Source organism: Oryctolagus cuniculus, chromosome 2, assembly GCF_051225735.1.
Source record: "Oryctolagus cuniculus isolate XC-2025 breed Fujian yellow rabbit chromosome 2, ASM5122573v1, whole genome shotgun sequence".
Lineage (NCBI taxonomy): Eukaryota > Metazoa > Chordata > Mammalia > Lagomorpha > Leporidae > Oryctolagus > Oryctolagus cuniculus.
Genome location: NC_142868.1, coordinates 198,802,463 through 198,874,251, shown reverse-complemented (window position 1 = coordinate 198,874,251; position 71,789 = coordinate 198,802,463).

The window sequence follows — 71,789 nt, the reverse complement described above, 5'->3', positions numbered from 1 at the left end:
CTGGAGGAAAAACTTGCCGTTTCCAATTGCAAATAGCATCGTAGTACTAATGATGCAAAGATCGGTAGTGCTCATAGCGTCACTGTCAAGGTGTAGTTGACAATAAGGCGGGTAAGAGGTCACCACATGTGAAAGTGGAGAAGAAAAAGCCAAACTCCTGAAAGTACTTGGATAGCCACACAGGTAGCGAGACAGACTTAGAAATCAGCCTGCCTGCATTCAACGAGCAGGTGCACGGGCCACTTGGAGCGAACCCTAGCAGGAGACTTACCTCGCTGGGTCTCACTCTCTCCTCCACAGTGACTCCTGTCTACCAGGTTCCATGAGAAGGGAGTGGATTCAGGAACACTTAGATGCAGAGAGGCGCCCACACAGGGCTGGGTCCCTAGCGGTCAGGACTCAGGGGCTGTGGCTGACAGCGCGACCTGGGACCCTGAGTTCCCATCTGAGCGCACACTGGGGGTCATTGCTCCCTTACTGTGGACATCAGCGGCTGCCCCTGGAAAAGGAGCACCCCTATTCTCCTTTCCCATTGGTATCTTCTATGCTTTCCCTTGGATGTAAAGGGTTCTAATTTTAAAAGTAAACAGAATCCGTGTACAACTGCACACTATCACCAGCAGCTAACTGAGTGGCTCAAGCCCGAGCCAGGCAGGTGCTGTGATGGGTGGTTTCTTTCTAAGCCTCTTCGTGGTGTCCTCCAGCTGACGCCAAGTGAGATGCTCACCGGTCTGCGGATGTAAGAGGACGGGTCCACCGTGGCCACGTTACAGTGCAGCAGGGGCAGGGGTGGAAATGGGCTGAGTTCCACAAGAGAGAGAAGCAAGAGGAAGGAGAGTCCCGGGTGGCCGCAGAGCCAGAGAGCAGTGCCTCTGTAGACCTCTGTAGACCAGGCTGTGCTAGTTACTGAGTTGGTACTGCACAGCACGCTGCCCCAAAACACCACACGTCTGCTCTCTCACACGCCTTCTGAGGATAAAACTCCAGGAGCGTGAGCTGGCTGGCTATGGCTCAAGGTCTCCCATGAGGTGACAGTCACCCTATTGATGGCATCTCCACCACAGAGCCTCCAATGACCATGGGCTCTACCACAGCCTATGTGCTGACACGGGCCAACTCAGGGCTCCAGCCTTATGACCTGGTCACCTCCCCAAAGCCTTACCTCCTAGGATTAATACATGGGTCAGTGTTTCAATCTGTACGTATTAGAGGGACACGAATATTTAGACCATAGCTCTCGGTGCCTCTGAACAGACAGGAAATCTGCAAAACAAATTCTACCAGGTATTCCAGGAGCTGATCATTATTATGCTATGCAAAATATTGCGTGGCACCAGCAATAGAGAGGTAATTCCAAACTCATGCTATGAAGCTAGAGTAATTTTGACACTAAGAGAGAAGAAAGATAGTATAGAAGAAAAGAATGAAGAACGGATGTAAGAAGGAAAGGAAAGAACAAGGAAAATAAAAAAGTAAGTCACTGTCACATGTTTGAATACAAGATCTCCTCCAAAGATTAGCAAATGAAATTGGTTAGTGTATTTAAAGAATAAAGCATCATAGAAGGAAAACCAAGATAGAGACCAAGATTTCAAAGAAACGTCAGTACTGAGTAATCTGAATAAGCAGAGAAACAGATGAATCCGAGAGTTAGCAGGAAAGCACGCAGATGAAAGCTAGCATCGCTTCCTGGGTCAGCATTCGCTGGAAACAGCAGGGAGTTTTCCTAAAACGCTGAACAGAACCTGCCAGTCAACCACTCCCTGCAGCATGTGACAGCTGAATCATGAGAGACCTTCCCTCTAAAGGCAGACACAAGAGAACTGCACTCACCATCAGTAGAGCTGGCCAGCTCTGTTCTCGAAGTTTTCATCCACAGATGAGAATTTTAAAGAGCACGGAAAAGCATGGTCAGGTGTTTCTCAGAGTGCAGCAGCAGCAGCCGGTTGGAAACGCAGATCACCAAGACCCCCGCAGACCTCCCACAGCAGGAACTCTTGGTGTGGGAAAAGCAAGTGGGTACTGACAGCCCCTCAGGCGTCTGGCACCTGGGGTACTGGGACAGCCTCACTGTCATCTATGGAGTGGCCTCTGCATCCACCCCAGTCTACTGTCAGGACCGAAGAAGCCGTTTTCCTTGCTCCCTGAACGCGCCATCTGTGCTCTCACTGTTCAAAGTGAGAGAGAGGATTGCAGTGGAGGGAAACTTGCACTCATATTCTATCCCATCCTCTATGCTCCTCCTATCAGACAAGGCCCTCGCACTACTCTTGGCCCAAGCGAGGGGACAAAAGGGGCCCAGGGGAGCCACGGCCAGGCTGAGCACAGAGGAGCCCTGCAGAGCCTTCAGTCCCAGGGAGACACCTTCCCAGGAGGGGTCCCCGTGGACTTCTGTGTACCTGCAAGATGATCACACTTTCTCTACCGACACATGGAGCAGAGCCCCTGGCACCTTCCGAGGCCACGGACAGGAGTGCAGGGCGGGGCCCGGCTGTGTGGGCCCTGGGGTGTGCAGTGAACTGGTGCCACAGTGCAGAAGGTGCGACATGTGCTAAGCAGTAACCTGGGCAGAGTGCTGAAAAACGGTCTTCACAGTTAACCACCGGTAAAGCCAGCCTGTTTCAGAGCAGAAAAACGGAAGACGCCATAGAAGAATAAGAAAAACCTCAAAAGGAAATAGGAGACTATTTGTGCATGTAATGTTTTTGGTAAGAAAAGCATTTTATGCTAGTTGCCAAATACAGGCGTTAAAGGAAAAGAATGGCAGGCATAGCTATGCAAAAATGCAGAATTTTCAGATTAAGAAAGACATAGTGGAAATTTTTAAATAATTTCATTAGCAGAAATACTTTTCACATACCTGTAAACACACATGCACACACCAAATATGAAGTTTTTCCAATGTATCTCACATAACAAATTCTATATATCAATTAGGAACAAGGTAACACTTAGTCAATTTAAAATAATGATGAATGAAGGATATAAATACTGCTGGAGGAAAACACAGGGGAAACACTCCAAGACATTGGCACAGGCAATGACTTTTTGGATAAGACCCCAAAAGCGCAGGCAACAAAAGCTAAAATAGACAAATGGGATTCTATCAAACTAGGAAGCCCCTGCACAGCAAAGGAAACAATTAACAAAGTGAAGAGAAAACTGACAGAGTGCGAGAAAATGTTTGCAAACTGTGCATCTGACAAAGGATTAATATCCAGAATATATAAGGAGCTCAAGAAATTCAACAACAACAGCAAATCCGGTTGAGAAATGGACAGGGGATATGAGTGGACAGTTTCTCAAAAGAAGAAGTGCAGAAGACCAACAAACACGTGGAAGTGCTCAGGATCCCTGGCCATCAGGGAAACGCACACGGATGAGTGAACGCATGGATAAGCAAGTAGACAATGAGGCGTCACTCCAGTTAGAATGGCTGCTATCAAAAAGCTAAAAAACAAAGCTGATAGGGTGTGGAGAAAAGGCTACTGCATTACACTGCTGGTGAGAATACAAACTGGTACAACCATTATGGAAAACAGAATTGAAATTCTTCAAGAAAGTAAAAAGACCCTACCATCTGACCCAGCTACCCACTCCTGGAACGCATCCACAGGAAATGAAGCCAGCACTTGAAAGACATGCCTCCTCTCTCAGGTCAGTTGCCACCCTGGTCACAGCAGCAAAGATAAGGAGCCCGCCTAGATGCCGATCCAGAGAAAGGAGATGTTGTCTATACACACTGCAGTGTCACTCAGCCTTCAGAAGAAAGAAATCCTCGCCTTGCCAACAAGACAAGGGAGCTGAAGATTATTGTGCCATGTGAAATAAGAGAGACACAGACAGACAACGTCCACACACTGTCCACAGACATCGTCCATTTTCTGTCGTATGTGGCTGCTCATATATAAAGAGCACAAAAAAATCTGTGGGTGCCCCTTATTTGGTATGTACACATTTATCAAGTTTGTGTTCTCTGAATTGTATCTTCTACGTAATAACATCCACTGCTTTTTTTTTTTTTTTTTTTTTTTTGACAGGCAGAGCTAGACAGTGAGAGAAAGAGACAGAGAGAAAGGTCTTCCTTTGCCGTTGGTTCACCCTCCAATGGCCGCCACAGCTGGCGCTACGCCGATCCGAAGCCAGGAGCCAGGTGCTTCCTCCTGGTCTCCCATGCAATAACACTCACTTCTTTCTTCACTTTATGATCCCTGTTATAAATCCTTATGTTGGCCGGAGCCGCGGCTCACTAGGCTAATCCTCTGCCTGTGACGCCGGCACACCGGGTTCTAGTCCCGGTCGGGGCGCCGGATTCTGTCCCGGTTGCCCCTCTTCCAGGCCAGCTCTCTGCTGTGGCCCAGGAGTGCAGTGGAGGATGGCCCAAGTACTTGGGCCCTGCATTCCATGGGAGACCAGGATAAGTACCTGGCTCCTGCCATTGGATCATCACGGTGCGCCGGCTGCAGCGCACTGGCTGCGGCAGCCATTGGAAGGTGAACCAATGGCAAAGGAAGACCTTTCTCTCTGTCTCTCTCTCTCACGGTCCACTCTGCCTGTCAAACAAACAAACAAACAAACAAAAAACAAATCCTTATGTCTCCACTTCATGAAAGATAGTTGGTATGTGTATGTAGGTAATATTTATATACAAAATGAATATGACACAGTTTTAAAACTCAAATCTTAAAAAATTTTGATTAAAAAATAAACTTTCCTCAAGTGAAAGAAAAAATAGAAAAAATAAAAGTAATTAAAAAAAAGCGAAATAGTCAATTAGACATGACAAAATCCCAATGGGCGGCAGGCATATTTAGAAAACCTTTTATTTTCTTATGATTGGGAAAATTTAAAATAACAAGGTGTTGTTTTCATTCTTGAATTTTATAAAGTTTTTTTGATCATGATATGTAAAGTTAGAAGGTGAGAAATCAGACAATGACAGGAAGCACTGAGAGCCATAAACAGACAAGAGTGGTTCCGAACGTGCTAACTGTATCCATCAACGGGCCAGTCCCACTTCCCCTTGATTACTGTTTGTAACGTCATCCGGAGGAGTGCCCCGCTGGAAATACAGCGCTCACCACCAGCAGAGGTGAAACAAACGATCATACATTCCTGTCGCCCCTACAGTGTGTGGGTTTGCGGAATCCACGGACGAGACGTCTGCCGACCTGGAGGAAGGTCTCAGAAACAGCCGACATGGAACGCCGAAGCTGCCGGCAGTGAGCACAGGGCCACCCCATCACATGGACAGGAAGAACTTGAGTTTGACCATTTGATACAAAGATGCCGTTTAAATTTCCCAGGACCTTTATTCTGGAGTTCCTTTATGAGAATGTATTAGTGAAGACTCCAAGTGATCAGAGAGCGAGCAAACAGTCTCCTGATGGATCCACTTCCTGTGTGTGCCCTGGACGGCCACGCCGAGCTCTGATTCATACCAGATTTCTCGGTCTTGCATAGCGTTCACACTGCCGTGGACATAACCTTTGCTTTAAATCAGGAAACTTTTATTTTCAAACAAATTTATTCATAAAAGTTGATGCCATCACATGCATGAAAGATAATTGCAGAGCTGAAAGCAAAAAAGATATCCAATTTAAGAAAAACTGTGCCACTAAGTATATTACACAAAGAAAATACAATAAAGCTAAGTGGTTTTAAGTGAGTGCCTGAAAATAAATGTCTAAATGAGAAAGAAGGAGATGTTGTAGATGAGCCAGAAAGCGTAGAGGCGGCTGGGGGTCTATGACAACGAGAGCGTCCCCTTTCTTCAGTGTTAGCTGTTCAGCCCGGGGTCGCCTTACTCACAGGTGGCTGGAAACGGTGAAAGACCTGCTCTGACATGATTAGAGACTGAGATGCAAACGTCTTCGTAATACATTTACCTTAATTTTCCTTGAAAGACAGAGAGACCGACAGACACAGTGATCTTCCATCAGCTGCTCCCCAACCTGCAGATGCCCACAGTGGGCAGGGCTGGGCCAGGCCAACCCTGGGATCCAGGCACCCCCATTGGCTGCAGGAACCCGACTACTGGAACCGTCACCTGCTGCCTTCCAGAGCGGGCGGTGGCAGGAGGTTGGAACTGGAAGCAGAGCTGAGACTGAAACGCGGACGCTCGGGTCTGGGATGAAGTGTAGTGGAGGTGCGGACGGCTCTCCCGGGGGTTCCCTGGGACTTGGACCACACTGGCTTTGTCTGCTAAGCATCACTGAACGACCTCCAGGGCACTGCAGAACCGGGGCTACTTGTGGACACGACTGTTCACACATCTGCCTCCCTTCTTCCTTGCAACCCCAACCCAAACAAACTCTGCACCACAGTTCAACCTAAAATTGCTGCGCTGTGGCCATGGGGACCGCGTTATACTCAAGTTACCAACTACAGTGAAACCGGAAGTAGCTGAGCGCCCAGGTGTCCTGAGAGGCGCCCACAGGAGCTGACTTCTGAGCACCGGCACCAAGGTAGCCTCCCCGCAGCCCCTCACAGGACCAACGGCACCAGCACTGCCTGCACCTCCGGGAGCAGACTAGGAAGGGACTAGAGTTGCCTGCTGTCCATCAGCCGTCCCCGGCGTGTCCTAGCCCCAACCCAGGCTCTAAATTCAGAAGCAGCTCGCTGCTCTGATCGCAGCTTAATTGTGCAGAGCGATCTTTCAAAAGCTTTTTCTTTACTTTTTTTTTTTTTTGAACAGTCAGGATGAAATTGGCTTCTGGTCAGCCAAGCATTTCTTTCTTTTTTTTTTTTTTCCCTCCCTCCTCTGAGATAGAGTAGCCAAAAAGGATTTTGTTTTGTTCCATTTTGCCTGCAAAGCTATGGGCAGCCAAATATGACTACAAATTATCTACATTGTTTTTGTAAAGGAAAATATATTTATTTTTCTAGCACTTTGAAATGTCGCTTGCGAGGGCCAGGGAACTCATGTGGCCCCCTGATTTCTGTTCCACTCTTACCCTAATTGGAGAGCTCTGAGCACACCAGAGGGTGTTTGTGGCTAAATTGGGGTATTATGAAAATAGTTCACAAAGCATGTGGAAAGCTATATATAAAAATGATATTTACTTCTCATTTTAAATGACGCCTAAGACAAAAGGCATATAGGTAAACACAGCTGCAACAGTTTTAGGCATATAATCAAATGCAAAAATAATATTGGAAAACTATGTTAATTATTGTAATTAAATTGTGAACAGTATTGATAGAAAAATATCTTTAAAACATATAAAATCAAAGTGGAGCTTATCCCTCGAGGAGAGTTTGCACTGCTACCCACAATGGGGCTGGATGGACGCACCCGGCAGCCAGCTCCTCACCGCAACCGAGCCGAAGGGAGGGGCTCACGCTGCCGCTGCCGCTGCCACAGAAGACCCTCTGTGTATCTTGGTCCCAATTTCAAATTTCGGGGAACCAATTTTGCTTATCTCACTTTGCCAACTCCTGGAAGCGGGAAGAGGACGGTGGGAGAAACACGGGCCCGGGAGTCCCATCGGTCTGCACCAGGCAAGCATGGCTCAGCCACGTCTCACCGGTGTTGAGCTGGTCTCCCTGTCTCTGTCTCTAACAGGAGACGGGGCTCTGGAGATCTTTAGAAAGCCGAGTTCTGCTGGGACGGACAATTGTCCTGGGCACGGAGAAATGCAGCATGACGCTGCACGTCCACCTGTCCTGCCTTGGGAGGGCGCACACATGAAGTACCCATCCTTGCCCCTACACACAATGATTCTGGAAAGTTCTGTGCAAACTTGGCTGCACCGTGAAGCCCACCGTGTCCCCAGGTCTACAAGACTGTCCTTGGCTGCTTGAAACTTGGCTTTCACTCTCCTCCTTGGCCCCCAGGCTCCCAAAACACTCAGTGCTGTGGAAGATTTTTCAACCTGCCTTTGTGACTTGTTCTCACCCAATACACTTTCCTGTTAGGAACCTGCTGGGGGTAGCAGAAAACCGGCCACCAACCCAGGGGTTTGCTGCAGCTGTTTCTCCTCGTTACTCCACGTCACCCAGGGGGAGAAACGCCCTTGAAGCTTTCCGATCAACGTGACTCTCAGCAAAGGTGGGCGCAGGAGCCGCCGGGGCTTCGCCATCTGCTTCTGGGTGGGAGTGTTTGCGCGGGGTCTGGGCTCGCCGCCGAGCCCTGCTGCAGCCCAAGTCGCGTGTTTCCTGTGCGTGTTCTCACTCTGCACATCAACCTCCCTTTCAGTTTTCGCTTCAGTCTTATCTCTCACTCTCTCACTTGATGAGCACTGTTTGTCACTGGCTGGAGCCTTGACAGCAGTTTCACAAATGCCTTTTTCTCATTTCTGTAGGGAGAGATTGGTGCACTTGTTCATTCCTCAGATCGGAGCTGCTGCCGAATTCATTTCGCTCTTTAATTCACTCACTTTTGCATTCTGGTGCCGAAGTCTTAAGTGCCTTAGCTTGTCTCGCTGTTTCACTTGCATCGTCTGCTCTAGCAGTTGGATTTATTTCTCAGGGGAGAGGCAGATGAACAGTTACTTCACAAAGAAACTGCATTTCCAACAAACGAATACAAACCACTGGGTGTATGGCAAGAAGGGGACTCAGGCCAGGCAGAAATGCACCTGCTCGCCTTTCGGGAGCACGCACCTCTGGACCCCAGCTGCAGAGCGCATGGAGATACTGCCCTTGGAAACACCGTATCACCAAGCACAACTCCGAGCACCACAGCCAGGCAGATCTGCTCGACCTCAAATCTCCCCCAGGACATGGTGCAAGTCACTCAGATCAGTTTTCCCCAGACAGTTCACCTGCAAAATCAGATGTCTGCTTCATGGCGTTGGGGGAATAGCGACCAAGTGACATTTGTGAGAAACACTTGGGAAACTGTCGCCACTCTCGCATTCCCACACCCCCTACCACCTGCCAAGGTGAATAGATGGTTTAAGGGCTAGAAGCCAATCTGTGGAGGGAAAATGTAATGAGGGGAGAGCATGCAAGGTAGTGGGACCTCTTAGGACCCCGGAGCTTGCGCTGCGGCATAGCAGGTGAAGCTGAGACGCAGGTATCCCACATGGGCACCGATCCATGTCCCAGCTGCCCCACTTTGGATCCAGCTCCCTGATGATGCACCTGGGAAAGCAGCAGAAGACGGCCCAACTGCTTTGGATGAAGATCTTGGCTCCTGGCTTCTTAGAGGCCATTTGGGGAGTGAACCAGCTGATGGAAGATCTCTCTCTCTCTGCCTCTCTCTGCCTCTCCTTCTCTCTCTATAATTCTGACTTTCAAAATAAATGAGTAAATATTTCAAAAAGAAAACTCTTAGGACACAAATGTTTTTGCACTCAATAAATAGAATAAAATACTAACCCTGGTGCAGTGTGGAGGGGAACATAAAATGGTTCAGCTTCCATACAAGGGAATATGATGGTGCCTCCAGCACTGAAACTCAGAATGTTGTATAAGCAGCAATCCCTCTTCTGGGTAAATACCCCTAAGAACTGCAAGGGGCAGCTTGAGCAGGCACTCACACTGCAGCGCCCACAGCACACAATTCTCGTTAGCTGAAAAGTGGAGGCAACCTACATGGCCACCGCCAACTGAACTCCATGGGTAAACAGACGTGGCACGGACACGCCACGCACCGTGGCGGCCTTGACAATGCCGGGAACGCTGATGTGTGCTGCAACGCAGATGAACCTCAAAGACAGGACGCCGAGTCAGACAAGCCACCTCTGAGAGGGTCAGCGCTGCATACGTCCACGCGTGTGCGATACCTAGGGCAGTCCAGGCCACAGAGAGAGCAGGGGCAGTGAGGCCAGCAGGGGACAGGCGGGCATGGGGAGTTATTGTTGCCTGGGCACAGGATGTCAGCGTGAGGAGAGGGAGCCGGTGCTGCTGGCGGTCGCACAAGGAAGCCAATAGACTCTGCACGTCACAGTGGCTAAGACAGGGAGTTCTGCGTGACGGCTGCTTCACTCTAACACTCAATAAAATGGGTATTAAAGGCACCTCTGCACACACATCACAATGTCATGCCAAGCATCTGCGGTGAATAATAACACATTTGGTAAAAAAACTTATTTTTATCACACCTTCCCCTTCTTGTAGTCTATCAAGATGCTCATTCATTTGGATGGGCTGCAGATGAGAAACACACTAAAGACCTTTTATTTTGCTTTTATCTGTTTGTCCATACAAATCCTCAACAAATTTCAGTGTTACGTCTGTCGATTCGTCACATTTGCCTGCTGGCTGATCCGATAGTTTCCCATAAGCCAGGCTCAGGGATCTGTGATACAGGAGAAGGTCTGGGAGTGAGTTTCAGGACTCCTCCCCATGTACAGCCACACCCACCAACCGCCAGCAGCTCCCTGGGGGCTGCTCCTCCCAGGACCCGCCACCCAGGGCTAGGTGCAGACAGCCTGCACCCCCCTCACCCCGCCCTTCCTTCTCTTTCTCTTTGTCAGTCACTCTATTTCTCCTTCCTGTTGAGGACTCTCACTCACCCCTTTCCCCAACAGACACAATCTGCAACTCCGTGACATGGAAACCAAAGTGGTCTCCCTTTGCAAACAGCCGTCTGATGCGTTTGCTTGTGGAGGAGCTGGGTGGTAATGGATGGCGGGTGAGCTGCTTGCTACGACAGTAGGCACTCAGTGGATACTTGCCACCTGAAACCAAACCATTCTAAGGAATAATGACAAGTCAGCATCCTCGTGTTTAATTGATGCTGTCTCAACCCAGCTTCCGCGCAAACACAAACGGGACACCAGTCGGTACGGAGCACTCCCTTTGGAATCAGCCAGAGCTGGGATGGAATTCAGCCCCGACCTCCACGAGCTGCCTGGTCCTGGAAAGTTATCCAGCATCACTATATCGTGCAGCCTTATTCTGAGGATAAAGCTTGTGACGACTACGTGAAGCCAGGCTCACGGATCACGAGGATACACCAGTATGCACTCACCTTATGCGTGGAAACTACCCTGCCAACCATAACACAGTGAGAAATTGCTTTCCTACCTCATATTATTATCAGAGAGGCTTCCACCTGCCATTGTGCAGAGGACGCTGGTGAATCGTTCTAACAGATATACTGTGGGGAGCAACTCAGACTAGACTGTTACTCGAATTAAGACTTATTCTATGCATCTGCTCTCCCACAATATGGCGCTGGGAGAGGAGGAAACAGCTTCTATACAGCTGCCTCCAGTTCAACCAATAAACTGTAGGACCTGCTCCTGATTGGAGGAGAGCAGCGTACCCGGCGTGTGGGTAGCAGAGTTGGGATTGGTGGAAGAGGACTATAAAGGAGGAGAGAGACAACATGCAGGGGGAACATCTATCTGAAGGAACACCTGAGGAACATCTGAGCAGCCCCCGAGAGAGCCGGCCGGCGGTGTGCCGTTCCCCCGCGGAAGTGGGGAAAGTGGCTAGGGGGAACCGCCCTTCCACGGAGGTGGAAGGGACAGTAGCCAACCCGGGAAGAACCAGCAGCAAACCCGGGGAGGGCCGAGCAGACGAAAGAACAGCGCAGGGTCTAGTGTCGCTCCTCCACGAAGAGGGGGAGCGACAATATATGACTACTAGCCCAGGTCTGTCGTGTGCAACTGGTATCCCCCGACTGTCACGCCAGTGTGCAGAGCTGAGTGAGGGCACACGCAGGTGTAGACACAGAGGCCTTGCCAGTCTGCTTCCAGGTTACTGCCCACTCTGGGGTCGTCTTTCCCCTGCACTGATGAGTGGACAGCAGTGGGTAGATGTCCAAGGCCACCGTGCTGCAGGCAAGGGGTCTCTCGGACGACAAACAGGAGCAAGCAGCCCCCGGAGACTCCTCCAGTGGGCTTCAGGTCTCCACGAGCTGGCGAATTCGGCAAGCTGAGACATAAGTGGGTTTTCTCCCCATCACCCCTTGAATAATACGTGAATCACCTGAATAATAGCTAAGTAGACGCCTACTACTCGAGTCTTGAGAGGTCGTCTGGCTGATGTGAAGGAACAGGGAAATAATGTAAGTTCTTGTTTTTCTTTCCAAAGAACCGCAAGCTTTGTACTGGGATCACTGTCGGGGGCACTTGTGCAGGAAGTCACAGGTAGTGCAAGCGGGAGCCGAGTTTGGAGCGTGGGTTTCCTTCCTCCGGGTCAGGCCCATTTTCCTAACTCCAGGAGCACAGAGTCCCGGCCCACGCGGGAAAACATCAGAGTGCAGCAGGGGTCTAAACAGGGTGTTGTGGGGCTTGAATGCGCTTTGGAGCAATGAGAGAAAAAGTTTTCTCTTTTCTGCCTGTGTTGCCTGCATTCGTGCGTCCACGTCTCAGCCTTCCGTTCACTTGTGCTGTAATCTCTGGCTGCTTTCCGCATCGGTAACTCTGAGTGATGGGTGGGCGACGGCGACGTCCGTTCCATCTGATTCAGTCCTTCTCCTGGTCTCACTGCTCCCCAGGCTCGGCCCGGGCTCTGGGGCCCCCTGTGCAGGAGAGGACGTGCTCTGCTTTGGCCCTGCCCAGTCACCACCCTCTACTCCACGAGGGTCAGCAGGCGGGCTAGGCCCCCTGTGACAACATCAAAGTCCTGCACGACCCTCTGGGCTGTGGGTGTTCAAATGCTGGGTGTTCTTGGTGCCCACTGAGCCCTGGGTGCTGCCCAGGTGAAAGCAGAGAGAACTTCAACTCACCTCCGGGGGCGCCCGCATCACCAGCTTCTGCAGCCAGAAGTCCACCCCTCGGCCCAGAGACGCTGGGCAGCTCAAGCCCGGCCACTCTCCTTAGCGTCCACCTTTCTCAGCAGAACCCCACATTCCCGTCAAGGCCACCACGGGCTGCCCCTGCTTCACCCACAGCTCCTCGACCTCTCAGAGTGGAGGGGTGAGCCTGCTGCCAGATGAGCTCGTATGTATTTAACCCAACGAGGACAACTCAGGTAGTCCCACCCACTTTTGGATGTAGGGACTAATTTCTTCTTTTCTCCTTGAGCTCTGGGCAACATAGCTAGCCCCTTAAAGTCCTGTAACATATTTGCTAACTACATCAACATAGTCCGTCTATGATGCCTGTATGTTGGATATTTTCCCAGGTGGAAGAATGCCCTGTGCGGACCTAGAGCCAAAGCTTGTTAGTGGCAGGAGCGCCGTCTTCCATTGTTCTTCTAATCACATGAACGGACACTGGCGGGCTGGCGCTGTGGCGGAGGAGGTAAAGCTGCCGCCTGCAGTGCCGGCATCCCATAGAGGCACTGGTTCAGAACCCAGCTGCTTGAAACCCAGCTCTCTGCTGTGGCCTGAGAAAGCAGCAAAAGATGGCCCAAATCCTTGGACCCCTGCACCTGCATGGGAGACCTGGAGGAAGCTCCTGGCTCCTGGCTTCAGATTGGTGTAGCTCCGGCCGTTGCGGCCATCTGGGGAGTGAACCAGTAGATGGAAGACCTCTCTCTCTACCTCTGCCTCTCTGTAACTCTGCCTTTCAAATAAATAAATTAATTAAAAAAAAAAAAAAAACAGGACATCGGCAAGGATTCATGCCCTACTGTTTACATTTTCCAATGATTTCTTACCTTCCATTTTGATTCAGTATTATTGATATTTTGAAGATAGCTTTCCATGTGATAACACGATAAAATCATTGTGCTGGCAAGCCGAATACCTAATATGAACAGCACTTATTTACCAGGATACAAAGATGGGCCTGCAGATCTCAGAGAAGATGGGAGGAGAAGGAAGACTAACACTTGTGGATCACGTGTTGTGTTATGGGTTGCACAGGGCATGGTGCCCCAGACTCAGCAGGCGTCGGAGCCCCCACAATCTTCTGTTAACAGCTGATGGATGTGGCTGGATGCAAATATGGCATCGGAAGGTAGAAGAACCTCTGGGAAGTGGTCGGACTGGATGAGACTCTAGGGCGGAGCCCCACGACTGGCTTTATAAAGAGAGACCGTGAAGCAGTACAGGAAGTGGATGTCCCCGGGGTCTTGCTGCTTCCTGGTCACCACGTGATCCTCTGTCCACACCCACGTCACCGCTGCCAGGCTTCACCAGATGCCGAATGAACGGGACCACCCAGTCTCAGACCGTGACCCCCCACTGTGAGCTCACAGAAACCTTGTTCCCTCCTAAGTGCCTTCTCGCTCAAGAAGGAGACACAGTGGAACACAGGGAGACGCCCAACAAGGCATCTTTCTTACCTGCTACGACCCAGCAAGACGGTGACACTACAGTTGTTAATCCTACCAACTGGGAAATTAGCTAATGGCTAAGAGCACCTGTTAGTGAGACCCGTTCAACTCCAAAGCCCCCTGTGCTCTATCGAGGTGAACCAGAGGTGACTGAAGTCCCTGCGTTCACTTACCTTGTTCTAGTGGGTGCGTCTCTCACTGGACCAGTTTTCATTGTTCACTTACCTTGTTCTAGTGGGTGCGTCTCTCACTGGACCCGTTTTCATTGAGGAATACACAACGTAAATATTCTCCACTGGACTGTGAGTTCCACGAGAACAGGGAATGTATCTTTCAGATCTCTGGCCCTGAGGTTCAGCACAGTGCACGCTGCTTGGCACATAGGAAATAGGCTATATCTTTCCATAAATCAATAAGCAGTATCTCACAGAGTTAAATGGTACCCAGCAAAGGGTACAGAATCATGCATACCATGCATTTGAGCATCTCAACAGGTTCTAAGAAAGGCCCATATTTTAAAACTGGAAGATAAAACCTGAAATTTGCCACTTTTATTCCTTTGTGAAATACGTTGGTGCAAGAAGAGAGAGAGGGAGAGGGAGCTGAGCCTGAGAACAGTTTCCCTTCTAAAACAGGGAGGAGCAGATTGTAGCAGCTGAATGCAACGTCCTGGCAGCCTGCGTTAGGAGAGAGAACGTGAGAATCAATGTTTAAAACATTCCCCTCTAAGGCAACTCTCGAAGTTAAAAACTCCCGTCTCTGAGACGCCTGAGCGCCTTGGGAGGTTCGAGGGGAATGGGCGACTCGTTCATCCGATTTAGATCGTGCCTTCCCCAGTCGTCCCTGGCCGTGGCTCGGCCAGATCTCCAGGTGAAATGAGTCGACTTGACATACCAGCGTGGGAGACTGTCAGAACCGTCTTTGGGTAAATTCGTTCCATTCTCCTGGAGAGCCTGCCACTTTCTGACATTGATCCTGAAATCAGCAGCTGCCGAAATGGCAGCACCGAAACCGGGCTTGAAATGGAGGGACTGGAAGACAAGACCCCGTACCGAGGGTGGGTGGCTCCAGTCTGTGGACTGCGGCTGTGCCTGGGGTATGCAGACAGGAGCCCTGCCTTCTCCCCTCACCACGGCAGCAGGCTGAGTCCAGGAGTGCGCGGGCGTGCTGATCTGGGACCCGAGGATTTTCCCACACCGGGTAGCTCCTTCCTACCCCCCAGGACTGAGCAGAGAGTCTGCAATCCCTGCTGTTCTGGTTCTCAAACTGCATCACAAGGGCAGGACCTCATGAGACAGCTCTGGCTGCAGCTTCTGAATCAGGCTGCTGAGATCAAACCCCCAAGCAGGACCCTCAAAATCTGCACTGGGGGTCGCGCTCTGGGGTGCGGAGGACTGTGTTCAAAACCCACCCCCCAGTCGCTCATCCGCCCACCTCCCTTATAAACACCTCCAGAACCCCTGGCACCACCCGCCCTGTCCATCCAAGCCTCTACCCCAGTGCCTGGCCCCTGAGACGATGCCCAGGCAAGTTTTCAGTAATGTCAGGATGATACTGCTGGTGGTAATCCTGAAACCAACAGACCAGCATACACTGCGGACAGAGGCAAAGGCTGCCTGAACAATAAAAACCCGCATCTGCGTAGTAAGACATCCTGAGAGCCGGGAATTCTACAGTTGGCTTATTCTCCTACCGTGTCTCATGGCCAGGGACACAGGTCCATCCTTCTCCCTGCTGTCCACCCTCATGGGCTGTGTGTTGCCCTCAAGTTCACTGCCTCTTTGGCTGCCGAGGGTCTTCAGCCCACATTCTCACACAACACACAAGTCCAGAGAAAGCACCACGGCCTCTCCTTGGCCGCCACATTTTTTTTGACAGGCAGAGTGGACAGTGAGAGAGAGAGACAGAGAGAAAGGTCTTCCTTTGCCGTTGGTTCACCCTCCAATGGCCGCCGCGGCTGGTGCGCTGTGGCCGGCGCACCGTGCTGATCCGATGGCAGGAGCCAGGTACTTATCCTGGTCTCCCATGGGGTGCAGGGCCCAAGCACTTGGGCCATCCTCCACTGCACTCCCAGGCCACAGCAAAGAGCTGGCCTGGAAGAGGGGCAACCGGGACAGAATCTGGCGCCCCGACTGGGACTAGACCCCGGTGTGCCGGGACTGTAAGGCAGGGGATTAGCCTAGTGAGCCGCAGCACCGGCCCCGGCCTCCACTTTTTACATGAGATAAGCTTTCCCATCAGCCCCTGGGCTGGCCTTCACACAGGTGCCACTGGCCAGCGTTGCCAGCGAATGTGCATCACCACAAGGCACCCAGACACCTGCCGCAGGCCTGGGCCACTCTCCCGAAGCTCATGGCTGGAACGGAGGATGTCAAACGCGGAGCCCAGCAGGAAAGGGGCGGGTAGTGTGGCGGCGGCACGGCTTTGCAGGTGGAAGAGTGGAGGAAGCCCACAGCAGAGAGCCCGCCCCCCAGAGTCCTGCTCCGTGAGCGGCCGTCTTCAGCACCTGTGAATAAGAGCAGGGCTCTGTGCCAGTCGCTGGGAAACCAGGAGCGTCATGAATTGAGCTGAAGGCCTCCCAGTCCACTCACTCGTCACAAGTTCCTCAGTGCGTAAGTGGTTCACCTGGAGTTAGTCCCCTGACTGCAGGGTGCATCAGAAACTGCGAGAGAGAATTAACATCTATGTCGGTGCAAGAACCCGAGATCCTGGTACAGGTGTTGGGTTTTGTTTTGTTTTGTTTTGTTTTGTTTTGTTTAGCGCTGTTTTCAGGACCCCTCCGAGCTACCATGGTCAAGTGGTGACCGATTCCGGGCACTGCCAAACCTGCCAATCTGCCGGAGGAGCGCTGACAGCGTGTTTGAAACGACTTGAGTGGCGTGCTGGGCTGGCGCACGCAGGCTCTCAAGGGCCGACTGCACCTGTTCTGCCCCAAACGTACGGTGACTCGCGATGAGCCGGGTGCGACTTCTCTGTGTACGAAACCATGGTTTGGGAGCTTCGTCTAGAGGGACGGGCTGAAGAGCGCCCTTGGTCCATACCCACATTTCAGAAATATGCTGAGGTAAGTATTACGGAATGCTATTTGATGAACAGCTCTGAAAAACATGAAAATCCGCATGTCATTAAAAGCGATGCGTATTTTGTAAAATTATTCTGGCCCGTTAACTCCTTCCTTCCTGTCTTCCTTTCTTCTTTGCCTTCCTCCCCCACTGTCCCTCCTTCTCTCCCCTTTTCTTTATATTTTCCTTAATGATTTAATTAGCTGAGACTTACCCCAAAATCTCCACCGAGGTGGTGAGATTTGATTAGGTAATAATCGAAATGTGTCAGTGAATCTCTGGGGAAAGTGATAGGAGCTGGCTGGTCCCCAACACATCTCTACGCCTCTCAGCCCGCCGTGTTTCTGTAGACGTGGTTTTACTGAGTCAGCATAAAATGGCATGGGCTGATTATAGTTCTCCTATACTTAGAGAACTCATAGAGGAGATACAACTTCTAGAGTTATCTAAATCATTGCCTGGAGAATTTAGAATAAATGTCAAAATGGTCATTCCTGTTTGCCACTCATCAAAACATTTTGGTTGCCTGTTTACATGGAATTGGGTTATCAAAAGTAGTTTGAAGGGTTCCCCCATGGCAAATAAAGAAAAGAAGCCAGATAATATGTCCTTTAGGCCAATAAAATGCACAGGCCTTATGCATCAAACATGATTATTGTTATCAATTAACAACACAGGACATTCAGCTTCATTAGAATTATGTATAATTCTCTATGCCTCTGAGAGCACCTCAAAAAGTTAGTGGGAAACGGAATTAAGAGACAAGTTAATTTGGGTGCAGACAATTTTGAAGACCATGCAGTTGTTTCCTAACATATTTTATGTGAACTTTTCTAAGATCCCTCATGTGCATGTATTTCAAAAATTCCTGCAACAAAATCAACTTATCTTTTATTTTTATTTATTTTTAAGATTCATTTCTAATATTCGAAAGGTAGAGTTACACACACAGGGAGAGAAGGAGAGAGGGAGAGAGAGAGATCTTCCATCCTCTGGTTTACTCCACAGATGGTCACAACAGCCAGAGCAGTGCCAGACCACAGTCAGGAGCCAGGAGGTTCCTCTGGGTCTCCGTGTGGGCACAAGGGCCCAGGAACTTGGGGCATCTTGCACTGCTTTCCCGCAAGTAGTAGAAGGGAGCTGGATCTGAAGTGAAGCAGCCTGGATTCAAATCAGTGCTCACGTAGGCAACGGCTTAACCCACTATGCCACAACGCGCGTCCTTAAACTTATCTTTGAATTAATTTTTCCACTATTTTTTTTGAAATTGACCTCATATGTACACTGAGATAAAAATATTGCTTGAGACACATAAACACTACAACTTAGCTGTTGACCTGAAAAAACTGTTTCTAAAGTCCACACTTCCTTCTGTGTGTTCTCCATGGTTTGGCTCTCCTCCACGGCTCTTGTTCTACAGCCATTCCTGACACCGCCCCTGAGCTGAGAGTCTCAGTCCCACCCACACTGCAGCCTAGCCTGCCCAATGGTCACGTGACCCAGCTCTCCTGTCCGTAGTAGATCAAGCTCACTGCCTCCTGATGAGCGAGCACGGGCTGACCATACATGGACACCCCAACAATTGCTCCTCATGTTTGGTTTGTTCAAGCACATGGCACTGTCTTTCATCTCATAACTTGTTTTCCCCCTATTTTTAGGTTTCTCTTGCATCTCCTCATCAACTGTTTAAGATATTATTTATTTATTTCCTCCCCTGAAAAATTGTAGTCATTGATTTTTCTCCCTCCTTCAATACACAAGGGTTGGGAAAAGTTTAAAAAAAAATCTTGGGGTTGGCACTGTGGTGTAGTGGGTAAAGCCTCCGCCTTCAGTGCCAGCATCCCGTATGAATGCCAGTTCTAGTCCCGGTGGCTCCACTTCCAATCCAGCTCTCTGCTGTGGTGTGGGAAAGCAGTAGAAGTTGGCCCAAGTGCTTGGGGCCCTGCACCATGTGGGAGACCTGGACGAAGCTCCTGGCTCCTTCCTGACTTCAGATCAGTGCAACTCTGGGCATTGCTGCCAATTGGGGCGTGAACCAGCAGATGGAAGACCTCTCTCTCTCTCTCTCTCTCTCTCTCTCTTTCTCTCTCTCTCTCTCTCTCTCTGCCTCTCTTCTCTCTCTGTGGAACTCTGACTTTCAAGTAAATAAATAAATCTTTAAAGAAAATCTCTCAGCTGGATGTTTACCCTGGGTAGCATCATTAGAAAGGAACTACACTTGGAAGGTCACAGACACAAGCAGAGGGAAACATGCTGTGCACCGTGTGGTTTCCCTCTCTGGTTTTCCGTGAGAAGGTGAGATGTTTATATCTTCCATCATCTCTGCAGGCGTAAAGGAACTATTGCAGGCAGATTTACGTCCAGCGACTTAAGAATGTCTGGACGTTGGGCTCAGAAAGTGCTTGTGAACTGCAGGAGAGCATGCAAAGGGAGCCAGCAGGCGCGTGGTGACACTCCGCATGCAGGGCCACCCAAAGCCCTGCTGCTCTTCCTTCGTCTGTCACTTGACTTCCCCAGACACCAGCATGTGCTGTTTCACCGCTTCCTGTGGCACGGGCTGGGAACTCACACGTCCCCATTCTTTGTGGCTGGTAACAACTGTCCAATGTCTTAGTCTACACCGCTTTTCATGCTGAACGAACACAGAGAGATTCAGGAGGGCGTTTTCCTGGTTTTGCAAATGCCCGCTGCTCATGAAGTTCATCCTGATATTCACACATGGGTTTGGAATTCAACTGCATGCAAATATAAGGTGGATAGTTGCCACTACTGTCATGGAAACAAAAGGTGGATAGTCACAACTACTGACATGGAAACAAAAGGTGGATAGTCACCACTACCGACGGAATTGCAAAGACTGAAGGAGAGCCCCTCAATACCTCAGTATCTGTCTCCTGCACATTCCAACTGCCAGCAGAGGTTGATGAGCCTTAGTGAACTCAATGGAACTCATTAGCAGATGTGAAAACAGCAAACTTCACTCAGCCTGCCAGGCAGAACTGGGCTGGGGAGGCACACACCATCGCTCTGAGTCTCAGAAGAGGCCAGGGAATGCCTCCCAGCCCAGTCTGTTAGGCTCTGGAATAGAACACTTGAGACTGGAGAATTTTTAAAGATTTCTTTATTTATTTGAAAGTCGGAGTTACACAGAGAAAAGAAGAGGGAGAGAGAGGGAGAGAGAGGGAGAGGGAGAGGGAGAGGGGGAGAGAGAGAGAGGTCTTCCATCTGCTGGTTCACTTCCCAGTTGTCCACAATGGCTGGAGCTGAGCCAATCTGAAGCCAGGAGCCAGGAGCTTCTTCCAGGTCTCCCACATGAGTACAGGGGTTTAAGCGCTTGAGCCATCTTCCACTGCTTTCCCAGGCCATAGCAGAGAGCTGGATCAGAAGTGGAGCAGCAGGGAGGTGAACCAGTGTCCATATGAGATACAGGCACTGCAGGCGGTGGCTTTACCCACTACGCCACCGTGCCAGTCCCAAGACTGGAGAATTTTGAAAATCTTGACTTACTTCTTACAGCTCTGCAGGTAGGAAGAACATGACTGGCAAAGGGACTTTGTGCTGACAACCCATGGCAGAAAGCAGAAGGGCAAGAGGGGAACAGAGCAGCAGGGAGCTAGGCTGGCAGCCGGAACCAGCCGCCTCTCAGGGAACGGACCCACCCTCACCATAAGACTCATTCACAAAGGCCGAGCCCTCATGACCTCTCACTAGGGCCCACATTCCATCTTCCACACTGGGCACTGGGGATGCACACTGACCACAGCACCCGCTGTCACCACGGTGGGTGCCCGACAGCAGAGGTGGGCACTGTAGACCTTGAGCTGTGTCGTGGCAGCTGCCGTGTGGCTGGCTTTCAGAAGCACAGGTGCCAGAGTGCAGACAGGCAGGCCGCCTGTGTCCGCACGTGCACAGCTGTTGCCCAGCGGCTACCTGTCAGAAGCTCGGGGCTGTCACAGATTTGCTAACATTCGGAAGTGTGGTTACTGGCACGAGGCTGGCGCTGACCGGCTCCTTCTCAGATACACAGCCCCAGAGGAGAGCTCTTATGAAGATCGGCTGCTTTTCCGAGCCTGCAGGCTGCCGCTGAGTTTCCTCTAACTCACGGTGGGGACTTGTGCACAATGTGGGACTTAGGCTGAGGAACAATCTCTTCCTTTTTCGAAGATGAGAAAAAAGAAATTACTGTTAGTACCTCTGGCCCCTTTCTTTGGATCTTCCCTCAGCCAATCAGAGAGATTGTCCGGATTTTTCCATGCGGGATGATTGTCAGCTAGTGCTGCCATGTAATGATCAGATGCCAAAACCTTTGGCAGGAAAATGACTCTACATACTGACTTTTTGTAAGGTATTGCTAAAAGCCAAAGGTGGGACATTGAGGGTCTCCTGACAATGTCGACATGAGACACAGGACAAAACTCATTGACAAGAGCTCCTAGCCTGTGTGTGCCTGTCAACCCTGTAGGACAGTGCTGGGGGCTTCTTTGAGCTCGGACCATCCCAGGAGTGATTAGCGAAAACGCTCTGGTTGGGTCTGCGTGGTGAGCAGGTGCAGAGCTCGGCGCCCAGCTGCCGTCTTTTCGGCATCAGCTCAGTGGTTGCTATGGCTCTGTTTTCTGGGAACCTCATGTTTTACACCTTATGTGGGTCTGAGTGGAAGGTTTCCAACACGAAGAGCTTCAAGACAGCTCTCGACAGTGCGCGCAGGGAGCGGAGAAACACAGACGTGGGGATACCCCCGGGTCCTCTTTGCGTGGTCTGGATAGTAAGCCCCGAGGGATGTCAAGGTCCACTCCCGAAAACATCCAAGCTCAAGGGCAGGGAGAGACACTTGCTGCACCACATCTCCGTGTTGCTGCAATCTAATTGTTCGTTTAATGAGCTCTCTCTTTATCCTGCCTGGTAAGCTACTCCACACAGTCATGAATCTCTGCATGAAAAAAAAGAAGAAGAAGGAACACTTCCTGACATCTGTTCTGAATTTGTTTTTCTTTAATTTTCATTTATACCCTCTTGTTCTATCATCTGTGTTGGGCTGAAAATAGGAAACCATGTTGACATTTTCCAAACCATTTAAATTTTATGTTCTTTAATTAAAATCCCCCTCTTAACTAGATAGACGTCGAACCTGTTGAGTAGATGCCGTGATAGTACATTTTATCAAACACGACTCTTTTTAAATCTTCTCCTTTCCACAGGAAAACCAAGAAGAAAGATCTTGAAGTTACGGTATTTCTGTGTCAACTAAAACCAAAGAAGATTCACGTACTTTGATTTTTCTCCCGAAGCCAAGAACTAACTATGTTTAACTGAAGCTAAGTCTGAAATAATAACACAGATCTCAAGCTCACGTGCGTTGGGACCTACAGCTGCTCTTTCTAAGTTTGGGGTTATTGGGGGAGGAGTCTCTTTTAATGGTGGGCAGTGCCAGCAATGCTTGTATTGGTCAGAAATCCTGGCTGCACAAACCAGTTCCACAACTCTCTGCTCCTATATCCTGCTCCCAACCATGGAGGCCAATACAAGCTCTTCTACTCCGTGCCATTGCACTCACGGCGTCTACAAAGGGGGTTGTGTTTTCCTGCTCAGCACAGGGGCCACATCAGACTCCAGGAGGAAGCAGTGAAAGGCTTCCTTCATGTGTAGGTTGGCCTTGTGTTGGAACCAGTGTTGTGCAGAGCAAGGCAGAGGGCATTCTCTTTAGAATCTGCCAGTCCCACCTCCAGTGTCTAACAGGTGTGAAGGACCCTTCGTTCTGCCCAGGGCCATTTGAACATCTGTAACATCATCCCCTGGCCATACACAATTATCAAATGAACAATTAGTTGGGACCAGCGCTGGGGCATAGCAGGTTAAGCCTCTGCCTGTGACGCCAGCATCCCATATGGGCACCAGATTGGCTCTCAGCTGCTCCATTTTCGATCCAGCTCCCTGTCAATGGCCTGGGAGAGCAGCAGGAAATGGCCCAAGTGCTTGGTCCCTTGCAACCAAGTAGGATATTTGAGGAAGCTCCTGGCTGCTGGCTTCAGCCTGGCCCAGCCCCGGACACTGTGGCCACTCAGGGAGTGAACTAGGGGATGAACGATCTCTCCCTCAGCATGGTTGCAGGGTAGTTTGCTCCGCCAGGCACTCGAGAGCCGTCGCAGACTTGCCGTGAGTGTTTGGGAAGACGTCTCTGGGGCTTCAGGCTGGGGTCTAAGTGTCTATTCTCATCTTCCCACAGGAGTGCTCTTGATCCTTTCTGCCAATCTTCAGCTACGCCCGATGCCCCATGCAGCCCCTGGTACTCACAACAATTATGGTGACGCTGATCTCATCAAAATCCACAAGGGCACCGCATGAGCTCTTGGTGTAGCCAAAGAACCAAAAGCCAGGCAGACGCAAAGCAGCATCACCCTCTAAAACCACTGGGAAAAAAAATAAACCACCACATCTGAGCAGATCTGCCAGGACTGGAGCTTGGAGAACTTGGACGTGTTGAGCACACATTTTGTGTTTCCGTCAGCTTCCTTTGAAGCTGGAAAGCACAGCTCTGCTGGGCTGTGTCTGCCCTGACCTCTGTGCCAAGGGCAGAGAGTTAGGCGTGCTCCCACGGCTGCTCCTCACTGCAGGTCGGCGTCGCCGGGGCCCCGAGGCAGCACCGCCGGGAGCGCCGTGTCAAGGAGACTGCTCGCCTGCTCCCCAGCCCTGACACAGCAGGATGCTGATGAGTTAGGAATCACAAATTAGCTTTCCATTAAAATACACATAATTATGTGATTAAATATGGGGAAGTAATGGCCTGCAAGGAATTTCCAGTCTGCTAATTCTAAGCAAATTCTAAGAGTTTGCTGAAAAAGAAGTAGTTTTCTTTTTGGTGCAGGAGTAAGACTGCAGACCAGAGGGTCTCTGTCTGACTTTCATGAAATGGAGATCATGTTTTTCTTTGCCAATAGCACTGATTTTCCCAGGTGTCTTAGGGGATTGCAGACAGAACAACTGATGGCTCCCTCCCTCGTGGAAACTCAGGTTTTGCTCAATGATGAGGCCAGTGAGTGCCATCCTTGGCTTTTGTTTCTCCAAAAGTAGAGATCACAAGACACATCTCTCTATTTTTACCACTTAGATATAATTTGGAGACAGTAAAATTCACCCTTTTAGTGTGGAGTTTGCAAGTTTCAAAGAGGGAAGCGCAATCAAGACCCGAGCAATTCCATCACACTCCCCGCCACCCACTCCCCCCGAAAACCCAAGAGCTTGGAATCTGATGAGTGAAGTCCAGAGTTTTTTGGAAGGGTCTGCCGAGGCACGTGCCCTCTCCCACCCAGGTCCATCCCCCAGAGCGTTCAGGGAAGGAAGAATCCTTCAGAATCCAAGCAAGTGTGGTTGGGCAGCTTTGGAGGCAGGCAGGCCAGCCATAAAGCTCTGTGCTGGCTGACGGCTCCAGGAAAATCCACTAACTTTCGTTTTTCTCCTCTGAAAACAAGTTTGGAACAATGAAACCCAAAGCCCGGTGCTACAGAGAGCGGGGTATGCACAGGGAGGTCGCTCAGTGCTCGGGAACGGCACCTGCAGGTGCTCAAAGATGGCCCACGGCTCGCCAAGGGGCGGACCAGCTGTCAGCACTGCAAGTCCTGAGGGTTCTGATGCATCTGGCACAGGGAAAGAAGGAGAGAGGGGAGAACTCTCCTGCCTGGGCGTGGACGGAGGAAGCGGAGTGGGGACAAGAGCTCGCAGGTGCACCTGGCCCTCCAGCCTCGCATCGCTGGCCCCTCTGCCACTGTGCACTGCTGTCAGCTGACCCCGTGCTGGTTCCTCCGTTTCTCGTGGTTCAGTCTTGGGGGCTTTATTCTCTGCGTTTGGCTTTCTTGCTATAATTACCTACTCTTTCTGAACCGCCTGTCCTTTCAAAGCGCTCACTTTGTGCTGTTGCAGAAGTACACATTTTTGGCCAAAGTGATGGAATTCACAGCCAAATGAAAAAGAATATGTGCAATTAATGAGAAAACAGCAATGGACTATAATTTACAGATTATTTGGCAGGAGCAAAACGCGTGAGACGTGGCCCATTTTGTTCCCAGCCCTGGTTCCTGTAAAGTCTTCCTTCAATTTCATGCAAATAATGCTTTACAGAAAGGAAAACCAGGGACTGTAAGTGTGGGAGAATTGCACAATGCCCTTTCGCTCAGAGGGACAAATATCCGATGGCCTGCTCCAAGCTCCCCGCCATGCGTGTTACAAACCCCACGTGGTCACATATTGAACTGATTCCTCCATAATTGCTCTGTCACAAGCATAATTCCCCATGTAATTAAAAAGCTTTACACAGCCACTTCAAAGATGTTACACAAACTCAGAAAGTAACTCGATCGTGCGGTCAAGTTGCAAGGAATCTGGAGCCTGGGGCCATTTGAGTCTGCGTTTGATCCAAGAGAGATGCACAGGCTCTCTCAGCGCTGCTGGCAATTCCCTTGCTTTGAGCTCAGCTGAATGAGCAGGGGCCCTGCCTTGATTTGCAGGACTAGGTGAGTTCATGGGAGAAAGAAGCCACATCTCCTACGAAGGGCAGGAGAGAACAAAGCCTTGTGGAGTCAGAAGGTTTCCACCTCTGCACTCTGTCTTGCTGCTAGTTGTCTAATTTGGCACAAGTCATTCAACCCATGGGAGCCTCAACTCTCTGACCTATAAAAGAGGCTCCTAAGGTTCATCAGATCTTATGCACAACAATGCCTGGATTTTATTCCATGGTCACTGGGACGCCCCTGCACTGCGCCAATGAGTAACGCCTCCTCACCACACCCGCAACAGGCCCTCTTAATCAGCTAGCGTTTCTCCATGACAAGGAAAACAACTGGTCATGCCTAAGAGAAGTGTAGAAATCTGAAATACTAAAACTTGGGCTCAACCAGCTCATAGCATGGCTACACACACAGGGCGCTCTGGCCAGCAGCAGGGATTGGATGCTCGGTTGCTGGTTGTCCCATTCTTGCCATCGTCACTCAAAGATCCAGGCTCTGGGATAGCACAGGAGTGGCCCTCTGGGCCCACAGCCCTAGTCCTCAACTGGAGTGTGGGGAAATGGAGGGTCCCTGCCAACAGCCCCTCAAGGCCAGTGCGAGAGAGAAACACCGTTCTCCGGGGCCATTCACAACGTCTTCACCCAACGCAGGATCTAGTTTTCTTTTAAGATTTTGTTTATTTATTTGAAAGATAAAGTTACAAACAGAGAGTAGGAGAGACAGAGAGAAAGGTCTTCCATCCACTGGTTCACTCGCCAAATAGGCCAGACAGCCAGAGCTGGGCCAGTCTGAAGCCAGGAGCCAGGAGCTTCTTCCAGGTCTCCCACATGGGTGCAGGGGCCCAAGGACTTGGGCCATCTTCCACTGCTTTCCCAGATCATCATCAGAGAGCCGGATCAGAAGTGGAACAGCCGGGACTTGAACCGACACCTATGTGGGATGCCGGTGTCACAGGTGGATGCTTAACCTGCTGCACCACGGCACCAGCCGCCCCCGCAGGAACTTTCAAGCCTCAGAAGGCAACAACAGCCAGTGCCAGCTGTCCTGATAGTTAATGATTTGGGAGTAGCAGGGTGCAGAGAGCCAAGCATGGAAGAGAAAAAACCACAGGTGAGACATTCCTTGAGAGAGCCAAGCCGAAGCCGGGGTTCGGCCGTGGAGGGAGCACGATTAGGCAGATTGGAGGCCTGGTTTTAGCAGCAGACTAGGCGGGCCTCACGGGTGGGGAGTGGAGGTGCTCCTGTGGGGGTGGGGGGAAGCCGAGGCCAGAGGCTGACACCAAGGATTCTGGTGGACGTGGCAAGCAGCGGACGCACTTGTCTCGGATTCATCCTTATGTCATCACTAGCGCTGTCTTTAATAAAGGCAGGAATGTATGCAGATGGCATATAGCGTGTTGAGTTTAATGTATTCATATAGGGAATACAGATACGCAATATGCATATGGGCTATAGCATCTGCAAATCTATTTTAATAAGCGTTTTTATTAAGCTCAAAAACAGCCTTCCTGCTTTTTTTTAGTTTTATGAACGTATTTTAAATTACTTGTATTTCTCGACTAAAGGGAGCATTTTTAACTTATAAATATTTTAAGATCCTCTCTCTCTAAGCCCTGACCCAAGCCTCTCGGGCACCAGCCTTGCACATGACCCCGCCCTGTACAAAGCAACTCAGTTCAACGCACAGCAAGTGAATGGTGAGGAAGGGAGGGAGGATACAAGTTATTTCAGGACTAAAAATATCATCTCAAATTCTAGGATATTGGTTCACTCCTCCTCGAGACTATTAGAATGAGTTTCAAAAGTTCAGAGCCTATTTTGGTCGAAGCCTGAAGTTCTTCGAAATAACAGCAAGCAGCTGCTGCCCCCGTGTCCCCCCCTCCAGCTATAAATACAGGGCACTTGTAGAAATTTTGAGTCAGCCACGCAGGGTGTGAGCACTTATTTTCTTTTTGAATTTTTCTCCCATTGTGTCACGCTTCTCTATAGGCTGCAAGTGCAGAGTTTCTTGGCTCAGTGGAAATCAGGTTCCCGTTCCTCCAGGGACCAGAGGGAGCCATCGGGATTACTGATCTGGTTTGGGAGACATCGACTGTTACTGAAACAGCAAAGTAAAACTAAAACCTTTACTCCTCTTTGTTCCTCGAGTCCCTTAGACAGTCTGTGATACGAAGAAGGAAGGGCCTGGGCCTTGGTGGGAATGAGCCCTGGTTCTCATTGTGGGCTTGCCCAGCCTGGTAACTCAGATGGGGTCATTTTCTCTTTCAATTTTATTTGCAAGACACAGAGACAGAGACAGAGATCTGCCATCTGCTGGTTTACCGCCTCTGCTCTGCACCCACCCAAAGTACCCACAACACACAGGGCTGGGCCAGACTGAAGCCAGGAGGCTGGGACGTGCACCCAGGTCTCCTAGGTGGGCCCAAGAACTTCAGCCATCATCAGGACGCTTGGGCAACAGAGAGGAGCTGGGGTTCAAAGGCAGGCTCTCTGCCATGGGGTGTGGCAGCCCCAGGAGTGACCTAGCCATGCCCAAACATCCACCTGGATCCCAGGTTTGTGGGGAGATCTTCGGGTCCCTAGGATTGCTCCCCACCTGAGACAGCAAAGCCGGCAACACCATGTCCCGGGGCTGTGATGAGAATCTGTGTGGCCACCTGTGTGAGAGCCTCTCCCACAGCACAGGGCGCCTGAGACCGCTGGGGCGGAGCCACTGTGGTCCGCCTTGCTCCTGGCTCCACAGTTGCAAGGGTACTCCCCCCCCACGGGAGTGAGCAGTGGGGGCGGCGGAGGCCCCTCCGGGGCCGGCGTGTTTGCTTTGTGCACCTGCCGCAGGAGCCTGGCATGGTATGAACGAAGGGCGGCAGTGGGCCCGGCTCCCTGGCCTTCTGCCTGTGCCCAGAGCACATTGTCAGCAGGTCCGCCCACTCCGGCGACCTGGGGGGACTCGGCCTGGCTGCAGGCACAGAGCACCCACAGCTCACAGCTGGCTTCCCGCAGAGTTGCTTGTAGCCCGGCGAGGTCCTGCCCAGGACACGTGAGCTGCGGTCCTGCTTGTCTCAGCGAGGCAGCCTCTGGTTTCTTGGAAACCTTGCAGGCTGAGGTGACTTCCCTCCAAGGGCCTGGCAAGGCCACCCCGGCCCCCTCTGTCAGCTGGCCGCAAGCCAATTAGTCTGGAGAAGGAGCCACCACCTAACACAGAGGACCCTGCTGCAGGGCTGAGCCGCCCGCCGGCGTCAAGACTGACCTCACCAGGCCACAGCGGTGTGACCTCAGGGAAGCTGCCCATCGGGAAGAATGATAATCGAGAGGACCTGTCCCCCAGGGCTGTGGGAAGGCGGAAGTGAATTAATGAAAGGCAGGTACCCAGGGGAGCGACTTACACAGACAAAGGCTGACTGTTGAGTGTTATTTAGGTTCAGAGAAAGTTATGGAAAACCCGCAATGGAAAATTGTTGCCTTATAAAGTAGATGGGAATGCCCTTTACTGAGATCCTGATTGATTATTCTAAAGAAGCGTGGTGAGGTAAGATAACGCAATCAGAAAGCTGCTAAGGAGAGGCCCAGCCCCCCGAATGTTTGCCTGCTGCCGTGGAAATAGTGGGAGCCAATGGCGTTGTCCCGCATCCCGTTGTGGGGACAGAATTGTCCAGGAGAGCTGCAGGAAGGCGGATGTGCGGATGCACAGGCTGGGAGCCGCGGCCGGAAACCTGACGCTGTTGCTGTCCGTGGTGCAGGGAAGGGAAGAGGTGCAGCATCTCCTGACCCGGCCCTCCCGCCGCTGGCCCGCTCTCTGGCCACGGAGACTACGCAAGGATGCGGTGCGGTCCCAGCCGAGCCCTGCGCCAGAGGTCCTGTACACGGTCATGTGAAGGCCCCGGTGGAACGCTCTTCAGCTCTGAGAAAGAAGGAAATTCTACCATTGCACAAAACAGACTCAGCAGCAGGACCCAGCAAGACACGCACGGCGTGTTCTCCCTTCCACCAAGAACTGTCTCTGTGTGTCAGGACTCCTGCAAGCACAGCTTTGTAAAACTTGACACTTTTGTCAAAACAAAGGTCAGGAATGTTATGCCACTGACGTTTTAGTGATCTGTGATTATTTTAAAATTTACTGGACATGGGTGAAATGGTCATTTTTCCATTCAATTTTTATAGCCATGGTCTATATTCCCACTGAACCAGGGTGTTTTTGCTTTTGACTTGTTAAACTTCTGATTCGGTGAAATAGTAAGCTTTTTGCTGTAATGTAATTTTAAAATATGGTATCTCAAAAACTAAAAACAAGAAAGGGAGAAAGGAAAAAGGGTTGGAAAGGGAGGTGATGGAGGGAGGGGGAGGAAGGGGAGGAGGGAGGGAATATCATAATATTTTTAGAATTTTATCCACAAATCACACGATTCTCTTACAGGGCTAGCGCCGCGGCTCATTAGGCTAATCCTCCGCCTGCAGTGCCGGCACCCGGGGTTCTAGTCCCAGTTGGGGCACTGGATTCTGTCCCCATTGCTCCTCTTCCAGTCCAGCTCTCTGCTGTGGCCCGGGAGTGCAGTGGAGGATGGCCCAAGTGCTTGGGCCCTGCACCCTATGGGAGACCAGGAGAAGCACCTGGCTCCAGGCTTCGGATCAGCGTGGTGCGCCGGCCGCAGCGGTCATTGGAGGGTGAACCAATGGTAAAAGGAACACCTTTCTCTCTGTCTCTCTCTCTCACTGTCCACTCTGCCTATCAAAAAAAAAATGAATTACAAACTGATTTTTTTAAAGGCCTCAGAGCTGTGAGACCAGTGTGGGTCCTTGCACTTCCTTTCTCTGGAGCCCTTCAATCGCCCAGTCAGCCACACCAAATCCCACCACGTCCAGAGATCACCACTTCTGCCTCTCCACCACCTGTGGCAGCTCTAGGCCATTCCACAGCAGTGTAACTGGGGGCTGGCACTGTGGCCTGGTGGATTAAACGCTGGCCCAGGTGACAGCTGCTCTGCTTCAGATCCAGCTCCCTGTTAGGGTTCCTGGGAAGCTACTTGGGCACCCGCCCGCCATGTTGGAGACCAGGATGGAGTCCAGGCTCCCAGACATCACTCTGGCCCAGCCCTGGCCATTATGGCCAGTTGGGGAGTGAACCAGCGGGTGGAAGATCTCTCTCTTTCTCTCTCTGTCCCCCATCCCCTTCTGTCATTCTGCATTAGGAAGGAAGGAAGGAAAGAAGGAAGGAAGGAAGGAAGGAAGGAAGGAAGGAAAGAAATCTTTCTTTAAAATGTGTGAGCACTGCTGAGCTCAGCGCAGCCAGCACGTTCCTGCACACGGGCTGCAGACAGGGACACCAGACCACAAGAACAGGGGCAGGATGGCTCCTTCTGGAAGGGGCACAGAGTTCACAGGGACCCAGCCCATTGCCAGCCCCCCACCCAGAACAAGCTCACTAGGTTAATCCTCTGCCTGCGGCACTGGCATCCCATATGGGCACTGGGTTCTAGTCCCAGTTGCTCCTCTTCCAGTCCAGCTCTCTGCTGTGGCCCGGGAAGGCAATGGAGGATGGCCCAAGTGCTTGGGCCCCGCACCCGCATGGGAGATCAGGAAGGAGCACCTGGCTCCTGGCTTCAGATTGGCCATTTGGGGGGTAAATCAATGGAAGGAAGACCTTTCTCTCTCTCACTCTCCATAACTCTACCTGTCAAATAAATAATGAAAATGCAAAAAATAATAATAATAAATAAAATAAAATAATTTTTTTAAATTACACATGGATTTCAATAGTGTTTTTAAAGGTTTATTTGAAATGCAGAGTTACAGAGACAGGCAGAGGGAGAGAGAGAGAGAGAGAGCACACTTCCATCTGCTGGTTCACTCCCTAGATGGCCACAATGGCCAACACTAGGCCAAGCCAAAGCCAGGAACCAAGAGCTGCATCTGGGTCTCCCACATGGGTGGCAGGGGCTCAAACACTTGGGCCATCTTCTGTTGTCTTTCCCAGGCCATTAGCAGGGAACTGGATCAAAAGTGGAGCAGCCAGTTCTCGAACTGGTGCCCATAAGGGATGCCAGCATTGCAGGCAGCTGCTTTACCTGCTCCGCCACAGCGCCAGCCCCCAAAACTTTTCTGAGGGAAAGAAGTTCATTCTGACTTGTCATGACATGCATAAATAGAATTTAGTTGACAGCACTAGGAAGGATGAGACATCACTTTGAAAAGAGCCCCTGTGAGAACAGTGTACCTTCGGCTAACTGAAGGAAGAATGATGATCAAGTTCACGGTGGCACCTGCATGAAAGAACGGTGAAATCACCAAGGCTCACCAGCAGGGAGCGAGGCTCCGTCCTGGAGAGATCATGACCCAGGTAGGCCATCCTGGGAACATATCCAAACAAACGAAATCAGCACATGCAAGAGATACCTGCATTCTCAGGGTTATTGCAGCCCACTTCACAACAGCAAAGACCCGGAATCAACCTAGCTGTGCCTCAGCTGATGGCTCGATAAAGAAAACTGGTACATGGACACAATGTAGCGTTAGCCATCACAAAGAAGGAAGTGGATGGGACCGGAGATCATTCTGCTGAGTGGAGGAAGTAGAAAGAGAAAGGCAAAGCCCGCACATTTCCTCCCAAACGCAGGAGCAAGAGCGACACACGAGACGTCTCCACGGCTCAGCTCACTCCATCCCAGGGACACGTTAACAAGCAGCGAACGTGCTGACTGGTGGGTGTCCGGATCAGCTGTGACAAGGACAGGGCTTTCGATGGAATCTCGAACAAGCGGGATCAAGATCCTAAAGCATCCCTCCCTTCCCAGAATTTGCCAGGAGATGAGCGTGGCTTTGCCAGTAGGATCCTGAAGACCAGGCCCAAGTAAAGCAGCGGGCACCGAGGGGAGGAAGCTGTCGTCACAGCAGAGGCGGTGTGGTCAGGCGCAGGGTCATGGCGGCTGTTCTGGGGGAAGCGCAAGGCGTTCTGCTTGCTGGCTTTGCAGAGGGACAGCGCTGACACCTGCTTGTTGGGAGGGTGTTCCGAGAGTGAGCGACTCTTCACCAGAAAGACACCCAGGAAAGCATCACCCAAAAGCCCTCTGCACCGCGACCGTGCTCACCCCTCTCAGCAGCCCTGTGAGAGGCCCCGTGGGAAATCTCTAGACATCCATTTTACAGCCTTACTGGGCTTCTAGGGGCTTCTGTTTCACTTTCTAGTCTGGCAAAGCCTTTTAAAGGGCACCTCCTTGCTTTCAATGAATGGTTACTGATAATAAAATCTCTAATCAAAATTAAAAACTAGCACATATCTTATATATGGGAAAAAAAGTATAAACATTGTTGGGACAAAAAATAATGTAAAAGGAATGGCATCAACATTGCTAAGCTCTCAGGATCCCCAGGTCTTCAGAGGTTGACCAGATGACTGGTATCATCACTTCCAAATGGTCCTGTGTGTGATAGCTTTGGTGTTCATGGAGAAAGTTTGTGTTGTTTCTTTCTATATTTTATTTCCATTTTTCTTTGTTAATAATAAAGATTTCATTTATTACTATGAGAGATACAGAGCGAGAGAGAGAGACAGAGAGAGGTCTTCCATCTGCTGGTTCACTCTCCATATGGCTGCAATGGGTGGAGCTGAGCTGATCCAAAGCCAGGAGCCAGGAGCTTCTTCCAGGTCTCCCACACAGGTGCAGGGGTCCAAACACTTGGATCTTCTTACACTGTTTTCCCAGGCCATAGCACAGGGCTGAATTGGAAGAGGAGCAGCCAGGACATGAACCAGTGCCCATATGAGATGCCAGCACCGTAGGTATGGGATTAGCCTACTGCACCACAACACCAGCTCTCTCCATGTTGCTACAAACCCTCTAAGGTCCCCCAACACATATCATGTATATATGTATGAATATATGGGCACACATGTAAACATGTGTGCACACAAGTATGTAGTCATTATCTGGGAACCAGCCCCTCTCCACGCCATCCTGTAGCATCCCCAGAGTTCAAGTTCAGAAGCAGGTGGGTGCCCATCAGGAAGGTAAAGGGAGCAACAGGAACATTTGAAAGTCACTTTTTATTTACAGACGTGAGCCAAGGGTGCGTGGAACTTCCATCCTGAAGCCGAAGCCCTCTTCACACGCGGAAGCCTGTCTCGGCGCCGGCGGGAAGCCGTGGACGAGGACAGACTCAGAGGGGAAATCCGTGGGGATTGTGATGGCACTCAGTGCTGTGTAAGCTGCTCCTGCTGAGACAGCACGGGTCCTCACGGTGTCAGCGTAGCGTCCGCACAGAGGAAGCCACGCTGGCTGTCTGAGCTCTCTCAGGAGGCTTCATGGGAGCCAGTGGCCGTGGGAGGGGTTTGCAGGGGCTGACACGTCTGGGTGGGCAGGCTCACCTGCCTCTCCAGCTGTCCTGCCTCAACTCAGGACAGCTGGAGAGCAGCCTTGCCTTCCAGCCCCGGCACGGCTGGCCTCCTGCAAGGGTGCTCCGCCCAGGGCTTCTGTGTGGATGAGGCCCGCCTCTCACGCCCAGCCAGACTCCGGCAGCTCCAGGCAGCGAGCGAGCTTTCCTGGTTTCCAGCAACAGCATCTGTCCTTCCGAGACATCCATACAGCTCCATCCAGGTCCAGCCAACGGCAGTGCCTGCAGTCCGACAGGTGCAGCTCCCCCGTGGCTCATCTCCCAGGACTGGGGACCAATGCTTTCCAGGAGGGGAGGGCTGCCTGTCCCAAACTTGCCCCAGGCTCTGGGACATGTGACACCAAAAGGAACCCACTGTATTATTTGTTGATTCTGCAAGAGCAGACACCACACCGGGGGCACTCCGGGGGCACTCCTTGCTCCCTGAGAGATGCGCTCAGCTCAGGATGATGGAGTTTGCCCACAGGGGCAATACTGCCCTCTCCTCGTCAGCAGCTGCTAGCCACAGCCACACCCTCCAGAGGTGGAGCCTGCTTTTCCCAATGCAGAAGTATAGAAAGAAGAATTAAATCAGTGAAAATAAAAGACATGGGCAGAGAGGATGCCTTGTCGAGTCCGTCATAGCCCCTCAACAGCCCACCGGATGACTCAGAGGAGATGGGCCAAGTGCGTATGTACAGGTGTCTCGTGCTTCCATAAAACCAGCAGGAGGAATGCACGCTGCGCAGACAGGGGAGGGCGAACAGGAGCGGAGGGGAGACGTGGAGCTGCAGCACTGGATCTGTGGGAAAGCATTGCGCAGCTGATGGTGCGCTGCTCGGTTCATCATAGGTGGAGTCAGGACCTGTGTATGGAGAACTTCTCTTCCCCAGAAATCCAGAGGCGCAGGGAGAGTGCCCTGCACTGGGATCCTAGCTCAGTGGTGGGGGACTTTAACCCCCACCTCCCTCCTCTACGTAATGGAGCTGGGGAGGTGCATGTGCAGGGTTTGCTATGAGTGTGTCACAGAGCTCCACGCTCAGGTGTCCATCACACAAAGGTCCTTGCTATCCCCAGGGTGGCAGCTGCACACCCCCCGACAGCTCCTAGCACGGACACCCCATTCTAGCTGGGGTGTTCCTTTTCCCACCTGTCTCAGCTCTGTCAGGTCAGTGGCCCTTTCTCTGCACACACAGAGCCTAATTCCATGTTGGACACACATTTCCTGACTACCAACACATGACTGGCAGGGTCAGTGAATAAAGTGAATCAAGAAAACAGTCAAGTCTCCATGTTTAAAGAACAACAGGAAGGGCCGGCGCTGTGGTGTAGCAGGTCACCTGTGGTGCCGGCATTCCATCTGGGTGCTAGTTTGAGACCCAGGTGCTCTAATTTCCATCCAGCTCCCTGCTAATGGCCTGGAAGATGACCCAAATGCATGGGTCCCTGCACTCATATGGGAGACCCAGATGAAGCTCCTGGCTCCTGGCTTCGGCCTTGCCCAGTCTTGTCTGTTGTGGCCATCTGGGGAGTGAACCAGTGGATAGAAGACCTCTCTCTCTCTCTCTCTCTCTCTCTCCCTCTCTTTCTGTAACTCTGCTGTTCAAATAAATAAATAAATCTTAAAAAAATAAGATTGGCACAATGAATGCATAGTACTTTTCTAACCAGTAAAAAATAAATTAAGGTGTCACAATCATAGTGATTGAAAAATATCCACTCTCAGGATGGAGTTAGAGAGCAGGAGCCCCCACCCCCTTCCTGGAGCAGGTGGGAGTCAGGTGAACAAGTCACCCCGAGGAAGGAGGAGAGGGAGAGAATGGTCAGGCAAAGAAGAACGGACAACAGGCAGGACACAGAGGGCTCCGCATCCCAGCTGCCCAGCTGCAGGACATTGTACAAACAAACCCGCCCATCAGAGTGAAGAATCCTCTTCCTCCCTGTGGCTAAGCTTGAATGGGGTGTTGGGAGCACTGACTAGCCTGGGGGGTGCTGCTCACCTGTTAACCGTTCGATTGCTGGGTCAGAAACACTGCTGGCCAGCGCCGCGGCTCACTAGGCTAATCCTCTGCTTAGCTGCGCCGGCACACCAGGTTCTAGTCCCGGTCGGGGCGCCGGATTCTGTCCAGGTTGCCCCTCTTCCAGGCCAGCTCTCTGCTGGGGTCCGGGAGTGCAGTGGAGGATGACCCAAGTGCTTGGGCCCTGCACCACATGGGAGACCAGGAGAAGCACCTGGCTCCTGGCTTCGGATCAGCGCGATGCGCTGGCCGCAACGCGCCGACCTCGTTGGCCATTGGAGGGTGAACCAATGGAAAAGGAAGACTTCCTCCCTATCTCTCTCTCTCTCTCTCACTGTCCACTCTGCCTGTCAAAGATTAAAAAAAAAGAAATACTGCTTTTGAGAATGGTCTGATGGAAACGCTGAGACCTGGGTGTGAATGCTGGCCTGTGCCGCGAGTGAGAGGAGCCCCGCGAGGTTGCCTTGCTGCTTTGTGCCTCAGTGTCCTCACTGAAAACACTTGGCTGGGACGGGCACTTGTGCTAAGTTAATGTGGCTGTTAAGGCGTCCACGTCCGCATTGAAATGCCTGAGTGCAACTTCCGACTCCACTCCTGATCCACTTCCTGCCGAGGCAGAACCCAGGCAACAGATGGAAGCTCAAGAACCAGGTTCCCGGCACCCACCTGGGAGACCTGGACTGAGTCCCCAGCTCCTGCCCTGGCCTGCGCCCAACCCAGGCCACTGCAGGCAGGCACACGGGGTGAGCCAGCACCAAGCACTCCACCTCCATCCTCTCCCCGCTCACACACCTACGTAAATCAGTACTGGTCATTATCAGCATCTTCACTAACTGCTGTAACACCAGCTATGCGTTTTAAAACAGGATGCTTTGTTTTTCTTTCTGGAATGAGGATCCGTGGTGATGCTGCCTGGCACCACGCAGATACCTACCTGAGATGCAGAGAAGTCAGAAATGTTATTAGGTCGAGGACGCATCACCACCTGGCTTGCTCAAGCAAGTTCCTTTGCACTACGCATTTTGCATTGCTTCCAGGACAGGAAATGCGTGTGGTCCACGGTTAGACTTTGTAAAGAACTAACTGGACTTCTCAACTCGATTCTCCCACCTCTCAGTGTGTGTCCGTCTCGGGGGCGAAGCTGTAAAACCAAAATGCTTCTCCTACGATTACCAGAAATGAGCGGCAGATGTCAATCCGGAAAATCTCTGGCAGTGCAGACGTGACACAGGCTGCTCAGCGTCTGCTTTTGGACTCCTTAGCGGGAAAGCAGGGTCCGTTGCTGATGTCTCCGACTCCCGGCAGAACCTGAAGGCAGCCTAGAGAGCAGGAAACCCCCTTCCATCTAACTCTTGCCTGTCGCCCCCTCTGTGGACCAAGTCCTCTATGCACAGCTGGTCCGTGAGGCAGCTGACGCTCCTTTCCCGGGATAGAGGTGCATCCCAGGAGAGGCGCCATGATTCTGAGGTCCCAGGGCTTGCAGATAAGCTGGATGCTCAGCCCTTCAAATCCCCACGCCTAACAACCGAAGATGAACCCTGAAACTTAACATCGAGCAATGACTGTGTCCTTCTCTATGAAGAGCCCTGATGGTAGCAACAGGGAAGAAATGCAGGAAGAAAAAAAAGGAATTTTCAAATCACGTGACTTAATTTCAAATACTACCACAGCGCTCTTGCACATACTGAACCATCGAAGTTTGCATCTGTTTCTGTGCACTACGGTGGTCTCCAGGGATAGAAGAGAGGGCACATTCTCGTCTCCCAGAAATAAGGAGTTCTGGTGAGCAGGTGAGACCCCAGCTCCGGGTCAAGGCCAACTTGTCTGAGTTCTGAGTCCTTTCACGAAGTGATCACTCTAAATTTCAACTTCCACATCTATAGAATGGGTCAGCACTGAGTTTGCATTGTTTGTGAAGATGAGAGATGGTGCATTTAGATGCAAAGACCAGTAGGTTGATCAATAAATATCAGTTTCCTAGGCCGGCGCCGCGGCTCACTAGGCTAACCCTCCACCTAGCGGCGCCAGCACACCGGGTTCTAGTCCCGGTCGGGGCGCCAGATTCTGTCCCGGTTGCCCCTCTTCCAGGCCAGCTCTCTGCTGCAGCCCGGGACTGCAGTGGAGGATGGCCCAAGTGCTTGGGCCCTGCACCCCATGGGAGACCAGGAGAAGCACCTGGATCCTGGCTCCTGCCATCGGATCAGCGCGGTGTGCCGGCCGCAGCGGCGGCCATTGGAGGGTGAACCAACGGCAAAGGAAGACCTTTCTCTCTGTCTCTCTCACTGTCCACTCTGCCTGTCAAAAAAAAAAAAAATATATCAGTTTCCTTCCTTTCTCGTATGTGCTGAATTTCCTGAAGACCCGAACCCCGTGCATGGATCAGGTGATGAGACCTTAAGGGAACACTAATTATTGGGTCTGTCGATGCGGCTTTTCTTCGTCAACTATGTGCTACCTGCAAAACTCCAAAGTTCACAAGTTGCCTAAATATTCCAGGTGCTGTTTGCACCCAAAGGGTCCTTGGTAGCAAACAGCGGGATGGAAAGCGTGGCTTGTTCAGTCTAGAGTGAACGTCGAGGTCCTTCCTCCAGAGTGACTGTTGAGCTGACACAGTCCTCGCCAGCATCAGGACCTGGTCCACGTGGTGCTGTCCTGCTGGAGTGACAGGTCCCCGCCCTTCTCCTGCCGTTCTGCACCTGCCGCTGGGGCCGGCACAAAGGGAGACGGTGGGGAGATCCCAATACTTCCTCCAGCTGCCTCCAGGGTGAGTACCGACCACTTCTATTTCTGTCAACTCCACCCTCGCGGGGCTGCCGGGAATCCAGAACAGCAGCCCAGCTCTCTCCCGCAGCACCACAAGCCAAGGACCTCTACTCAGTTCCTCCTACAGAGGTACCCGCCACCTACACTCCTGCCCCATCCTTAGTGCCCACTCTCTCAATTCTGGCTCCAAATCCAGATAAAACGCTGAGATCCAGCCCAGAGCTGCTCCTCCTGGAGCCCAGAGCCTCCCAGAGCTGTGTGCGTGCTACCCCAGGGAGATCTCCTGCGGGGGCCGTCCCTGTGGCCCCGCTAGCATCACACGGCTGTCTGAAAGACTGTTTAGCATCGAATGCTGTGGGCATTGGAACAAGTACATTTTGAGTCTAAAAACAAGTCATTCAATTTTTTATAATGATTTTTCAGTAATGTACACGGTGAGTATAGTAGCAGATGTCCCTTGGAGGTAGTAAGATGTACACTCACTAGCTGCATGTAAATCCAATTATCTTTTTTTTTTTTATCTTTGACAGGCAGAGTGGACAGTGAGAGAGAGAGACAGAGAGAAAGGTCCTCTTTTGCCGTTGGTTCACCCTCCAATGGCCGCCACAGCCGGTGCACTGCGGCCGGCGCACTGCGCTGATCTGAAGCCAGGAGCCAGGTGCTTCTCCTGGTCTCCCATGGGGTACAGGGCCCAAGCACTTGGGCCATCCTCCACTGCACTCCCTGGCCACAGCAGAGAGCTGTCTTGCAAGAGGAGCAACCAGGACAGAATCCGGCGCCCTGACCAGGACTAGAACCTGGTGTGCCGGCGTCACAAGGCAGAGGATTAGCCTAGTGAGCCGCGGCGCCGGCCCCCAATCATCTTAAAATTGCATCCACATCCAATCTCTCATTATCATGTCTTCCTCGGCCATTCTAAAGATGAACCCACAGGCCGCATTAGCTCAGAATAGAAGATCAAGGATGGGATGAGAATATTTGCCACTTACATTACTTCACATTTATTTTTTTAAAGATTTATTTATGTATTTGAAAGTCAGAGTTACACAGAGAGAGGAGACGCAGAGAAAGAGAGAGAGAGAGAGAGATCTTCCATCCACTGGTTCACTCCCCAATTGGCCACAACGGCTGGAGTTGCACCGATCTGAAGCCAGGAGCCAGGAGCTTCCTCCAGGTCTCCCAGGTGGGTGCAGGGGCCCAAAGACTTGGGCCATCTTCTATTGCTTTCCCAGGCCACAGCAGAGAGCTGGATCAGAAGTGGAGCAGCCGGGTCTTGAACCGGTGTCCATATGGGATGCCAGTGCTTCAGGCCAGGGCATTAACCCGCTGTGCCACAGCACCGACCCCATTACTTCACATTTGTTAATGATAATTTAAATGTAAATTTAAATAATGAAATGGGCATGTATATTAACATGCCTACAGAATCAAAGCAGCCTTGGCTTCACAAATCCATCCACGAGGAGCCCTCTCCTCAGGACTCGGATTCTGTAATGCTTTGGTACCTGGCTGCAGCCCGGCTGTCAAGGGCTGGGGACCCCGCCCGCGCTGTGGCGCCTCAGAAGGGAAGTCACCTCCTGACAGCGGCCACTGCTACCCCAGTGTCCAGGCCACAGGTCCCGCCCCCAACACACTGGGTCATCCCAGTCCCTTCGACAGGGGATGCAGGGGCCTGGATGACTGGTGTCCAAAGTGCCACTAAGGGAGCTGTTCTATACTGGGCGGGGTTTTCATCACTGCTTTCCCTGGGTCTCTTTAAGATGTGCAAATGCTGGGCCAGTTCCATTTGGTCACAGAAGCCAGGGCAATGGAGCCCTCTCTTAGGCCAGTCCACACTCCCTCCACCAGCCCCTCTTGGCCAGCCCCTCAGCCGACTGTTGCAGTGGAACGAGCGGCCACTCCTGCCCAGGAAATCCATCCCACAGGCTGCTGAAGTGCAGCGAAATCCGCCTCCCAGCCTCCAGCGGAAATGTTCCTCTTCTAAGTCAAGTCAGCAACGGGGCTTCTCCCCTGCACCAGCATCTCCTTGCCATGGGCATGCCTGCCGCTCCCCACCACAGCGGGGCACACAGCCTCGGGTACCCAGAACCGGCCTGCGAGGCAGCATCAGTGGGAAGCCCCTTCACACCCAGCCAAGAGTCCTGCATGGGAGCCGGTTGATCTTTTCAACAGTGAATTCGGCCGGCGCCGCGGCTCACTAGGCTAATCCTCTGCCTTGCGGCACCGGCACACCGGGTTCTAGTCCCGGTCAGGGCGCCGGATTCTGTCCCGGTTGCCCCTCTTCCAGGCCAGCTCTCTGCTGTGGCCAGGGAGTGCAGTGGAGGATGGCCCAAGTGCTTGGGCCCTGCACCCCATGGGAGACCAGGAGAAGCACCTGGCTCCTGCCATCAGATCAGCGCAGTGCGCCAGCCGCAGCGCGCCAACCGCGGCGGCCATTGGAGGGTGAACCAACGGCAAAGGAAGACCTTTCTCTCTGTCTCTCTCTCTCTCACTGTCCACTCTGCCTGTCAAAAACAAACAAACAAACAAGCAAAAAACAGTGAATTCTGTAACAACAGCCCTTGTATCCTTGCAAGTCTTGCACCCTGACATGTGGTCTGGGGGCCAGACACACGGGCATCAGCAGGGAGCTTGTTGGAAACGTGGCTTCGGTGACCCCCTCAGGACTGGAGGACCCCCCCGCCCAGCCTTCTCACAAGTTCCCCAGGCCATCCCTGACCAGCGTGGGAAGTGCTGCTCAGGGTCTCGGTCTCTAACCAGGCCGTGTGGAACCTCCCAGGAGCTGTAGGAACTGCAGGTGCCTGGGTGTGGCCTGGGGGATTCCTCATTTAGTTGTTCTGGGAGGTGGCAGTGGTTGGGGACTTTCACAGCTCCAGTGTTCAGCAAGGGGTGAGAACTAGGCTCCAAGGCCTGTTCCTGCCTTCACAGGTGCCCTACAATCCAGCACCCACACCTGCAGGCTTGGAGCACACACCTGCATGAACCCTGCACACCCCTCCCTGGGCACCGGCACAGGGAAGCTCAGTAGGGGCACGGGGGCCCCAGGCTGGCTCTGCCTTCCATAGCCATGGCCGCCTTGTAGGCCTTTTCACCTGGGCATAACCTGCCTCTACCATGAGGCTCCAGTAGCCCCTGCCTTCCGGGGGATCTCAGAGTACATTGAGAACCATGATGGCAGGCTGGACTCACTCTCTTGCCCCCTCCCTCCAAAGAACTCCTGAGCTAACACCAAAGAAACATCCACGAAACCAACATCATCAGAAGAAGAGGCGGAAGGGTGGGCCATCGGCCAGTGTGGAACTTCCACCCACTTCTGAGCGTGGTGGACGCCTGCCGGTGGCTGGACCAACAGGGGAAGCTGCAGGCCACAGAATGCCCTGGGGAGCCACTTGGGATGGGCCCCACCCTCCCGGGGCTCCCTCCCAGAGACTCTGGGCTCCGTTTCCAGCACTGGGGGGGCTGACTCTAACAAGCGGCCAGTGTCCCATTCTGCACCACTTCCTTCTCCACATCCGATCAGGCCGCTGCTTCTCACAGACGTGCCGTGGATGGGCTGGCACGGCGTTCTGGGACACTTCTCTGTGTCCCCCCCCCAGCCCATGTTGTCTCCTGGAGAACTGGACCAGGCCCTGTCACCTTGCTAAACCCGGTTTGCTCTCTGCAGTCAGCTCAAACAGTGCTTGCTGGGGCAAAGCGATGTCTCCCATTTGTCTTTCATCCCCACGCCCAGCAGTGCTGCCAGCACTTTGGGGGCTGCTCTCCCCCAGGGATCACCCGTCCCTCTCCCCTTCTGGCCCTAGGATTCGCATAGGCCACTCCCTTACAGAAACCTACTCTGGTCATGTCAGACCTAGAAGCTCAGACCCAGCTCCAAGTCTGCACACGGCTGCCTGGAGCAGTCAGCTGGTCACCTCCCCCAGCTGGCTTCTTGTCCTGAGCCTTACCCCAGCAGCCCTCATTGACCACCACCAAAACCCAGACGTGCCGTCTTTCGTGACAGTCTCTTACTAACAGAGGTGGCACGACTGAGTCACAGACGGTGCCAAACTGCGGCCGATCCACCTACCTTCCAGGTGCCGATTCCGCCTTCAGATGTCCTCGGGAGTCAGTGCACGCACTCCAGTTAACTCGGTCTGCAGACGTGAAAGCTGTTCCGCGGCGCGGAAGTCCTCTTGACCCTGCTTCTCCCAACCTGTGCCGTTTCAGAGGAGATCACGGCCACTCTGCTGCTGGGATGTTCCCCGAGGACGCGCTCTGCTGTGGCCCCCAGCACCGATGAATCGCGACACCCAGATACCCCTCTCTCTGTATTTCTGTCATTTTTCTTTTCCCTGAGATGCCTGTGCCGCCTCACCTACTTGGTGTATACTTCCTGCACTCACACTTTAGGACCCACCAAAAGCTCCTCGTCGCATGAGATTTCCTTGAGTCCCACAGGCAACTCCTTAGAATATAGAACTTGCTTGGTGCAAGACCACATCGGACATCAGATTCTAGGGCTGCAGGGAAGGGAAGGAACCAGCCCCTGCTCTTGAAGAACCAACCAAGGAGTGGAGCAGACAAGAAGTTAAGGTATAGTTTCCTTTGAATCTAGTCTCTGGAAACCATGTCCGTTGGACAACTTAGACGCAAACTACGGAAGGTAAGTCTGGCTGAGTTAGATGTCACAGGATCGTATTCCAGCATTGCAGATTAACTTGGAAAAGCGTTGAGCAGACGCAAGCAATGGGCCCACAGGTGCATCACCAGGAACAATTCCCCCAAATCAAGGCACAGAAGGGCGATGCCAAGGAAGGCCCTGCCCCGCTGCCCAGCGCTGCCCCATCTTGTGCCCTCACGGTACTTCCCTGTCTCTGGGTGCTGGTGCCAGCCTCACCCCTGCCACGTGGCAGTGGTCTCCACACCCCTGAAGACCGACGGCCCATGGAGTGTCTGTTTGAGGCTGGATTGTAGCTGCTATGGAAGCGATTGATGCAAGGACTGGCATCTGAAACTTCTGTGTCCCGTCAAGACTCATGGAATCCCCCCAAAAAATAGCAACATCCCCCACATTTATGATAAATACATTGTTGTAGAAGCCGGGGGAGAAGCTCATAGTGTTGGTCTCGGCAAATGGTGCAGCAGCCCCTTTGATTTGGGAGGGAGAGTAAGCCACAGGAAACGTGCAGGCCTTGTCTTTCTCTCTTTCCCTCACAGAGACACAAATAGAAACCATGGAACTTACTGTGGGTGGTAGAGGAGCCCTAGAGAGTGGTCACCCAGCCAGCTTGCCTCGAGGGGAAAGTGGGCTTTGAAAGGCCACGCAGCGAACAGGCTGAGCAGAACCCACACCCCCAGCTCTCCACGCGGTGTTCTTTCTGCTAATTGCTGTTTTTGAAAGTGTTTGCTCTTGAAATGACCTCTGAAAGATTCCTGGCACAGATACATTCCGCGGCAGGTTGGCCTGCGGCTGGTTAAATGGTGTCGGGTAAGCCCGGCCCATGATAACCACAGCTAAGCTAACCAGCACAGTCTGAACCTCATAACCAGTGTTTCCCAGGCAACTTCTCAGCTCCTCCAGGCCCGCTTAGTTTCACTTCCCACCCAGGCAGCTGTAGAACTCGCCCCGTTCTGATCTGCACACGGGGGCTGGCGGATGAGTGCGTGTGAATGGCATGTTTGGGACAGTGCTCCCGTAGCCAGTGCTGAGGGCAACAGTAGATGCTCACCCGTCAGTCTCTCCTCGAGCTGTGAGCAGCAGCTGAGGCTTTGTGACCAGTGACTGCAGCCAGGACCGCACAGACTGGGGACAGGCACATGTGCAAAGCCCGAGGGCTGCTGTGGCCTGGTGCATGGGTCACACCCTGGGGTCTGTAACTCCTGCTTATCCAGTAGGACCCTCAGTGCAGCCGAGGCAATGGGAGAGCTTAGGAGAGAAGCAAGAGTAGCTCCCAATGTGTAGAAGCCGGCATGAGGGTCTGGGTGCCCCGCTCTGGGCAGCAGGGCGGAAGGTCCAACACGGAAGCAGACTGCTCCAAGTCTTTGCAGCTGTCACGTGCCACCACGGGCGTCCCACATGAACTCTCCTTGGAACTCTTCCAAACCTGACTCCTTGTCCAGGAACTTCCCCCAGTGGGGCCACCGCCTCTCAGCCCCGTCCCCTTGGGGAGTGTGGGTGAACACGCGAAGTGTGGCCGTTCCGATGACAGAGCACTGAGCATGGTCACGTCTGTGCCTGGAGCGGAGACCCGCTCTGCAGGAGGATTCCACAATTCTTTCCACCGGCTCAACGGACTCAGCTTCCAAAAGCCTTAGCAAAGGCCGTCACGGGCCCCTTGTGCAAGCTGAAGCCCGCAGCACCAGGTCTGGGAGAGAAGATGTGACAAAACAAGATGGAAGGGTGTGGAGTATTGCTTGGTACCCACAGAGGGAAGTCAGACAACCTGGAGAGGAAACTGAACAAGGAGCAGGGGGCAGATCGCGATCATGGAAGATGGTTCTGTAGGTTGTGGTGAAGCCAGAGAGTGAAATATCATAAATGACCCCAGAAAAGGCTGTGTCAGCATCCCGGTGCCATTTATGTGCGTGGGAACAGACAGGAGACAGGCACAGAGACACACCGGGCAGTGAGGCCAAAGCTGCATTTGGGATAAATACAGTCGTTCTAGGAAGAGGCATCTGATTGGAAGATTCGGAGAAGACCACAGTGGGGATGGCAGTCACGTGCACCCCTGACGTGGCGGGTGGCCCGCAGCGTGCTGTCGGAGTTCTGAACTAGGGAATACCCACTGAACTTCCTTCCCTCCCTCCTCTCTTCCCCGGAGTCGGAGCCCCGTCAGATGGCATGAGCAGATAGAGCTGTACATTTTTCTGGGAAGATTAGAAGGTTTTGGAGATTTCTCAGAAAAGCTCCGCGGGTAGAGAATAGGGTGGAAACTGACTGCTATTCAGGGGTTGGGTGGAAATCTGAGGGGAAGTTTCCAGAGCCCTGGAACATTTAACTTTCTAGTGCTATACTCTGGCTTTCAAAGTTTTAAAGTCACAATTCTCGCATAAATATAAACACAGGACAAAGATGTATTCAGCTCACTAATTAACAAGGAAGCCACTAAGATGTCAATGCTGCTGTGAATAAAAATTTGAAAAGCTGGGTGTTAAATACAGGAATATTAGGCAAAGTTTGCCAGGTTAAATGCAGAAGGCATTAATACACTATGGGATCACGCAACACAGTCTTTGGAGTTGTTTTTTTTTCCCTGCTGTTTAGAAATTATGTGTATCTCTACCAGATAAAAATCTACCAGTTACTCTCTGCCCGCTCAGCAGAAAGACAATGAGGGGTGCAAGCTCAGCATTGCCTGAGAAAACACTTAGGAATCTGTTCGCCTGTTTCCAACTTGCTAATATGTTTCTTCACACTGGAACGCTCTCAGGCAGGTCCTCCGGATGCAGAATGATACAGCTGTCAGCTACAAAAGACAGTCTACAGTCGCTCCTGACGTCACAACAGACCTAACACAAGGTAAAATGTGGAAATTAACATCGCGGGGAACAAGGCTCCGAGGAGAGCCAAGACCGCATGCGGCCAAGTGAGAAGTGCAGAGGGCTCCGTGCACGCGTGGCAGCGTGTTTCTTCCCCTGCCGACATGGGAAGGCTTCTTGGAGCACACACGCCTGCCGCCCTGCAGGGCTCTGCTAGTCCTCCCGCAAGGGGGGTGAGCTGATCCTCTTCCGTGCAGAAGTACGCCGAGCTACAGGTCTAAGGGAAATCCCCCACCGCGTGTTGCTTAAAAGATGCATTTTGCAATAGTTTTATAGAAGGTTTCGTTGCTGGAAATATGGAAACACCGCCTTACTCACCCCGTGAGTGACACATACAACCCGTTTTCTTGATTTTTTTTTATGTGTGCCACTCCAAGATCTAACTCGGCTGTAGAACGAGTGGCTGGATACAGTCTGGATGACATCCGTGAAAACGCACTGAAAGTCTTCAATCTCAAAATTGGCCACGATGAGCTTGTGATGTGGCGGGTTTGTCCTCGAGTGTGGAAAACGGCCGAGACTGTGCTCTGTGCTTTTGAAGCAACGGAGTGGAGCAGGGGCCCTGGAAGGAACCCTGCGGGGGCATGTGTTCCAGGCGGCTCAGTCAGCCCAAGGCCCTGCCAGGGGGCACCACCTCAGGCTTAACCCCGCCCCGTGCTCCCCTGACACCCAGCATCCTGTGATGAGTCCAGAGACGCCGCGTGATTCGGAGCAGAGTGAAACACAGCTTCGCATCACTCGCCACCTCCTTAAGTGGCTGTGCAGGCGACAAGCGACTGGGCATTGTGCCCCCTCTTTCATATCTTAATGGCGATAATGTGACAATGATTATGTTGATAAAACAGGCCAAGGAAACCTTTCTGTGTCTAGAATGCAGTATTTTCTCCGGCATTGTTCTTTCCCAGTAGGAACTGCTTTGAATCGGGCTGCGCTCCACGCAATTGGCTGCTCAGTAAAAGCGTCATGAGGACGAGCAGTTTGGATGAGGTCTCCAGCAGTTTTAGAAACACCCTTGGGGCCAGCACTGTAGTGTAGCGGGTTAAAGCCTCCACCTGCGGTGCCGGTATCCCACATGGGCGCCAGTTCCAGTCCCGGCTGCCCCACTTTCAATCCAGCTCTCTGCTGTGGTCTGGGAAAGCAGTAGAAGATGGCCCAAATCCTTGGGCCCCTGTGCCCACATGAGAGACCTGGAGGAAGCTCCTTGGCTCCTGGCTTTGGATCAACTCAACTCTGGCCATTGCCGCCAATTAAGGAGTAAACCAGCAGATGGAAGACCTCTCTCTCTCTCTCTCTCTCTCTCTCCCTCTCCCTCTCCCTCTCCCTCTCCTTCTCTTTGTGTGTAACTCTGACTTTCAAATAAATAAATAAATCTTTACAAAAAGGAGAAACACCCTCATTTTTGCCTCCTGGAAGATGAGTGTAGAGCAGTTATCCATGGCTGTAGCAACCCAACATCAGTACTTTGAGAGGCACACACACACACACACACACACAGACCACATCCCCGTAACTTTCATTGTAGTGTATTTTTATAATTGTTGTACTTTATTAGTTGTTGTTGATCTTACTATACCTCCTTTGCAAATTAAACTTCACCGGATCACTCTCGCGTACAAATCGCAGTGTCTGTTGGATTTGACACCAGCTGTGGTTTCAGGCTTCCCGGGTCGGGGGTCCCGGGCCGTGTCCCCTGTAGTAAGGAAGGGGCTGCTGTGGCTCCTCATGGCACGCAGCACTCAGTACAGGACCTGGAGCACAGCGAGTCCAAGTGTGTGAGCAGCATCTTCAACCCCAACCTGGTCTCCACGCGTGCACAACAGCCCTCGCTGGGCTCGGACACAATCCCCAAACGAGCAGTCACTCTCTGGCTTTCAGGGAGCTTCGAGACTACTGTGCGGATATTAAATGATAGCACCCATGAAGACATAATTGGAAACTTCAACAAGTGCTTGCGTCAAGAACAAAAGGCAGTTCAGTTTGGAGCGCTGTGAAGGCTCCTCTGACAACGCGCCGTCTGATATAAATCTGAAACCAAAGCAGAATCGAGCAAGTTGATGCGGAGAAAGAAGATCCGAGTGCGAGACCAGGGTGTCCAGGGGCCCCAGGGCAGGGGCAGTCCTGGGCATGACAGTCGGTGGTCAGTGCGTGAAGGGGAGGTGCCCAGGACGGGACCGCGTGGGTCTTAGCCGACAGCAGCGGCAGGGTCCAAGTTCTTCTCGTTGGTTCAGAGGAATCAGGGCTGAGAAACTCTGTGTAAATGGCCAGAAAATAAGTATTTTAGGGTTTGCAGACACAGGCCTTGTCACAGCGATTCACCCCTGCTGTTGTGTGAACGTGATCGGTGTCAACAAGTGGTGGCAGTTCTGGTCGTGAAACGTGAATTTCACACGATTTCTCACGTGTCCGGGAGCATCCTCCTCCTTTCGATGCTGCCAGTCATCGTTCCTAGTTGGCCAAGCTGAGCCAGCTTAATGCTGACTGGTCTGCTGCTGCTGTCACATCGTGACCGAGGCACTCGAGGACGTGGGAGAGAAGAGCCTTGCGCTGAGAGTTCACATCTAGAACCTCGGTGGTCACTGGCATCATACATAAGGGCGTCACTTGTTAAGTTAGCAACAGGAGTCACTGTGCACTAACTTCCCACGCAGGACCTCTGTCCTCAAAGAGTTGCATGGTGATTATGTCTAAGAGCTCGCAAAAGATACATCATTCTTGGGTGCTTCTTTAAAGTTAATTAAGTTTCTAAAAAAAAAAAAATAGAAGTGAAATTAACTTCAAGATGCAATGACTTAGAACAGTCCTTGTCTCAACTATTAAGGAACAGTTTTTATTTTATCTTGGCTTATTTTTTGTTATTTTTTTGTGCAAATTGTTGAACTCTTTACTTAGTATAGAGTTGGTCTTCTGTGCATAAAGTTAATCAAAAATGGATCTTAGTGGAGAATGGGACTGGGAATGGGAGAGGGAGGAGGGGGAGGGGTGGGAGGGCGGGTATGGTGGGAAGAATCACTGTATCCTAAAGTTGTACTTAAGAAAGGCATGATATTTGTTTTCCTTAAATAAAAGGTTTCTTTGGGGGGATTAATAAATAAAGAAAAAGAAAGTTTATGGAAAATGGAATTCAAAGTAAGTTTACTACGGTGGCAAAAGATTTTAAAATCCATGCAGCTTTCTCATAGTATGTACTTTCCATGAACCGTTTAAAAGATTTTGCACCAAAATAGGCTTCTCTTTGAATTGTTCTCCATACACTTTTCGGAGCACCCCCGTGTATTAGCGGTGGCATCCACTGTCCCTGCATCTGTCTTGGTGTGGAGCTAGCGAAAGTTCCTACCACGAAGGAAATAACGGACAGCAGACTTGCTGAACAGAAAAGTGAGTCCGTTCCCGAAAGAGGAGTGAGAGGTGTAGGAGATGAGTATCTACGAGGAGGGGTTTGTGCCTGTACTAGATGCCACCTCCCAAGGTCCCTGCACTTCCACAGTGCTCCAGCCAGTTCTCAAAGGCGACAGCCCGATTTGCATAGCTAATTGAGACATTTTGTGAGCTGAAAGAGAAAAGAGAGAGCAGCCTGAGTATGCCCTCTGCCTTGGGGTGCATCACACACAGTGCGGGGGGAGGCTGGGGGTCTGTGTGGGGAGGAGTTTCTTCAACCCCCCAACAGCGGCGTCCACCAGCTCTGTACTAGGGTCGGATTCACAACTTTAGGTTTCCAGTGGGAAACATGCCAGGCTGGGGACAGGCGGGATAAGAAGCCTGGGAGCAAAATGGAAAGAAGACCCGTGATGATCCTGGTCTGCCTCTCTCCCCCACCACCAGCGAAGTGAGGACGCTTCGCTGCACAGAAGCAGTAATCAAACAGTGACAAACTGGTTCTGCGCCGCCCGCGCCGGTGACGGCTCCAGTGCAGGGTTGGAGCACGGAATCAATTCTGCGAAGGGGGTCGGAGCCTTAGAAGAGGCAGCCCCACGATGGGCAAGCCAGCAGCTCTGGAGAGGGGCTCCTGGCCGTGCTATGGGCTCCCGCCCGCCCGGCCTTTGCCCACAGATGCTTCCCTCTGCACTGTGGCTCCTAAGCTGCGCACTGCCCGTAAACCAGCTTCGCGGAAGCTGCTGATTCCAAGAGCCCCCACAGCAAGGGGAGGATTCCCTCTCTTGCTGCCTCGCTCTGGGTCCTGGCCAGAGGCGCATCAACCTGGATTCTTGCGTACCCTACTGTCCTGCCCTGGAGCTCTCCGGGAGGTAGCTGGGGTCCCCATCGTCCGCCGCAGTCAACCCTGCCCCCTCTGTTTCCCACGGGGTTTTGTTCTTGCGGCTGACTCTGAACAGGCGCCAAGAACACTGGCCTGAAGCAATGGCTCTCCAGGGCGCTCAGGTCCCACTTTGCTGCCTACCTGGACCTGGAAGTCAGAGGAGAACTCAGAAGCTGCTGGCCACCCGAGGATGGCCCCTCGTCACCCTAGCCTTGCACAGTGAGCTACACCTGCGCAGTCGGCCCATCCTCAAAGGAGCTGGGGAATCCTGCCTGGGACCGGGCTAGGAGCGCATCAGTGAAAGCAGGTGGCACGGGGTGAGGAGACACCACGGGACACTGGGTCCAGCCCCTCTCCTTGGCCATCAGGACATCCTGCCTCGCTGAGTTTTGGCAGATTTTGAGTGCATTTCCTGGTCTCTCCTGGTCTCCTCCCTTCTCTTCCTCCTTTGTTGCTTTGGTTCAGTAGCAGTGGCATAAAACCAAGTGATGACTGATGTACCACACGCTGTGAGAGTACTCAGGGGGGCACCCATCAGGGCTGCAGCCCTGGGAGAGGCGTGGAGTCTTGTCTCAACCTCATAGCACAGGTGCTGATGTAGGCAGGCAGATGGGATAAAACTGATGAGGTTTGTAAGCCAGGATTCAGAATTCTTTGAATACATGGCGAGAGCCCACAGGGCTTATCAATATTGAAAAATTATCAATAAGCAGGACAGTATCAGTGTACGTGACCTCCACACTGGGCGCCTCTGTTCCCCCTGGAACAGATCAATGGGTTACGAGAGGGAATTTACCCCAGAATGGTCATTACGTGTCTGGCACACATTAAGTGCCCAGAAACTAAAAGCTGAATCTGGGAGTGTGGTGGGAGCCGACTTCCTGTGCACAGGTGACGTCAGCACTCTGAAACTCGAGGGAACACGCTAACGTGGTGTGGTACACAGCAGAGTGCGGCATGCGGGGTCGCCAGCGGTTCTTCCTGAGGCCTCACGGTGGGTGTCCTGCGAGGGCCACTTCTTCCATTGTCATACACATAGCATCTCCTCCATCTCTGGGACCATGCTGCCTGCTGTGAGCAGTTTTGCAAATTCCCGATGCCGTCTGTGGCACCGACTTCTCCATCACGGGACTTGCAGTGGCTGCCTTGCCCCTGGCTCTGCCTGCTGCCGGCTCAGGACGGTTCCTGCTCTGCCTGACTCCCGCACAGAGGCACTGGGGGGTCCTGGGCTTCGGCCCCTACTGCTGGACGACAGGTGGACTGCACAGAGGACTCTTTGCAGCTCCGACACTAAAGGGTGTCCCGACACTCATTCGCCGAATGTACTTTGTAATGATGTAAATCGAACCAGTTCGAACTCCAGCCCCAGGAATGTCAGCCTGATGCATTCCTAAAGAAACTTGCCACATTAAGTCAATGTTTCCGGTTACACATGAGAAGTTTCACCACTGTAGGAAGAGTTTGCTCTGCTTTGTGGCATCCAGTAGGCACTCAGGGTGGGCCCTGGCAGGGGACTGGACGTGCCCTGGGCTCTCAGCATTTAGGAGAAGAATTGCATTCGGGGCTATGATTTATCAGGCACTGAATGGCTTCTTGGGCGCCAGTCATCAGGTTATGCATAATTAAATATTTAATGCTATGTTATTATCAATGCTTTGCAGAATTGGGAACTGAGATGTTGAGAAATCATACCACAATGGAGGCAAAAATAAAACTAGAAAAACTGTTAGGACTTGAAGATAAACTCAGTAAAGCTGCAAGGTTCACAGGCAACACGCAGACGTCAGCTGTGTTCTGTACATAACAGAGTATCTGAAAAATAAATCAATATAACAATCCCATTATAACAGCATCAAGACAAAACACATAACAAAGGTGAAGTATCCATCACTGAAAACCATAAAGCATTAATTAGAGAAATTGACACTGCTAAGCACAAATAAATGGAAAAATATTTTGTTCATCAATTGGAAGAATTAATCTTGTTAAGGGCTCTTAATGCTAGTAAAAGTGTTCCACAGATTCAGTCTTACCGAAATTATAATGGCATTTTACACAGAAGTAAAAACTCTCCTAATATCCACATGGCTGGGAGCCGGCGCCGTGGAACAGCCCATTAAAGCCCTGGCCAGCATTCCACATGGGCGCCGGTTTGAGTCCCGGCTGCTCCTCTTATTATCCTGCTCCCTGTTATGGGTTGGGAAAGCAGTAGAAGATGGCCCAAGTCCTTGGGCCCCTGCACCCACGTGGGAGACCCGGAAGAAGTTCCTGGATCCTGGCTTCGGATCAGCGCAGCTCCGGCCATTGCAGCCAATTGGGGATTGAACCAGCGGATGGAAGATCTCTCTCTCTCTCTCTCTCTCTCTCTCTCTCTCTGCCTCTCTTCTCTCTGTGTAACTCTTACTTTCAAATAAATAAATAAATAAATATTTTTTTTAAAAAATCCACATGGCTGAAGCACTTCCTAGAAAGAATACCAGTGAAGACAACATACAACTTGGTATCAAGTTCTATTACAAAGTTATCACCATCAACCTGGTTTGGCCCTGGCATAGACTCAGACTCACAGGCTAATGGAATAGGATTGTATGTCCAGAAGGAAACCCGTGCATATGATGGTCAACTCATCTTCAACAGAGGTGCCGAGCATACACAATAGGAAAAAGAAGCTCCGTAGATACATGATGTCAGAAAAACTGTATACCCACTTGCAACAAACAGTGGTTGCTTATTTTACACCATACACAAGATCAGTTCCAAGGGAGTGCGTTTAGACTTAAATGTAAGAAATGAGGTAGTAAAACTGTGGGAGGAAATATAGGGGACAAGATCACTGACCTTGGTCTTGGCTATGACTTTGTGGATATGATCCCAAAAGCACATACAACAAGGTGGGGTTGCATCAAGCCAACAAGTTCTCTACAGCAAAGCAGAAAGCCAAAAAATGGAAGGATGAGCTGTGACATGGGAGAGAACATTTGCAAACCAGAGCTCTGAGAAGGGGTTAATATCAAAAATATGTGAGGAGCTCCTACAACCCATTAGCACAACAGTGGTAACAATAGCTGACTACCCATTCAGCAGAACACTGGGAGGGAGGGCGCAGCGGGCCTGTGACAGACGCTGGGCCTCACTCATCTTCAGGGAGATGCACGGCAGAACCCCATGGAGACTTCACCAAAAGTCAGAAGAGCTGGGAAAAGCGGACTCCTTACACCAGGACACTGGGAAGGGAGAGAGAGAGAAAACAGCACGGAGGTTGAAAACCGCAGTCACAGAACCACCGTGCGATCTGGCCATCCCGCTTCTGTTATATACACATCCGCAAGAAAGGAAATCAGTACCCGGAAAAGATACCTCCGTGTTCATCACCGTGCTGTTCACAACAGCCAAGGCGAGGTGACAGAAGGGGACGGCCGCACTGCTGTCTGTAAGTGAGCGCGTTACTCAGGCTTGATGAGGAGGGAGGGCTTGTCTTTTGCAAGGATGCAGATGAGCCTGGTCAGGACACCCCTAAGGGAAACAAGCCAGGCGCAGAAGGAGTGTGATCTCACCGTGTGTGGAATTCAAATATGCTGAACTCCTGGAAAAAGAGGAAGTAGAAGAACGGGTACCAGGGTCAGGCGTGGGGAAGCTTGGGGAGACATTGGACAAAGGGAACAAGCTTTCACCCCTAAGACGAGGAAGTTCCAGAGGCCCCGTGCCCAGCAGGGTGACGCGGGATGATACTGTGCTGTGACCTTGATATTTGCTCACAAGTATCCTCGGCACACAGGAGGGAACCATGTGAAATCATGGATGTTAGCTAGATTCTGTTCATCATTTCACAACCCGTACACGCATCAGGACATCTCATTACACACCTTGGATACGTACAAACATTATTTGCCAATTACACAATAGAGCTGGAGAGAAAACAAGACAGAAAAGCCGTTCCTTCAAACAGCTCTGTCGTGTTGCCCTCTTGCACAAAGTCCTTGATGTTTCCTATTGTGTTTCCTAACGGGCGCCTTCAGCAAGTCCCAGACACCTTTGAAAGCAGCGGAAAGAAGGCGAGTGTTTACTCAGCCACTTCTCTGCAACCATGCGGGTCTCCAACAGGTGGTTCGGTTCAGTTCTGTTCTGTTCAGCATGCCTTATGTCCTAAAAGTTCATTTATTAGTACAGAATCATGTAGACACGTGTGTTTACAATGGACTACTGTAACTATCCCCAATCGCTTCTCCAACTAGAAAGTCCACGTGGGACGGTTAGAGATGTGCAGGGTGAAGGAAGGAGACTAGTGGATCAATGATGGGGAATGCAATTCAGATTTCAGCTCAGTCCCTCCCCTAACACCTGGGGGCAGCCCCTCCTCACCTCCACACTAAACCCTTCCCACTCAGCTCTCAGTGGGACCGAAACACGACTTCTTGTAAAGTGTGTCTTGGGGCAGCCAGGAAGAGAGGTCTGCTTCCCTCCCCGCATCCCCCACAGCACCCCTGTCAGTCAGCTCCGCTCCCCTGTGCACTGTGCGTGCGTCTCGAAGCTCACGGCACCAAGCCAGATCCACCTGGGTTCACATGCAGCCAGCCCACCAAGCAGGACACCCGGTTCTGAGTGTCCCCGAGTGTCCCCCCTGTTACATGAACACAGGACTCAGTCTCCTATGCTCCGAAAGTTTTTGTAGGAATAAATGGCTTTCAGATGCATAACAATAATAAAAACATGACACACTGGCTATAGCCTGAAGTTAGGGTAGCAGCAACCACGTCCAGTATGCGGTGGAACAGGGATCAGAGCTCTTCTGTTTGCATTCGTCATTGAAGACTCACACGGCTTGATAACTGCACGTGGCATCCAGAACCGACCCCAGCAGCGCCCTGAGTCACGTGGTCTTAATCCCGTGAACAGCTCCTCGCACCTTGGCTTTCTCATCTGTGAAATGGGAGACATAAGACCCATTGTCGGCTTCTCATGGAGAACCAGGAAGAAAAGTCTCACAAGTCCTGAAGTGTTCAAAAACAGATGGTTCTTCATTTAAACCATTACGCCTAGTGAAACAAGCCAATCCTAAAAAGACAAGTATCATACCTTCTCTCTGCTACCTGGTAGCTAATAGAGCACAAAGAATGTAATCCACACGGGTGAGATCGACATCTGGAGATCTGGTTGCTGTTTGTAGCACAGTGGTCCTTGTGCTTTCTGCTCTCTGAATTCTTCATGTAGTGGAGGATTAAGCTTGTGATTATAAAGTAAATCGAAGCAAATATTGAAAGAAAAACTAGAAAAGAAGGAAAGAGGGTGGGAAAAAGGCAGAGCAGGAAGAGTCATTATGTTCCTAAAATTTTATATATAGAATGTATGAGATCTGCTCATATAAATAAATAATTTATAAAAAAGAAATTTTTTAAAAATTTACAGAATATTTTTAAAACTAAGGAAGAAAATAGAAAGGAAAAACAACACCAGCAGTGTCGACTCTTCAGAGCCCTAACATTGAGGGTCGCCCTGTGCCACGGCGGCTCCAGGTGCGTCTCTGCCTCCCGGCAACCACCCTAGGCTAATGCGCGGTCTCCATGCCTACGGCAGGAGGAGAAACAGAACTGCTACGAAGAGCCGTGCCAACCAGATGCGAGATGCCAGGCGGGCGCGGCCAGGAGCAGACCCTGCCCCAGGCCGCGTTGCACCATGGGAGACTCCGGTGGTGATGGAGTCGCAGGGGATGGGCGCGTGCGGCTTCCGTAGGATGTGCCACACACTGGGCGGCTCAGCACCACAGAGACGCCTTCACCCCTGCCCTGGAGGCCGCGTGTCCAAAAGCAAGGGTCCGCAGCGGTGGTTCCTTCCCGGAGCTCAGAGGACCTCTGCTGCTTGCCTCCCCCGGGTGTTGGTTCCTGACCACGCCGGTGATGCTTGCCTGGCAGGCCATCACTCCAGCTCCTGCCTGCCTAAGTGCTTTTCTTTCTGCCTCGTGTCCTCACTTCTTCATAAGGACACTGGCTGTTACGTCAAAGGCCACCTAATCGAATTAGGTACGTCTGCTTCCACACAGACTGGGTCGTGTCCTCCTAAAACGCACATACGTGCTGCCATGGGTCCCAGGACGTCCAGGGCCCAGAGCGCAGATGCAGGCACCTGTTCTTTCCAAGTCACTCCGCCTGTAGCGTCTGATGACAGCAGCCAGAACAAGCTATGGGGTCACATTCGGAGACTCACGGCGTGCGTGGGTTTGGAGGGATCTGATTCACCCCGGCAGCATCCGTGAACCCCACGAGCTTTTCTTTACAGACTCTAAAGAAGGCGAAGACGACAGCAGGTTATTTAGAAAGATCTCCCTGGGTATTTATAATGAAAAGTCTCATTTATCCAAGAAAGGAGCCCCTTGCTTCTCAGTGATGATGAGAAATCCCTGTACTACCGAGAATAATGGCTATTCTTATCATTAGAGTCCGACAGTTTCGTGGAGGGTGAGCTCTGATCTAGAAACATCTGCCTTTCATCTGTTAGCAGTTTTGCTGGTTTGGAAATGCTATTTTTGTTGAAGTCTAGTGCGGCTGTCTCTGCACACGCACTCATTATCCCATTCTTGCATGGACATATGGCACAGAAAGTTTAGAAAATACTACCCAATTTGTCTAAATACCAACTCATGGCCTAATTCGCCATGGTGCCCATTGTGTGGGAAGAACACAGCTGCACAACCTTATCAACACTGGCCAAAGGAGTGCCCACAAGTTCAAATGCTAATCCCAAGCCCATATTTGCCTTGGCACACGTTGGCTGCACATTTGGAGTGAGCAGGTTGGTGAGGGAATGCGAAGGGGTTGGAGGATGGAAGGTGGGAAGAGAAAGTTCTGTATTTCTGACCTCTACGTAAATTCAAAATATGTAGCCACCTTCCCCACGCCAGGAAATGTGAACTGTGTAGATTTTTTCTGGATCTCTCCTTCCCACTCCCAGCTGGCGCCCCCTCTGAGTTCTGACTTTGAAGGGACACGGCGGAGAAAACCACTGAGCTATTGTCTTCCTCCAAGGAGGGAACATGCCTCTCTCTGGGATCTGACCTCCCATTCCTCCAGGAAGGGCAGAACAGGCGACTTCCCTCTCTGCTTCTGGAACTAGCAGGACAAAGGGGCAGAGGAGCACCCAGACAGCTTCACACCAAAATGGTTTCTAAGAGACATTATGCAACAAAACGCTGGAGAAACACAGAGAGACTGCCTCTCCTTAGGGATGCGTTAATTCAATCAGTGGATGATAACTGAGCCTCTGTGCCCCAGCAGAGAAAGGGTTAAGCTCTGATTCCACCATCACAGAGCTCCTAATTTGCTTTTTTTTAATTTTTTTTTTGACAGGCAGAGTTAGACACTGAGAAAGAGAGACAGAGAGAAAGGTCTTCCTTCCACTGGTTCACCCCCCAAAATGGCCGCCATGGCCGGTGTGCTGTGCCGATCCGAAGCCAGGAGCCAGGTGCTTTTCCTGGTCTCCCATGGGGTGCAGGGCCCAAGCACTTGGGCCATCCTCCACTGCACTCCCGGGCCACAGCAGAGAGCAGGACTGGAAGAGGAGCAACCAGGACAGAATCTGGCGCCCCAACCGGGACTAGAACCCCGGGTGCCGGTGCTTCATGCAGAAGATTAGTCTAGTGAGCAGTGGCGCTGGCCCCCTAATTTGCTTTTTATCAGCCATATCCCCTGGGTGAATTTATTAATTTTCTAGCCCTCAGTTTGCTTGCCCTCACGATGGACATATGCGCAGACGTTACATTCCAGTACAGAAATGAGACAGAAGTTAAGTGGACCAAAATTGCGCTGGCCTGCAGATGGGCTCTAGGGAGCAGAGAAGGGGAAGTCAGCAGTCTGTCTTACACCTGCGGCTGTAACACATTCTCGGAGGCCAAGTGCTTTATAAACCAAGAGGTTTATTTGGCCCAGGGTTCCGGAAACTGTGAAGCCCACGGGCGTGCACGGCGCTGGCATCAGCTCAGATTCCGGTGAGGGCATGGCTGGGGGAGAGGGGCAAGTGGTGCCAACTCAGGTCTGGGGGTGTGTGGGTCGGCCCCAGCCGTGGTGCCCTGAGCGCTGGTCCCCTGAGTCATGCCTTTCCCACTCCGCCTTTCTCTGCACCTCTCTTCCTGGGGCCCCGACTTGGGGACCCTCCCAGGTATCGCCTCCCGATCCTGTTCTCCAGCAGACACATCCAAGGAGAGCACAGCGTGTTTAGAATGTTCCAGAAATGCCTGACAGAATTTCAAACACAAAATCACAGACACGGTGGCCAGACCGCACGGCAGAATTACCAGCTTGTGTCCAGGGCATCTGCTCGGTGACAGGGCTTTTAAAAATTGATTACAGGTTTTTGTGGGCTGTGGTGCAATCTAAAGATTACACAGAATTGGGAGGTTTTGTATGTAGTTGTTAAGGAAGGTTCTTTCACTGCGCAAAATAATTACAAACAGATCTCGGCTCGTACTTCCCTTCCGAAGACGTTTCATCTCTTTGTAACTACATTCAGTTTAAAGTCCTGAGCAGGAATACACGAGATAATGGTGTTCACTTGTAGAGTGAACTTGCTCCAGTGTCATCAAGGCTTCGGAGGCGAAATGGGTGTGACGGGCGGTTTTCCCTGAACTGAAATAGCTCGTCCACCAAAACATCTGAGATATGGGCGTCCTCGGTAATTTGCAGGAGCAAGTATGCACTTTGCAGTTCTTGTTTGGATTCAGGTTTGCTTACCTCCACACGGTGGTGTTGGGGAAAACCTGCTCCATTTCGTCAAATCCCTTTGCATTCACTCTGCGTTTCTCTTACCTTTCAGAACACATAATAGTGACAGGTGGATGTCGGTCTTACGTGAGTCCCAGGGTTTCCTTTCTCGGTGCTGTCAGGCCCAGCGTGACTGCAATAAAGCCCTGGAACGCGGTCATGGCCCTCCGCACGCCAAGGCCGTAGATCCCAACTGTGCTGCCGCTTCTTACACACAATCCACATCCCGAGAGTTGTTTGCTTCTGGAGAAGTCATCCGGGCACAGATATTGACTGAACACCGCCCTGAGCCCGCAGGCGCCGGGGCCAGGGCTGGGAGGAGGAGGAGGAGGAGGAGACGTTGGCCCCAGGAAGTTGCGGCAGACACACTCGGGGTTGCAATGCAATGTGTCGCTCCGATCCTGGGGGCTGCAGCACGCCCCGCGGGAAGACCACAGAGGTGGCCCCGGGGTCAGGAAGCGGCGCTGGGCTGAGCCTCCTTGCAGACTGTGTGCTCACGTGACAAGGATTCCAGGGAAGCCATAAAACGGCTGCTGTCTCGTCTCGTCCACAGGCTGACAGCCTGGCCCCAGATTCCCCAGCAGAGGCCGGCGTGGCAGGCGGGGGTGCTCCGAGAGCTCGCTGCTTCACTCCCGGCTGGCTTGGGCGCAGTATAGGAGTCTGCCGGAGCCGGGTCTCTGGGTTCCTGGCTTCCTGCATCCGTGAGCATCGCACCCAACAAACAGCAGATCCTCAGTATTCCGTCTGCGCATGTGAGCTGTGGCACTGCATCAACCCTGTCCTTGTTGGTTCTTTATTATGCTTGCAGTACTAGACAATCCAGATCACATTCGGGAGAAATAGGTTAAAACTGAGGTTTGTCATTTACATGACAAACAGGCGCAGAATCAGGGTGGTCCCTTGTATGCCTCCTCCCATTTCCTGGGCTCTTTTCTTGTTTCCTTCTCAAGGAGAATCCTGTTGGCAAGCAACACAAGTCAGGCTTTCTGTCTCAAATCCTAATCGCCCCGGCCGCGTTAGTTCTTCTCTTAACCTCTGCTCCATGCACTGGGGGTGGGGTAACGGGGGCAGGTGTTGGGCCCAGAGGTTAAGACAGCAGTGTGGGCACAGCCAGGCCCTGCACTGGAGTTCAGCTCCCGGCTCTGGCTCCAGACTCCAGCTTCCGGCTATCGCACACCCTGGGAGGCAGGGGGGTGGCTCAAGTAACTGAACTCCTGACGCCCGCACCGGAGACCCGCTACTTCCTCAGCTCCCAGCTTTGACGTCCCGTCCCTGCCTTTGCGGGCATTTGGGGAGTGACCCAGCAGATGAGCACACTCTGTCTGTCTGCTCACCTCTGGAATAAGTTTAAAAACCATTTTTACCAAAGACAAGCACAAGCCCCACGTCTTGTGACTATGTGAGTACAGCATGTGTTTCTCTGTGCAATGCATCTACTACCGGGCCTGAAGCCGCACGTGCACCCCAGAAGTGTGTCGGTTACTTTTATTTTCCTTATTAAAACAAGCAATGCAAGTTTACCTCTATGAAGACTAAGACATGGGCTCCATCAGACTTCAGGGACAGGGCAACTATAAACTCTCCCCGGCACAAAGCCAGTGCCGGAGACACCATGGCCTCACCTGGGAGGAGGGGGCCTGAAGGAGGGCGTTTGTACACAGGACTTCCGTTCCATCCCTACCGGCCCTCACCCCCTCTGTGGGCTTGCTTGGCAATTTACTAGAATCCAGTGAGCAACTAAGGAAATAGCTTTACCTGCCGTTCCCAGGGGATTTCAGAGGCTCTGATTCAGGAATGAGGGGTCCTCAATGCAACTCCCACACCTGCCAAGCCACCGCCTCCCTGAAGCCTCCCAGCCTCCCTCCCTCTCTCCGGGAGTCGCCTCATCTGAGGACCAAAGATCCCATGCATTTTGGGAGTTCCATGCCAGGAACCAGGAACAAGGACCTCATGTTTATTTTTCACTGGACCACAAATGCCTGAGCCTTGAACGCTGCACCCGGCCATCACTGGATACCTGCAGAAGGACACAGGATGGAAAGCCAGGCTGGCTGCACCCTGGAGGAGCAGGTGTCACAGGTGAAATCACCCAGCACCTGGGAGAATCGGTGCTCCTTTCCTGGCACCCCCCTGTGCAGGTGCCCACGTTAGACACCGAGGACGTTGGCTCACTGCCCCAGCCACCTGGCTATGTGGCTGTGCTTACCCCGACCAGGAGAGGAAGAGAGACGAGATCGGAGGACAAGAGGTCTGGCCATGGCCGCCCACTGGAGAGGGGTTTGAACCCCACCCCTGACTCCGGAACAGAGCCCCGTCTGGCAGCACAACACGGGCGGCCTTTGTACATCGTCCAGGGGCCCCGGAGCCCACAGCCTGGTTAACTCAGCAGCATCTCCGCCCGCTCCCCGGAGCCCACCCCAGGGTCCACCTTCTCTGGAAGCCTTGAGCGCGAGCTGCCCTGGACTAGAGATGGTGCTCTGCTTTCACGGGCCGCCCCCCCAGGTTTCACGCTTTGGAAACTCCATCTCTAAACGAATGTGTCAGTGCTGGGTGCAGGGCAGACTTCTGGGAAGTGGTTAGGATGAGATGAGGTCATGAGGATGGAGCCCTGAGTGACGCCTGCGACTTCACAGGAAGAGAGAGACAGAGACCCGAGCCGGCGTGCGCTCGCTCGCCAGGTCTGGCCAGGTGAGGACGGCGTTTCAAGCCCGAAGGCCCTCGGCTGACGCCACGCCGTGCTGCTGCGCTTCTCGGTCTGAAGAACCGTTTGTCGGATAGATCTGCATTCTTAGCAGATGGCCTGGCCCTGGCTCACAGGGCGGAGAGCAGAACCAGACCCCCCGGGAGCCCCACTCTGACACCTGCGTAGTCTCCCAGAGCTCCCCCAGCAGGTGCTGGGGCCCTCAGAGGAGCAAGGCTCCGTGGGGCCCTGCGATGCCTCCCTCCCTGCGATGCCTCCCTCCCTCCTCTGTCGCTCGCTCTCCCTGCAGGAAGGCCTGGCCCCCGCGGCTGCCTGGGCTCTGCCTTCCCCAGCGGACAGCAGCTCCTCTGGCCACTGCAGATCCAGACGCGGGAGCCCTCTCTGCCCCGACCATCTGTCTGCCGCTGGCCCTGCACACGGCCACTTCATCAGCGCCAGCATCCGGCTGAGTTCTCCACCGCGTCTCCTTATTCAAAACCCGGAGCAAGCTCCCGGCAGGGCTCCTTCTGCAGATGGGCTTGCCCTTGCCTGAGCCGGGGTCCAGCACACGCAGGGCTCCTGCGGCGCCCAGAAGCCCCTCCTTCCGAGTCTGTGTCTCAGCACTGCGGCTGGCCTGTTCACAGATGACAGCTTTTCTTCGTCTCCTAAACTCTCCACAAATGTTCAGAGGTGAAGTGAGATTTCTTTATTTTTGCAGAATGTGCTGGTAGAGCCCCGTCCTCCCTCCACGGCCGCCTCGCCCACCTCGGGTGCTCTCCAGCAGGGACCAGGGAGGCAGCTGCACCTGTGATAAGCCGGGGTCAGGCGGGCTCCGGGAAATGAGGTGAGATGCAAGCCCGAGTGTGAGTCGCCCGGCCATCAGTGCCACACTGGCCCACAGCAGTCAGCAGGCATTTGCTGCCAGGGCTCCGCCCCTCGGCCTCAGAGTCCATCCACGCGGACGATCAGAGCCCGGCTCCCTCTGCCTCCACCTCCTTCACCTGAGGATGCTGTCTACACTCGCTGAGCCAATGCGTGCAGCTCTGAACAGCGTGACTGGATGTCACAACGTTAATCCCAGTGTTTAGGGCAGCGGGCTGGGCCGCCTCCTGTGGCACCAGCATCCCATAATAGCACTGGTTCAAGTCTCCGCAGCTCCGCTTCTGATCCTGCTCCCTGCTAATGGCCTGGGAAGGCAGTGGAGGGTGGCACAAGTGCTTGGGCCCTGCACCCACCTGGGAGACCCAGATGGAGTTCCAGGCTCCTGGCTTCGGCCTGGTGCCTTTCTGGCTGTCGTGGCCACTAGGGGAGTGAACCAGTGGAGGATTCTCTGTCCCTGTCCCTGTCACTCCCTCTTTCTCTGTCGCTCTGCCTTCCAATAAACAAAATAAATCTTTTAAAAAATGCAAAGTAATGTCGTCTCTGCTCCTGAAATCTTCTGAAGAAACGTTATCAGGAGCACAAAACCAAGTGAAGACAAAGTGACAGCGATCTTATTTTAAGTCAATTAATTTTTACAAAATAAAAGCTACTATTTGAAAAAAAGATTCCCTTTGATGTAAAAGCAGGAGGAAGGTTCCCACTGCCCCTTTCGGAGGCCCCTGTCTGAGGCCGAGCGTGAGAACTGGCTTTTCAAACACACTTGGTTCCTACTTCTGCGTCTTGGGAGGGACGCAAACTTGGGTTGAATGTTTTCCCTCGCTGTCCCTGGCAGCCAGGAAGCTCAGGGCAAAGTCCAGTGCTTGTTCATGGCAACCACGCAGACTCCCGGAGCGTCCGCTTGGCCTCTCCTGCTCGCCTGGCCTCACGTGACGAAGGCTGGGCAGATCGCTCTGGGGGTGCGTGACACCACCCCGCCATCGGTGACTGAAACACACAGACGAGGAATCATTTCATAGGAAATAAGACTAGAGGCAGGAGAGAGAGAGAGAGAGAGAGCAAGAGCCCAGGTCGGCACTGAAGCTCACCAGACAGGAGCCAGGCCATTTCTCCCTCCTGCTTCCCTCTCCCATGGGGGCAGGAGACCCCCCTCTGCCAGTGGCTGCTGTGACCGCCAACACTGCCCCTCACAGAGAGCTCTGAGGCAGAGGGAGAGGGCCCGGGCCACAGAGCCTCCCCAGCCGGCAAGCCGTTCCGTTTCCAGGAACAAATCCTTCCCCCTCCCCCGAGGTCTTCTCACATCCCTGGGAATCCCATCCGGCCACAAGAAGGGATGAGAAACCGAAGGGTCACCAGCACCACCCTAGGGTGATCAGGATTTGCCCCTGGGCCGAGAAAGAGCCCTCTGAGAGGACAGTGAATGGCATCGCAATTATCAAAGCCTCTGTAGCCCTTTTGGGAGCTGGATGTGACCATAAACATTGCATTTATCCCTCACTACATTCCCCCGAATAGTCTTAGGAAGTGTTGTATTCAGGGCCAGCAGTGTGGCCTACAGGGTAGAGCCACCTCCTGAGACTCCAGCATCCCATATGGGCACCGGTTCAAGTCCCAGCTGCTCCACTTCCCATCCAGCTCCCTGCTAATGCTCCTGGGAAAAGCAGCAGAGGACGGCCCAAGTGCTCGGGCCCCTGCATCCACAGGGAAGACCTGGAAGAAGATCCTGGCTCCGGGCTTTGGCCTGGCCCAGCTCTGGCTGTTGCAGCCATTTGGGGAGTGAACCAGTGGATGGAAGATCTCTCTCTCTGCCTCTCTCTCTCTCTGTTACTCTGACTTTCAACTTTCAAGACAAGTAAACAAATCTTGTATGTGTATGTGTGTGTGTGTGTGTGTGTGTGTGTTTGACAGGCAGAGTTAGACAGTGAGAGAGAGAAACAGAGAGAAAGGTCTTCCTTCCGTTGGTTCACCCTCCAAATGGCCGCTATGGCTGGTGCTGCGCCGATCCAAAGCCAGGAGCCAGGGGCTTCTCCTGGTCTCCCATGGGGTGCAGGGCCCAAGCACCTGGGTCATCCTCCACTGCACTCCAGGGCCACAGCAGAGAGCTGGCCTGGAAGAGGAGCAGCCGGGACCAGAACCTGGTGCCGTTATGAGATGCCAACGCTGCAGGCAGAGGATTAACCAAGTGAGCCATGGCGCCAGCCCCGTAAACAAATCTTAAGACAAAGAAAATATTATTCACTTCCCAGTTTAGGAAGAGATGTGATTGTGGCTCAGGGTCAGCCAGCCCAGGAGTGGCGGAGCCGGAACTTCTCAAGGGCCGAGGGTCTGCGTCTCCATCTGGCCTTTCTGTAGAAACACAGTTCTCAAAGCTGAGCTTGGGAGACGTGGTAGGAAGGGCATGGTTTGAGATGAAGAAGAATCTAGAAGTCAGGGTCTATGGCAATTGACAGGCAGGCGGGGCTTAGAGCTGACTCACAGGAGTGACTGTCAGACGCCGCCCCTTTCGCACAGAGGAGACAGCATCCCGGGAAGTGGACATAACCTGTACACCCCTGGAAAATGGACATGGGTGGGATCAGAACTCGGGTTCCCAGCGGCCGTCTGACTACCCGGAGCTCACTTCCTGCTCCTGCTCCTTGCACCTGCAGGCCCAGGAGCTGCCCTCCACCCCCTTGTCTCGGCGGCACTTCGCGTGGAGGAAGCAGGTGGTGGGGGCGTGTAACAGCAGGGCCGGGGCGCGTCCTGCGGCGGGACCGGGAGGAAAGAGCTGCAGCTTTGGTGCCGTTAGCCCAGGTTTAGTGACGCCATGGGGGCCTCTGTGTGCCGTGACGACGTAGTGGAGGGAAACAGAAAACCTACTGAAACGTTGGGAGCTTCTCTTCAGCTAAGCACAATTTCTCTGAGCTTCATTTTTTTAGTTTGTAAAGTGGAGTTGACGCATCTCCTAAGACCTGTGAAGAGTGGATGAGCCGAGGGGCAGGCTTGCCCCAGCAGCGATTAAGGCGCCACTTGGGATACTCGGATCCGAAGTCTGAGCGCTTGGTTTGAGCCCCAGCTCCTGGCTCATGCACACTTTGGAAGGCAGGCAGGGACAGCTCCAGCCCTGGGTTCCTGCCGCCCAGGTGGGCGACCTGGACGGAGTTCTGAGCTCCTGGTGTCAGTCTGTTTTAGCTGCTCTGGCTGCGGTGGGTATTTAGAGGGTGAACCAGTTGGTGGAAGATCTTCCTGTCTGCGTTTCACTCTCTTTTCCAATTAAATAAAATAAATTTAACAGCAACAAGATAATTTTAAAAATTTGTGAATTTTGGAAATGCTGGAACATTCCAAATTCATTTTTGTTCTTATTTGAACTACTTACCCAATTAAAGGATTTGGAACCCCACTAAGGATGCTCTAAACCAGCTTTAGATTTTGCTGATTCAAGTGCATTTGATCAGAAGCCCCGGAACCAGAGCTCACCTTCAGCAATGGCAATGGAGAGAAGGCGGGGCCCGTGGGCTCCCTGTCTAGCACCCAGGGGTCTTGGGTGTGCGCTGGGCTCCCGGTGAGCAGACGCTCTTAGGACCCCTTTAGGTGGTGGTGAAGTGGACCTGCCCTCTGCGTGGGTGGGCCCAGGCAGTGTGGGGGCTGCAGCGTTTCCTGGCGTAGCATCAGAATCCCAGGACCTGTCTCACCAGTTCATATTCACGGCTCAAACCTGCTAATCCTGAGGCCAGCCGTGAGGCTGCACCCAGGCAGGTCCATCAATGGAGGAGGCGAAGTCAGCTGAACTCCCCGAGCACCCCTGCCAGGCGCTGTGCTGGGCGCCGCACCCCGTGAGCTCCTCGTGCAGAAGGGGCAGGGGGCCACATCCTGCCTCGTGGCGTTTTCTGAGATCACCACAGCTCTGTTCTTTCTTTCACCGACGCATTCAAGCGAGGACTTTCAGAGGTGTGTGACACACCACAGACGGGGTTAATAACGTCCCCATGGTGTCCCGTGGGGCTAAGAAAACGGCCTCTTCAGTCCCTTTGAAGAGCAGGATGCAAGGGCTGGTAGACGAGCCCCGGGCAGAAGGCTGGAGGTGCCACGTCCCGGCCCTGTGGTGACGGTGCAGGGCTCTGTAAAGTGATGCTCCTCCCTAAACTGCTCTCTGGGTGAGCAGCCCTGGCCTCTCTGGGAGTAGCCGCTGCAGGAGTGGACGGGTCCCAGCTCCAAACAAGAAAACCCAGCACCAGGGTGGGCCAACCACAGGGAAGCAGAGGCTGCTGCCACCGCTACTGCTGCTGATAATGAAGATGTTCCCGTCCCGCGTGCCAGACCAGCGTGACACAGCTGAAGCGTGGTGCGAGCCAGCATCGCCACGGACGCCTGGACCCTCTCCATCAGGCTCAGAAGGAACCCAGCCCCTGGGAAGAGCAACTCCTGGCTCAAAGCCAGCTCCTGCTGTGACTGTGGCAAGACCTCCATCCAAAGCAAGACCATAATCAGGGACAGTGCAACCTGTCACAGTGCACAATACTGCCGATCCTCGAGCCGGAAAACCGTCAGCGGCGTCGCTGCTATCTGTCCCTAAAGACTCGGACACGCCTTCATCCACAAGCATCAGCCTACACCGTACTGAGACCTAACAGCACATGCACGAACACACACACACCACCTCCTGCACACACACACACCACACTCCTGCACACACACACACCACCTCCTGCACACACGCACCGCACTCCTGCACACACATGCACGAACACACACACCACCTCCTGCACACACTCACCGCACTCCTGCACACACATGCACGAACACACACACACCACCTCCTGCACACACGCACCGCACTCCTGCACACACATGCACGAACACACACACCACCTCCTGCACACACTCACCGCACTCCTGCACACACATGCACGAACACACACACACCACCTCCTGCATACACATGCACCACACTCCTGCACACACATGCACTAACACACACACACCACCTCCTGCACACACACACACCACACTCCACACACATGCACAAATGCACACACACCACCTCCTGCACACACACACCACACTCCTGCACACACACTCACCGCACTCCTGCACGCACACACACCACCTCCTGCACACACACACCACACTCCTGCACACACACACACCACACTCCTGCATGCACACACTCACCGCACTCCTACATACACACACCGCACTCCTGCACACACACATATGCATTCATGCACACACATGCACGAACACACACACCACCTCCTGCACACACACACCACACTCCTGCGCACATGCACAAACACACACACCACCTCCTGTACACACACACACATGCACGAACACACACACACCACCTCCTGCACACACACACACCACACTCCACACACATGCACAAATGCACACACACCACCTCCTGCACGCACACACACCACACTCCTGCACACACACACACCACCTCCTGCACACACACACACCACCTCCTACACACACACACCACCACCTGCACACACACACCACACTCCTGCACACACACACATGCATCCATGCATACACACCACACTCACGGCAGTGTCAGTTGCTGACTCTGCAATGGCTGATGACATCACACCATTCACACTGCAGGCTTCCCACAGGCAAATTCTGGTGACTAAGAAGAGAAAAACAACTGCATCCTTTTCACTGGGATGTAAGTTTTTCCTTTTTTTTTTTGACAGGCAGAGTGGACAGTGAGAGAGAGAGAGACAGAGAGAAAGGTCTTCCTTTGCCGTTGGTTCACCCTCCAATGGCCGCCGCGGCCGGCGCACTGCACTGATCCGATGGCAGGAGCCAGGTGCTTCTCCTGGTCTCCCATGGGGTGCAGGGCCCAAGCACTTGGGCCATCCTCCACTGCACTCCCTGGCCACAGCAGAGAGCTGGCCTGGAAGAGGGGCAACCGGGACAGAATCCGGCGCCCTGACTGGGACTAGAACCCGGTGTGCCGGCGCCTCAAGGTGGAGAATTAGCCTGTTGAGCCACGGCACCGGCCTAGGGACGTAAGTTTAAGTTTTTCATTTAATCGAAATAGAAGTAAAACTAAGTAGTGGCTTTGGTGCTACAGGTTTTCACTCTAAGTGTTACAAATCTATTTGTCCCCAGAGTAAAAATATGCCACATCCATCAGTCTAAAGTAGAACCCCAAATATTAAAAGATGTACATTGGAAGTAGGTAAATTTTTAAAATCCATTTATACAGCTAATTGTACAAGCTAATGATGCTTAAGCATAGCAAAGCATAAGTCAGCCTTTTGCGTGAATGTACCTTCATGTGGTTAAAAACTGAAAAGCTGAATCTGGTTAACCTGATAGATTTCTGTTATTGGTTAACAAATTGGAACATGATGGCTGCTTAGACTAAACCCCAAATAAAGATAAATTGTCTCTTTGATTGTTGGTCCCTGCTAACGGCCAAACATCTCTTTTAGCAACAAGCACCTGTCTGCATTGCAATGGCAGGCAGTCACCTTGCTGGATGCTACTGTAGATGCTTTAGTTTATCCCAGTTTTTAATAAAAATTGTACTAAAAACAGCATCACAAGTAAGATCTCAAAATGCAAGGAGACCTCTGTAGTTGGGCCTTGCCCAGCAGGCAAGGAGCGTGGAGAGCGTGTTCTGTTCGGTTCGTGCTTAGCTGGGGTTTTCTTTGGTTGACTGGGGAGGAGTGCGATGGTGACATTCTGTGCACCAAGAGGTAGGTGTCGTCTGTGTCCTCATGACACGAGGGACAACACTGGAGCTTCGCAACGGAAGGCGCACTTCTAGCACGTAGGAGACTGGCTCTGTGGATCCAGGTGTCTCACACGGGCAGCCCTGCTCCTGTGGGTGACTTGGTTGCCTACACCGCACCCTAACCCCTCCCTCCTTCATCCAGGCTGGGACGAGACTCCTCCCCGGCCTGGAGCACCTGCGGCCACTGCTCCACGTTCCCGCAAAGCCCAAGTGCAGAACGCGTCTTCTACCTGCAAGTCTCTGATGACCTCAGGCGGAATGTTCTATCCTCGTGTCAGACCCACCACCTTCTGCAGGAATGAGAGGCGGGTGGAAGCAGGTGCCCAGAACGAGGGCGCAGTGCTGTGTCAGGGTCAGGAGAGAAAGGGAGGGCTGGACATCTCCGTTGCAGGGATGGGTTCATGGTGGTCAGCTCACACTGGACATAGCCCCGCCCAAAGGCACATGCAGAGGCCCTCACCTCAGGGGGACGGCATTGGAGGGTGAGGCCTGGTTCCAGGTAGACGAGAATATGGGTATGGGGCCCCCGAAGCTTGGATCAGGGTGCTGATAAGAAGAGGAAGGGGCCAGAGCTGGCGCTCGCTCTCTCTCTCTCTCTCTCTGCCATGTGAGAACACAGGGAGAAGGCGGCCACACCCTCACCAGGAACCAGAGCCATGAGAAAAAAACACTGTTCTTTAAGGCCCTGGTGTGCAGCTCAAGCTGACTGAGACAGGAACACATGAGAGTGGTGACAGATTTGACACCAGGGGATTTCAGGATAAGATTGCAGAGACGGATCAATATTCCTGATTTTAGGGTTTTTTTTATTTGACAGGTAGAGTTACAGACAGTAAGAGAGAGAGAGAGACAGAGAGACAGAGAGAAAGGTCTTCCTTCTGTTGGTTCACTCCCCAAATGAGTGCCGATCCGAAGCCAGGAGCCAGGTGCTTCCTCCTGGTCTCCCATGGGGTACAGGGCCCAAGGACCTGGGCCATCCTCCACTGCCCTCCCAGGCCACAGCAGAGAGCTGGACTGGAAGAGGAGCAGCCAGGACTAGAACCCAGTGCCCATATGGGATGTTGGCACCGCAGGCGGAGGATTAGCCAAGTGAGCCACAGCGCCGGGCCCTGTTCCTGATTTTGAAAAGAAAATCGCGCTGTTGAATTCTACGCATGTGTGTCATGGAAGGCATCGAGAGATGTCATCTGCGAGAAGCTGGTGGTCAAATGTTCTCCTTTGCCATGAGATACACAGCGCTGTGTTCTGGGCTGCCGCGATTTGCAGGCCTCTCCACTGTAGAGTGGATTTTCTAGAAGAAACGGGTTCTCCAAGCCCTGCCTCGGTGATGATTTTCACAGGATACATATTCAGGTGTCACGTTGTCGACACACAGGTAACAAGGTGCCTACACGAATAACACCCTTGGCAGCCACGTGGAGAGGCCACCCACTGTTGGGATAAAATAGACCCCCCAGTGTGAGAGAAGCAGCCCGGGGCTGAGCCACAGGGCAGGGGCGCCTCAGCGCCCCACGCCTCCTGCCTCACTCAAGACATCACCAACCCTGTGATCAGAGTCCATTTCAGGAAGAGAAACAGGAGCAGGAAACGCGGCTCCGCAGGCTGCGGTCGCCTTGGCTCCCACCCTGCCCCCCCACACACGGAGAAGCAAGTAGCCCCTGTCCCCAAAAAATGCCACGGTGGCTCCTCATGCCTTGGTTCCAAGCGTCACTCTGTCATTCGGCTGTGTGGTCTGCGTGCTACAAAGAAGGGACTTCACTTCGCTGTCCATTTGGAAGCGCTGAATGGAGCATTTTACCTTGCCTGAGTTCCAGTTCCTCTCAACAACTTGATGAAACCATCACCTTTCTCCAGAAGCTGGGCACGATGAACTTGAACCCAGGACAGCTTTCAGGCCCCTTGTCTGTTGAGACAGCCGATTGCAAGAATGGAAGGCGAGAGGCCAGCGTGTGGTGCAGCAGGTTAAGCCGCTGCCTGTGAAGTCAGCACCCCACATTGGACTGCCAGTTTCAGTCCCCACTACTCCACTTCCCATCCGGCTTCCTGCCGTTCCTTGGGACCCCTCCACCCACATGGGAGCCCCGGATAGAGTTCCTGGCTCCTGGCTCCAACCTTGCCCAGCCCCAGCTCTTGTGGTCATTTG